Source organism: Nelumbo nucifera, chromosome 4 (assembly GCF_055504915.1).
Source record: "Nelumbo nucifera cultivar China Antique chromosome 4, China Antique-T2T, whole genome shotgun sequence".
Classification (NCBI taxonomy): domain Eukaryota; kingdom Viridiplantae; phylum Streptophyta; class Magnoliopsida; order Proteales; family Nelumbonaceae; genus Nelumbo; species Nelumbo nucifera.
The window spans coordinates 79,783,143-79,851,597 of NC_142652.1; the positions used below are offsets into that span (position 1 = coordinate 79,783,143).

At 38.4% G+C, this 68,455-nt stretch overlaps 2 protein-coding genes across 17 annotated transcripts; one reads left to right on the plus strand and one right to left on the minus strand.

The window, feature by feature from the left end:
* Positions 1 to 483: 483 nt before the first annotated feature.
* LOC104588983 (ARM repeat superfamily protein) lies at positions 484 to 13,668 on the plus strand. Of its 12 annotated transcripts, none has more exons than XM_088903018.1 (8): positions 503 to 784; positions 5,998 to 6,496; positions 7,355 to 7,671; positions 8,891 to 8,927; positions 11,758 to 11,831; positions 11,941 to 12,034; positions 12,214 to 12,296; positions 13,148 to 13,630. In XM_088903018.1, the coding sequence occupies exons 3-8, from the start codon at positions 7,600 to 7,602 to the stop codon at positions 13,322 to 13,324; spliced, it is 537 nt and encodes a 178-aa protein (XP_088759144.1). In that variant the 5' UTR covers positions 503 to 784; positions 5,998 to 6,496; positions 7,355 to 7,599; the 3' UTR covers positions 13,325 to 13,630. The 12 variants fall into 12 exon arrangements, with proteins under 12 accessions (XP_088759147.1, XP_088759148.1, XP_088759144.1 ...); XM_088903017.1 differs by having other exon boundaries at positions 7,358 to 7,671; XM_088903020.1 differs by having other exon boundaries at positions 7,389 to 7,671.
* A 2,194-nt stretch (positions 13,669 to 15,862) lies between these two features.
* Positions 15,863 to 21,034, minus strand: LOC104588985 (RING/U-box protein). 5 transcript variants are annotated; one of them, XR_016085456.1, is made up of 6 exons: positions 20,868 to 21,026; positions 18,845 to 20,287; positions 17,827 to 18,557; positions 17,570 to 17,740; positions 17,280 to 17,373; positions 15,863 to 16,365 (listed from the first exon to the last, which is right to left on the minus strand). XR_016085456.1 is itself a non-coding variant. In XM_088903016.1 (5 exons), exons 2-4 carry the CDS (start codon positions 20,285 to 20,287, stop codon positions 17,327 to 17,329), a joined length of 2,478 nt encoding a protein of 825 aa, XP_088759142.1. In that variant the 5' UTR covers positions 20,868 to 21,034; the 3' UTR covers positions 15,863 to 16,365; positions 17,280 to 17,326. The 5 variants fall into 5 exon arrangements, 3 of the variants coding, with proteins under 3 accessions (XP_088759142.1, XP_010245439.1, XP_010245438.1); XR_016085455.1 differs by lacking the exon at positions 17,280 to 17,373; XM_088903016.1 differs by having other exon boundaries at positions 17,570 to 18,557; positions 20,868 to 21,034.
* Between the last annotated feature and the right edge of the window lie 47,421 nt (positions 21,035 to 68,455).

Consider the following 68,455-nt stretch of genomic DNA (forward strand, 5'->3'; position numbering starts at 1 on the left):
CTTTTGAGTTCTGAATCTTCCACCTGTGTTAACAGTTCCCACAGCTTCTTCCATGCTCCTTGTTGTCCTTAACCCACCACTTCTTCATCACAAACTACTTCCTGTTTCTTGGCTATTTCTCCAAACTCAGTGTTTTAAAAGCGCAAGGATCATTTTGTGCCTGAAGTGCAAGGCGCAAGGCGAGGTGCGTGCTTTTTTAAGGCAAGATGCACAATTAAAAAAAAAAAATATAAATTTAAAAAAAATGCAAAAAGTTCAAAACAAATAAATAATTATAAAGCATAGTATTAATAAAAATATAAACTTAAGTTTTAAAATAAATATTTTAAAAAATCTATTATCTAAAATTAAAATACATAAATATAATATATAAGTCATATTTAAATGAAAATTTAAAAATAAAATGAAACATATAAAATATTATCAAGCATACAAAATCCATAAATCTTTTTTTTTTTTTTTTCAATTGCATCAAATAGCTAATATTAAGACGATGCCTAACCAGGCACCTAGGCGACAGCACCTCGCCCAAACGTCATATGTTTTGCGCACGCCTAGAGACTTAAGCGGACACCTAGGCGCCTCCATGCATCTAAATTTTTTTTTTAAAACAAACCTGTTTTTCATTGTATCATTTTAGTATTAAGAGTACTATATATCATTTTAGTATCTCTATTTTTTTTTTAATAAACCCTTGATTCACAAGGGTTTCGAGGGAGGAGAACCAACAGGCGAACACTGCAGGCTCGAGCGGCCCAGCTCCATCGCACCTTAGTTCGACCAGGTATGATAATCTTCTTCTCCAGATTTCAAAGTTTCAGACTTTTTTTTCGAAAAAACAGAGGTTCCGCCCGTCCTCCCTTTCTTCTTCTTCTTCTTCTCAGATTTCAGTCGAAAAAAGAGGGGCTCGCCGTCCTCCTTTTCTTTTTCTAATCCGCCCCTGTACTCCTCAGTCCTCCCTTTCTCCACTTCTTCTTCTTCTTCTTCTTCTCCTTCTTCCACTCCACGAGTCCAACTGTTCTCATTCAGTCACTCTCACTCTCTCAGTCGTCAGTCCGCCCCATGAGTCCTTTTTTTTTTGTTTTTTTTTGAAAAAACAGGGGCTACGCCCTACTCAATCAGTATTTCAGTTATGGTTCACACTTGAATCATCTTAGTTTTTAACAGCTGAAGCTGCCGAACCTACTCTTCTTCTCTTCTTCAATTCTTCTCTAATCTCTTCTTTAATTCTTCTTCTTCTCATTCAATTTTTTTTTTATATCATTAATATATATGATTATATGGCTGATTTTTTTTTATATGGATGAACTACATGGCTGAAACTTGATTCAGTGATTGTATGCCTGAATTGGATTCTCTTCTTCAAATGTTTTTTTATGGCTGAATTACATGTTTGAAACTTGATTCATTGATTAATTGATTATATATATATATATTATATATCATATATATCTAGTTGGTTTAGACTCCTTTTTATTGATAATATTTTATATTTTTAGTTTTTTATATGAAATTTATACTCATTTGAATGATTTATAGTGTTAATAGTTAGTGTACATGATTGTTAGTTAGCACACAAAACCAATAAAATGACTTAGAAAAGCATATATAAAGTAAAAACTCAATAAAACAAACATTTTAAAATTCCAACGCCTAAGCGCCTTGAAAACTATGGACATATTACATTCCTAATTCTAAGAGTCGCTTTTGTACCACGCCCCTCGAGACAAGCCCAAACAAGTCCATGTTAGGGTCTTAAATTCTTAGTTTCCACACAAAAAATAATAGTTTTATAGTTTTAATTGCTTTTAGGAAGATGCTTTATTAGGATGAATGAATGGACAATATTACCAAATAGGGGATTCTCGAAGCTTCGGTGAGCGAGCGAATGGTGGTCCGGGGGCGGAGCCCCCTACCCAGTTGGTAGACTCAAGAAAAAAGAAGGAAAAAGCGGCAAATTTTCAAAAGGCGTATGCTTGGTGCACCTTGCTAGCACCTAGGCGAGGCACCTACCCTAAAATGCGCCTGAGGCACACCTTTTAAATCACTGCCCACACTTGTTAGCACACTCTTCCCTCTCTAGAATTAAAGGGTTAGCAGAATTGCAATCAAACACTGGAACAACATTACTCTCTATTACTCTCTTTTACCCCATTTTGTTCCTCCACTGATCTGAATGCTTCCTTTGCATACTCCTCCCCTCCTAGGAAAAGTAGTCTCAAAATTTTGCTGACTCCTACTTCCTTATTTACCACTTTCTCTAAATCACATGATTTCTCCACCTCATGTATCTCATCCATCAATGGTTCATCTTCATTAGCCTCCCCTAACTCTCATTCTCTACTTTCTCCCAAGGGGAAAGCTCTGTACTTCTTCCTTTTGTATGTTCTAACTCCATTTCCTGTCTTACTTCCTTCCTCTCTTCCCCCTCCCCCAGTCCCTAGATCTTCCTCCCCTCCTTTCTCCTCTATTAGATCTTTAATCATTTCTCCTTCACCCTTCCCCACTGACTCTTCCACATTTCCCAATTCCTTTGCTCCTATCACCCCAGTCACCTTGTCCTCTTGACTGCATCTCCCTTCTTCATCTCTATTTTCAATCCTTTTCGGTAAAACCTCAGTCGTCTCTCTACTACATCTTGTTGTGAAATAGAATATGAAATGAAGCAATAGAGAGAGCTTGCATGTTAGAAACCTCTTGTATGATGATTAAATCAGTCTTGGTATTATTTTAAGCATGTCTTCTATCAATGTTTGTTTACACAACTTATGATTAAGGTTGCAATTTTATGCATTTTAGTTATTAGATGGCCAATCATCGAAGGGTACATTCCTTAGAAAATTAGTTTAGAGCAACTTCCTTTTCAAATATAGTAGTAGTTATGCATCCCATTTAGGCAATGTAAACAATGCACGCCCAAAGCAACATCCTATTTCATTCTTTTTAATGACATCAAATAATTTTAGTTCTTAATTAGTCTCTACTTAGGATTAGGGGTAAGTTTACAACCTAACCTCCTCGATAGAAATGAGATGATTTAGCCCTAATAAGAATACTTGCTTACACAAGATATGAAGCCAAAAAAAAAGAATACTTACACAAGATAAGTATGCCTCACTACTTATGTGAAGGATACATCCTATCCTAGAAAAGATACGATATTCTTTTTCTTTGATAGATAAATATTCAATTGATTTCATTAGAAGCAAATGATAAATATTTCGTTACAAGCATCCCAATATGAGGCGCGAGGTGCAGCCTCTCATTAATACAGAAACATCATAAAGTTACAATTGGGCCCAGTTCAACTATTCCCTAGTTACCCCTAGTTACAATATTCTTTTGTATCATTGAAATTTCTTGTTAGTCATTCATCTTTTAGGGAGAATAGGAAATAAGTGTCATTTTTTTTTTCTGAAGTCTCAATTTATTTTTGTGAAGAAATTCACATTAAGGTCTAGTTTACAGTTCGACTATTGGGTTGTCACATGTTTATTGAGGTACCTCCATTTTTTAGGGGTGCAACTTGGGTGGGCTTGGGTTAAGGTTTTGATAAAATTTCAATGGGCCCAACCCAAAAGCCCGGACCTGATGCTGTGTAAAATCTTCAAATTAGGTATTGGACTTGCACCCTACCATTTTTTAGACCCTTTTCTTGAGTGTTACACCTCTGCTTGGCCTATGTCATACTTAGGGCTTCCTTTAGGGGCAAATCCTAGGGAGAGTAGATTAGCCTACCTTGGCAGAAAAGTTTGAGAAGAGATTAGCCTCATGGAAGAGGAATTATGTCTCTTTAGGAGGGAGAACTACCCTAATAAGAGCTACCTTGGCTAACTTACCTTCCTATTTTTTGTCTGTATTTAGGATACCGGTTAGGGAAGCTAGGAAATTGGAGAAGTTGATGAGAGATTTCTTATGGGAGCTGGGACAAGAAAAAAATAATCACTTGGTTAATTGGGAAACTGTGTGCAGAAGTAAAGAAGAGGGGGGTTTGGGACTTGGGAGGGTAACTGGAAAAAATCAAGCTCTGTTAGGGAAATGGTTGTGGCTATGGCCATTGGAAAGAGAGAGATTGTGGCATGAGGTGGTGTATCAAGGCAAGCTAACTTAGCAGCACCTTGGAAGGCCATTCACAACACCCTTCCGCAATTCCTCAATTTTATCAGGTATGAAGTTTGTTTTGGCAACACTGTTCATTTTTGGGAGGATATTTGAGTAGGAGACACACCTTTAAAGGATTTGTTCCCTTTGCTATTTTCTGTTTCTTTGTACAAAAAAGAGGTGGTCTCAAAATTTGTCTCACCTTTAGGAACACCTTTAGATCCTACTTGGGATTTCGGGTTTCGTAGAGGACTTAGGGATGATGAAATTGAATCTCTTTCTGTCTTGCTTGGTTGTCTTAATCAAGTTTGTTTGAATCCCTCCAAGCCAGATAAGAGGGTATGGATTCCTAGACCCAATGGAACCTTCACTTGTGCTTCTTTCTTCAAGTCCATCTCTCAACTTTCTACTCACCAACCCTTTTCGTCAAAAGAAATTTGGTGCAGGCCAGTTCCCCCAAAAATTATGGCGTTTTGTTGGGAAGTATTCCATGGGAAAGTAAACACTCTAGATAACCTACAAAAGAGAAGACCTTTCCTCTGTATTTCTCCTAATTGGTGTATCCTTTGTAGAGCTCATGGTGAGGATTGTTACCACCTATTAATATCTTGTTCCTTTTCTGTAGACCTTTGGGCTTGGCTACTTTCGTTGTTCGGGAGTAGTTGGAGTCTACCAGCAGAAGTTCACATGCTCTTCAACCATTCTACCTTTTATTGGCCTACAAAAATAGGGAGAATTATGTGGAGATGTATTCGTGTTGCCTTGATTTGGACTCTTTGGGAAGAAAGGAATGCTAGAATTTTTCAAGAAAAGGAAAAGAGCAATAAGGAATTGAAAGACTGTGTGCTGAATAGGGCAATACGTTGGCTGAAGACCTTGGAAATCTTTCATCAATTCTCCTCTAATGACCTTTGGAGAAATTGGTCAGCAGTAGCAAGTCAATTACAAGCTGGTCTCCTCCATCTGAAGGCTCACTGAAGTTGAACTTTGACGGAAGTAGCATGGGTAATCCAGGATTATCCAGAAGGGGGGGGGGGTGCTTTGAGAAATGTGAAGGGAGAGATTTTGTTGCTCTACTCAGGTCCCTTAGGAATTGGGGACTCCATCGGGGCAGAACTATTAGCTGCTGTACAAGGGGTGCAATTTGCAAACCAGATGGGGGTACAACACCTAACAATCGAGAGGGATTCCAAAGTGGTAGTGGGTTGGTTGAAAAATCCTGAAGAGGTTATGTGGCGTTACAAGAATGAAATGAAGAAATTTAGTTGGTTGACAAGGAATATGTTGGTCACTGTATAGTGGGTGGGGAGATCAGCAAATACTTTGTCAAATGCGTTAGCCAAGCAAGGGGTAAATAGGGAAGAATTGTTTTGGGCTCAGTTGTGATTCTTGCTTTTCTTTCCTAGTTTACTTGTAAGATTCAAGGAGGGGCTGCAGCTCGCGCCTCTCCCTGGGATGTTTTATGAACTCACTCTAAATCTGCTTCTGAATTAATAAATTTATTATTGTTCATACAAAAAATGCATAAATATGATTCATATATTGAACAATATAAATTTTACATTTGAAGTTATTTTGAAGCCTGAATGCAATTTATATTGAAAAAATGCTCAGATTACAAACCCAGGAAACAGAAACAGCAAGAAAAGGTGAAAAACCATTAATACATATTTTTTATATTAATTATTTTGATAAGCCTAAAAAAGTTTAGAAAAGCATTTCTTGTGAGATCCAAACCTTTAATTATTGGTTATTACTTATTAGACTATTGGTATGCCAAATAAGCCACATAGAATTAGATAAAAATTTAGTTAGACAATGTTTTTTCATGTCTATTATTTACAAACTATGTTCATAATTTTTTGAGTCTTGAGGTTTACACCTTGCCTCTCCCAGATCCAACTGCTTAACCTCCACATTTAGCCTTTCAAAAACCTTGGATAACATATAGTGTAGATCAATGGAAAGTGCAGATCAAAAGAAGAGTTGGTGGAAACTATAAAGATAAAAGTTGCTCATTGGGTAAAACCTCTTAAGCTGTTCCAAAGCTTCTCAGGTGGCTGATATCTTGTGGGCTTGGAAAGAGTGGCCTCTTCATCTAAGAAGAAAGAAAAGATGGGAATGGAATAGAAGCCCCCGGCTCCAACTAAGGTAAAGCTGAATTTTGATGGAAACTCCATGGGGAACCTGGGATTGGCAGGAATAGGGGGTGTCTTCAGAGATTCAGCAAACAAAGTGCTGGCTATGTATTCAGGGCCTATAGGGGTTGGAGACTCAATAAAGGCTGAGCTTCATGCACTTCTTCAGGGGTTAAAATTAGCCAAACAAGCAGATTTTAAAAACTTGGAGGTTGAAGGAGATTCAAAACTGGTGATTTCTTGGTCCAATTTCTGAGGTAATGCTCCCTGACTCGCTAGCAAAACAAGGAGTTTACAGATGACATCTTTTCTGGGCAGTTTTGTAATTCTTTTTGTAGCTCTATCTGTAATTTCGTGCTGGTTGTAATCTGTTTTTTCAATTTAATAAAATTTTTCCTTCTTTACTGATAAAAAAACATTTAATGTAGAGTACGGTATTGGGGCTTAGCAAAGTCTATGCTTATGATCCACATCTGTCCTGCCATATCCTTAGCGAAGGCTATGTTTGCAATTTCCTTTTTCAATGTCAACATGTCAATGGATTGAGTCTGATGCAAGTTAGCCTCAACCTAAATTTGGCCCAAAACCTGATCACATCTACTCAAACCTGACATAATTTGTTAGGTCAAGGTGTTTTAACCATTTAATTCGATCTACTGTCATCCCTAAACACCATGAAAAAGTACTAGGGACTAAATGCCAATAAAGACAAAAAGTATAGGTGGCTAAGGGTCACACCCCTTTCAAAGTATGTGGGTCTCCCTATAAGTTGCCTGCCTTTAATAATGTTTTGTTCAAAATAAAAAGAGAAATGTAAAAAAAAGTCAAATTATCAACCAAATAGGGCTAGTGAAACTCAACTCAATAGTTTAACACCTCCCCCTCCCAAAAAAAAAGAAAACTCTTTTTTCCTCTGACTGTTAAATTTAATCATTTTGATATAAATGATATGTTTTAAGCTGATGCGTTTTGTCTTCTACATAGAACCGAATGGCAAAACATGACTTGTGTAGCCGACTCCATATAGTTGGGACAAGGCTTGGATGATGACGATTCTTTTTCTCTACTGTTCCTTTAAAGCTGAAATATTTTATTGTTTGAATTCAACTGCCCAGCAGGTTTCCTCTCATCCTCTGTTTTTGCCTATAGCTGCCAATATAATTGAAGCACTGTGAACATTTGCATAGACTCTTCTTGTTCTCGAGCCTGTAACTCAAACTAAAGGATCATAAAAGAAAAGGTAGCAATGGACAAATAATCAGAGAATCATGAAGAGAATGAGAACAGAATCCTTTTCACAGTAATATGGAAGCACATTGAATCAAAGAATCCATTTGTTGCAATAATTGTAGAACCTATCATGTTTACTAATGATCGGAGGCAAGCAGAGCGTACAGGAAGATACGGCACTCCAAGGGTCCAATACCTTCAGGTACCCTTCATACAGTTAACTGTGCTTCAGAAGATATTCATACTTCACAATTCTTTTCCTGATAAATTAAACTTTCTTTTTCATTTTCCAATCCAATGATGAGTAGTTACTAGTGGAGACTTGAGGGAATGATACCTGATTTTTTCTCATTTCTTCCTCCCTCCTCCCCTCCCCCCCCCCCCCCCCCCCCCCCCAAAAAAAAAAAAAAAGAAAAAAAAATGTATTTGGTTACTGCAGTTACAGTTTTCATTTACTTGGTATAAAGGTTTATGGTATGCTTCAATTACTTGGTCAATGAATTGTTACCTTGGAATGAAAATTTGAGAGGTGATAAAATGAGAAAAGTAGACTGAGGTGGTATTGGTCGCATGCATAGAAGATCATATACAGCACCTGTTAGAAGAATTAGATGAAGTGATCTGTTACAAGTTGAAGGGATGAGAAGAGCTAGGGGCAGGCTGAAAAGGACTTGGGTGGAAGTAATAAGAAATGATTAAGTGCCCTTAATTTGATGATGGATATGACACTGAACAGAATGAAATGGTGAAACAGGATTCATGTAGCCAGCCCCATATAGTTGGGATAAGGCTTTGATGATGATGATGAGGTTTTTGCCTTTAAAAATGGAACTCTAAACAAATTGAATATTGTTAACACTTAAACACCAACCGGTTGGCTTTTAACTATATTTTTTTTTTCTCGCTTTGTTTTGTCTATAGAAGTTGTTTATGACAGTATTTATACCTCTGAGGCATATGCCTCGTGCCTCACGCACACCTCATAAAAAGACAAAAAAAGAAAGGAAGGGAAAGGAAAAGAAAGGGAGGGGAAAGAAAAAAGAAAGAGAAGAAAAAAAGAAAAAGAAAAAGGAGGCTTACACTTCCTCCTTTTCATCCCCCTCTTCTTAAGGAGGCTTACACCTCCTTGTGTTCGGGAGGTTTACACCTCTTACGTTCTGAACTATTTCCAATGCTCCCATGAACTGGAACACCTCGCATCACGCCTCCACCTTTTAAAACATTGATTTATGATGTCTCATACACTGATCAGTATCAACTCTTTTAATGCATTTCATGAGTTTACCCAAGCCATGCCTTAGTTGTCTTTGGTTCTCATGTATAAGATCAACAGTAAAAATCTCTAGAAAACAACTAAGCTATTGTATTTACTGTAGTTAATGCTAACTACTTTGTCTACCCCTATTCTATCTTTTTTGTAGGAGTTGGTTAGTGAGTTTCAGAACACAACTGATGAAGGTATGCAGCATTGAGGTCACAACCTTTTGCTCTTCTATTTTTTTTTTTTCTTTTTCTGTTTCCTATCTTTATTGCATGCCTCAAAGAAGCAGATTTCACATCATGGCACCAAGGAAGGAGTAACAAAGTTGCAGTTTAGCAACTAGTAAGAAAGACTAGAACATAAAAACATAAATTTGCTTTTGACTTTATTATAATCTTCTGATTTATATGAATCTTTCATTTGAAACTTTTCACTGAAGGAACAATTCTTGTCTGGTGATTATTTGTTTATTCCTTTTTTTTTTTTCACAAGTGAAGATAATGTATTGGAGAAGGAAGACACAAACCCTAAACCAACAGAGCATGATAAATGAGCAAATGTGTAGGCAATATGTTTAGTATAGTGGGCCCTCTCGCTGGTACAAAAGATGGAGTTTGGCAAGAATATTTCTTGCCACTAATTAGTAAAAGATTTCCATACACTCCATTTGGCCTTTGTGGATTTTACAATCTAGATCACTAGAAAACTGATAGGAATGCAGAACTAATTATGAGCCAAATGATTTATTGCCACCATCTATGTTGGTGTGATGATAAAATCTTGGGTTAACAAGCATAAGATCTTGGATTAGAATCCACACATGGCCTCTTCATGCTAAAATGCTTGAGATTAGGTCCATATACACTCCACAGTCTACCCCTACTAACCTTGGATAGCAGGGATCAGCATTTGATAATTGCCTTATCTATGCTGGACTTCCCAATGTTTAAATTGTTTAAGAAGCAATCTGATACAGGGCAGCTTCAAGGATGGTTAATCTTTTATGGTGGAAAAAAAAACATCTAGAGAAGAAGATGGTTAGGGAAGTTGTATCCTTCTTCCTGAATACAAGGCTTTCAAAGAAGAAAATCCTTTAGCATCACACCCAAGGACTTTTAAACACTGTTAAAGAGATTTAGTGCAAGCCAATTCCTCCTAGGGTTGGGAGTTTTTGTTGGTAAACTTTCCTGGAAAGAATCAACACTAGTGATTTGCATCAAAGAAAGAGACCCAAGACTTGTTTATCCCTACATAGGTGTATTCTCTGCAAAGTTGATGGGGAGACTGGTATCACCTACTAGTTTCTTCATTTTGCAAAACCTATTTGGGAATGGGCATTCTCCCTTTTTGTGTGTAGGTGGAATCCCCCATCGAATGTGCAAAGCCTATTTTCTTCCTCCTTTAGGTGGCATTTGAAAAGAGGAAGGATTATGTGGAGATGCCTAAGGGCTGCTGTGTGTTGGTCTTTGTGGGAAAAAAGAAACTCAAGAATCTTCTCAGAAAAAGAGAGGAACATTGAAAATGTAATAGAACTAATCCACATAAGGGTGACACACTGGTTAAAATCCTTGAATTTATTTATGGACTTTACTTTGGATGATTTGCTGAGAAAGTGGAAAGAGATTGCTAGCTTTGCTCAGGTTAAAGCGGGTCTAAATCTGTCTTGGATCCCTCTCCCCACTGGTTTTATAAAGCTGAACTTTGATGGCAGTAGTAGAGGGAACCCCAGGCAATCTGGCATTGGGGGAGTGTTCAGGGATGAGAATGGGATTGTTTCAGCCATCTTCTCAGGCCCATTGGTGTAAGTGATTATCTTAGCACTGAGATCTTTATGTGGCCTTGGAAGGTGTCCAAAGGGCAAAAGAAATGAAAATAAGGAGGCTTGTAGTTGAAGGGGATTTGGAGGTGGTAATAGAGTGGCTGAAAGAAGATAAGATTGGGTTGTGGAGTTAAAATGATGAAAAGAAAAAAATTCAAGTGGCTGGCTGAGGACATGGAAATAAAGTACAGTTGTGGAGGCTTGTAGTTGAAGGGGATTCATAGGTGGTAATAGGGTGTGGCTGAAAGAAGATAAGACTGGGTTGTGGAGCTACAGCGATGAAAAGAAAAAAAAATTCAAGTGGCTGGCTAAAGACATGGACATAAAGCACAGTTGGTTGAAGAGATCTGCTAACTTGTTTGCTGATGGGTTAGCCAAGCAAGGGGTGATTGGGGATTCTCTATTCTGGGCTCAATTGTAATTCTGGTTCTTTCTTTTTGGGGGCTCTAGCCTCTGTTGGGGGAGTTAAGATAGTTTATCCCCCATTTTTTGTAATTAATTATTCTAATTGATTAATGAAAGTTTTGTTATTGATAAAAAAAGACTTTTAAACACTTCCCAACACATACAGATGAAACAACTTCAGAGCTAAGAAAAACTTGTATAGAATCTTCCACAAATAGTTTTTTATTTTTTGGGATAAGTTGACTGCACTCCACCTCAGAATTCTGAATTCCACTGCAGACCTACATCAATTCAAAATTTCAATCACCTCCACCTAAACAGCAATACCTGCCCGTGTATTGGCATCAATTCTGAGCTGGCACCTACCCCAACTGTATGGTGGAGCTAAGATTTGTGGGGGTGGACTGAACAGTAAAACCCCATTTTTTTTGACATATTACAAATTTGACATGAATTTATGAGGAGAAATTGACTTCTAAATCAAGACCTATGAAAAAACTTGAAAATTGAAGAAACCCTTCAAAATAGAGATCTGACTCTGGAATTAAACTTAGATGCAACTTGGGCAGGCTCAGGTTGATAATTTGGTAAAATTAGAGTGGGCCTGACCTGAAAGCCCTAGTCTGTAACAGTGTAAAGTTTTCAAATTAGGTGCCTGACTTGAACCCCCTAATTGGATTGGCTGAACTAAAACCAACAGAAACTGGGCAGGTACCAGATAGGACTGTTAGTATTGTGCTTGGTGGATTGATGTCTTATGTTTTATCTTTTTTTTTTTTGATTCAGGGATCTTTCTTTTACAGAGTCAAAGGAGAGAATAGTTGCTCATTTGGCAAACTTTGCTTATGATCCTTATAATTATACCTTTCTACGCCAGGTTCAAAACAATATTGGATCAACTTTAATATTCAGAATGTGCAAGAATCTTGTTCTTACATCAAAGTATCAAATACATCCAATAACACATCCATATGTTGCTAAAACAGCTTAATGTTCTGGAACTATTCCTTGACTGCATAACGGAGCCAAATGAGAAACTTGTGGAATTTGGGGCTGGTGGGATTTGCAACTCATGTGTAGGTAAGACCAAAAATCTGAATCCCTTTCTGTTAAATCTGATTGCCACAATGAGCATGCATTTTACTTTTAGTTAATCTGATTACTGCTATAAACCTGCATTTTTTCCCAACAGTACACAAAGTACTACAAGAAGAAAATACCCAGAAGTACCTAAACGTGACTTTCTTTTTTTCCTATAGATCCAGAAAATGCTGCAGTTATCACTCGGTGTGGTGGCATTCCTCTGATCATACAATGTTTATCTAGTCCAGTTAGAAACACTGTAAGTACATAGGCCCTTACATGCTATTTATTTGCTTGTTTTAGGGTTTTCTTTGTTCTTTTTCTTCTTTTTGTATTTTAACTTTTGTTGGGGTGGGAGAGGGGATTTTGGAGGTCAGATGGGTAGCTCTGATTAAACATTCTAATGAACTTGATTAAAATTAATCCAAACTTCTTGACTATCATCTTTGTATGCACATTGTTTGTTTCCATTATCAATTTCCAAATAATGGCTACTCCTTCCATTATGTACTTTTTAAAATCAGACAATTAGATTATACCCAATGTTACCCTGCTTTTGTACCATCAGTAAAGCAATTACCAATACTAATGGTCAATCTAGGAAAATAAGATAGGTTAGGAATATGCTGAAGATGACTGAACAACAAGTAATATGCAATTTATATGGTTTGTGCATGAATGCCGGAACTTTGTTCACAGAGCATTCATTCTATGCCGGGACTTTGTTCATAATCAAGCATTGGAGAATTATGAAATTGATGTATGCTTGCCATTTACCCTTGATCAAGTGAAACTTACAAAATTATGTTTGTTACATGTCCACAAAAAAGTCTAATGCTGGTAAGCAACGAGTTAATGCAACTCTTGGTTTTCTTTGCCCTACAAGCTATCTGGGACCTTGAAAAGGCATGTGCAAATTTGTCTTATAATGTTCCTTCCATGGGTCCCACTTTGCCTCTAGGGCAAGAAATATTAAAGTTGCATGAACTTTTGTTTACTAGCAAAAGAAAAACATAAATTTCTGACATTCCTTGGAGTTTCTAATAATTTTGCATAAAATTCTATTACTAATGATCTGAATTCCATGTACATATCAAATGTGGTTGGCAGGTAAACTATGCTCTTGGTTCTTTGTATTATCTCTGTACTGCATCCACCAAGGAAGAGATTCTGAGGCCAGAAGTGGTTGAAGTCATCCAAGGGTATGCTGCAGCTGGAGCAGTTAATGTAAGCTTCAGCAATCTGGCAAGAGCATTCTTGGACAAGCATGTACCTGAAAAGATGTGAGAGAGGAAGTGCATTTCTTAAGAATCACTTGTTGCAGCAAAAAGCCTGCTAAGCCCTGGTTCAAGTGCCATTGATTTCATTATGGACCAATTAACAGTCTATACGTAACTAAACTTGAATTCATGTGGAAGCTGTTCATTGCTGGGAGGTGTGCCATGCCTAGCATGAGAAATAGAAGTGTTTTTTTTTGCTATACAATTAAGTAGCTTCTTCAATATTCAGTTCTCAGACATTTGTAAATTATATTGACCAACTTTTTTATCAATCTTTTGCATAATACTAATGAATCCTGTTTATGAAAATAAATAATCCTCGATGACCAGGGGATAGGAAGTCTAATGCTAGTCTTACTCTTATATGTGGATTTTATATACCTCAATGGAAGCGTTATGATTTTTTATAAACTTAGGTTCATTCCAATGGCCATTCCCTGCCCCTTCCTTGAGAATTAAATCCCATTCTTGATTTTAATTCTCATTTCCATTCCTTTTAAACCAAACAGACTATGGGAATGAACTATTCCGGTTCTGATTCTAGAGAATTTTGATTCTGATTTCGATTCCAACTACGAACCAAAATGACCTTAACATTTTTTAGTAACTGATAACATTTTTTAGAAACTGTTGTCCTTCAGATCTATGAAATTGCATAGATTTAATCCTGCTGCAAGACATGTTAGGCTAGATGAGCTGCTGTAGATCTGTAGATGAAAAAAAGAAAAAAAACTGCTATCGTTTGATTGTTTGAATACGCGGACATTTTAGCACGGAGTGGTCACTGAGACTACTCCAACACGCCTATTCTGATTTTCACGTTTGTCAGCTCTTCAAATTTCACCCTGTCATGCCGCCAAGAAAAAGTTTAGTCGCATTTCATTAAAATTGCAGAAATTTTTAGGATCCAGAAATTGTCAATTATATTTTGACCTGGCCCAGCATTTTAAAAGCCGATCCGGTGACCAATCCAGTGTTTTTATGGGTGATGAGTCACTGGTCAATCATCCGGTTTGAACGGATAAAACCACTTTTTTGTTTTTTTTAAAGAGAAAAGAAAGGGTTACACAACACGGGGTAGCCCTCTCAGATAAGGTTCAAATTTTTGATACAATATATCTTGTATTGGACGTATCGTATTTGTATATTTTGGGTTTCGCTATGCCTGTTTCTAGGTGTTTCGGGATTACTCATTTTCAATAAAAAAAATCATGTTTTTAACTCCCCAAAAACTAAATTTTGAAAAAAAAAAGAAAAAAAAAAGAGTTTCTCAGTGTTTCTAAGTTCCGATACGCCTCTACCAATATACAGAGGCCTATCGAAACTTTAAACCTTGTTCCCGGGCTTCCCCCAAAGCATCACTAAAACAAAGCTAAGAGAAAACTATTTAAGACAAGTTGATCCGTAGACCGAGACTCATGACCATATTTGCCAACTAATCCGCCACAAAATTTGCTTGTGTAGATGTGCGCATTGGATGTTAGACCCCATCCTGCTGCAGACCAAATAATATTATTCAATGATGTTCATATACTCAAGGAGGGTCATTCCTGCCCCTTGAACAATCCATGATCAGCTTTGGATCTCCTTTGATGATAATATTTGGGCCTGTTCGTTTTTCAGATTTTGGAATGGAGAAAATGAAATGGGGTTTTGGTTCTCATTGATTGAGCTATTCATGTTCTTTTTTTAGATTTATGTGGGGTTCATGGAAAATTTATTTTCCCTGTGTAAGTAATCCTATCTTTCAGTCACAGGTGGATAAGTAACTTTTTTACCCACCTGAGGGAAAAGTTGACAATACTGAGATGAGACAAAATTGCCTCTTTTAATAATGACTTTTTATGGCTAAAATAGTCATTGCCTATTTACCTGGGAAATAAAAAAAAAACATGAAAAGTGTATTTCCAAAAAGCCAATGGGGCCTTTGAGTTTACTCAGAACTTAGCCAAGATTGAGGGCAGCCCATGCTTCGGCAACATTGATGGAGGACGAGCTGATATTTTTACCACTTAGGCTGATTGTTCTACCTATATCATGCCTAACAATGCACCCAATAGCTGAGGTACCATCCTCTTTTCTGGAAGCATCTAAGTTTATCTTGATACAATGGGCTCTTTAGGGGACTCATCTGACCCAAAAATAATTTCTCTCTCTAGTGTCATTAATCTTATTAGGAGATTGGAATTCAACGCCTCCTCTCTAGCTTTATCACGGAGAATCACAAGAGAGATAAAAAAACTTTAATTTTTAAAGATTTTCTCGTTCTACATAACCTCCATAAAAATAAAAACCAATTCAGTTCTTAGTTTTTCCCATTCCATGTTATCATCATTTTGCATTCTATCCCACTAATCAATGATTGAGTTACCCTCCATCATGGGGGCCACACTTGGCCTGCACACTATATTCCAAACTTGATGATGAAAAGCAAAGTTACATTTTGAAAATTTACGAGTCATCCTCTCGTTCTCCACACAAGTTAAGTATGAACCTTTAGAATATCAGGTTAGGTTATGTTAAATAAATAGTGTTACCAATAATACAGCAAGGACAAAGAAATCAGATAACCTTGTTATTCCGATCTGTATTTAATTTCCTTCCCCCCCACCCCCCAATGAAGTTAACGGTTAACAAGTATACACTTTGAAACTAAAACTGAACCAATAAATAGGTTAAACCATTTACTGTTCAAAATCGGCCAATTCATATTTTTGTAACAAAAATATTTAAAAAAATAAATAAATCGAAGATGATGTGTTTCACCAATGAAGAAGCCTTCTTTTCAGGCACGGCCTACGGCCTACCCTGCGGACTGCATCCTTGTGTTCATGACCATGGTTACTACATCTCTGACCAAGGAATTGATGCACGATGAGCAGCAATCTTTCATCAGGTTTCTTGATTCACCCACTTTTTCAACATGGGGGCAAAAGTGTAGTGGACGCTGCAGCACCGGAATGGCAACACTTCTATCGTGCTCCAGCCCACAAGCAGCTAAAATGGTGTGTGTAGATCGCCTGGCAATGTCCTTGAATGCACATCCTTCTGCAAAGCAGAGACTTGTTGGTCCCTTTTCTACCTTTTCTTAACCAACTATATAATGGGAGTTCTCTCACTTTGGCTATAACCATGTGCCAGCCTAGGTTAAATCTTAAAACTTTGCCACGTGGTTAGATTTGATTGGTACACATCATAACCTTGGCAATACATGGTCATACCCCAAATGAACTCCCCGCAAATTCAGAACTCAAGGTAATAACATCCTTTTAAGTTTCAAATTTTAATCACATGGTTACAACTTACAACAGGGGTGACAAAAAGTAACAGTTTGTGGAACTTCTTTTCTCTTTGACGGGTTATTGGACTTACCAAAATAGGGAAAAGAAAAAGGGTACGTTGTTCTGTCAATGTGGATGGTGGGTCCAGACCATCCATTTGATGGGGGAATAACTTGGAGACTACCAATTTGTATAACGTCTTTGTCCACAGCATCCACATAGACTACTGTACACTGCACTTTTTTCCACCATACACTTGTTGGATTTTCCTTTTTCTCAAATAAGATCACCTGAGAAAATGATTCTTTTTGTCATGTTAAGGCAGGCCTCTTTGGCTTGGAGCAAGGGGAAAACCTGAATCTGTTTTGGATCCCCATTCCAATATCCCTACACACTACCCCACATCAAAAAATATATAGAAACAAGGCTCCATACCTGCTCTATCCTAACAAGTAACAACAGACATGGGGACAGCAGACCCTACGGCCTATGCTTTTAAGCATAAATGTGGGCAGTATACCTGTCCTTGCATTGGGTGACTGATAGCAAGCAGGTTAGATGCCAAACTAAGTTGCATGCATTTTTATATACCTGATGACTACATACCGAGTCATCTCACCAAATGGATTAGACTTTTTGTGTCTTGGATCAACATACTAAAAAAACCAACATGAAAGCTACCTTGAGGAGGATGATCATGAGTTACTTGTTGAGCTTGGACGGATCCACTATGGTATAACCAGGGTAAAAAAACACTGCCAAGAGATATTTTGGTCTACACACAAATACATTGATTCAGAACCGTGCAAATACCAAAATACCTTTGTCAGGGTGTGCTTGAGCAATATAATACCTCAGCAAATTCAGGCAGGGAGGCAGAAGCTTTGCCTCCTGTCAGACCAACTACAGTATGAATTTTCTAACCTTCAATAGTACAAAGCAAGGTCTGCAACCAAACAAATTGCACTTACCTAGTTGAGTGCCTTTGGATAGGCATTTCAAATGGCTTTTCACCATTGATTGCAATTGTTCTTTTGTGCCTTTCGCTTCATGTAAATGGTTCCCAACATTATGTGCACCCGGAGATATGCTGTCATGAAAACCAAAGCCTGGCCTGCCACCGGAATGTAATTGCTCACAACCTGACGCCACATTGATTCCTGCAAGTTCAGCACATAACATTCCACTGGCAGAAGCAATGGCAGTAGATGGGTCTTGAGTTACTTGCCTCCTTAGATGATTCAATGTTGCATATAAATGAGTTCTCCCTTGCTCTGGGCAGGAGGAACTGTCCTGCCTCCTACCTTCCATAACTGTAGAATATGATGGAACATTTCCTACAATCCTTGTGTTCTGATTTGTTTGCCCCGATTGCTGCTGGACTGGAAAGTTGACAAAAGCACTTTCCAAATTGGAATGTGCAATTGCATCAGCTCTATTTGCAATTCCAGTCATTTGGCTAATCCTATTGCTGGAAAGGATATTGTGCATATGACGGTGTACCCAGCGTCTTCCTGAGAGAGTTGATGCTCCTACTCCTGACATTGGAGATGTAGCTGGAAAACCTTGTCCTGAAGGATATCTTGGAGATTGGGGAATTTCAATTCCTTGAGAAAATGATGGATCTGCCACTGGTGACGAAATATGAGTGGCAGCAGCATAACCTTCAGAATTGCTTCCACCAGTGGCTAAATTGTTAGTGCTTGTAGCCTGATGTGATTCAGGATCCTGAACAAGCAGATTGGATGATCCAGGATTAGCGGGTCTACAACCTTCACAGTACCAATTACCTTCTGGTACTTCCCGTCCTAGGCCAACGCAATAGGTGTGTGCGGGGGAATCACAAATATCGCAAAGTAACATCAAGTTATCATCCCCCCCTTGTTGGCATTCCATACAAACCACATTTGCATATGGATCGTAATATCCCCTCACTTCTTCTTCAGATGGTCGATAAACCTGCAGAAAGCCTTAGATTATCAAGCCAGGGAGTACTAAAGAACAACAGAGTAGGCAAATCATGAAAATTATAGTCACTAGATCTGGCAATGAATCAGAAAATGAAAATTTACTGCCCCCACATTGCCAAATTTCAAGGAGAGGGACAAGTCGGTGACATTTTAAAGCTTAAAGACAGATTTTGCCCCCAAAGATGATCATTGTATGTTACAAAATTCATAGATAGGAGCAGAGAGATGTTATTAGTTATTACCAAAAAGGAAAAAAAGAGCAGGGATGTGAGATACCTGATCACGCTTTGGAACCCTTATCACCACATTCCTCAGATCAATTCCTATCGTTGATCTTGCAGGCTTACTTATTGTCACAAACCTCTGTTTGCACAATGGACAACGAGATTCAACCTTTGACCATTCTATTATACAAGAAAAGCAAAAGTAATGACTGCAACAATTTAATATTCCCCGAACTGTCTCCTCTCGTTCTTCTGTCAAGCAAATACCACAAACTTGCTTCCCAACATCATTATGTAAATCCTCAACCTTCTCTTTTCCCTTTCCTTCCCGAGTTTTTCTTTGCTGATGGCTTACATCTCCATCAGCTTGAGATGAGTTTCTTCTGGACTTTATCAAATTTCCACAGAAACTGTTGGCTTCTCGCACCTGCTCCCTCTCTTCCTCAGAGATTGTGTACTCATAATCCGAAGATCCAGAGCTCACGAAATCCGAATCTGAGTGCACAACAGTCTTCTTTCTTTTCCCGGGCTTCTTCTTACTCTTCTGCACAGACCTGCTGTCAACTATGAACTCATCATCATCAGAGCTTATTGCCCTCTTCCTCGATATCTTGGACCTCCTCTTTTTCATTGGCTTCTTCGAAACCTTGGACTTCCTTTTCCTTTTCCGACTCCTTACAGATACCTTTTTCTGTGTTGTACGTTTTCCCCCCTTACTCTTACTAACCTGCAACTCTTCCTCATCATCTACATAATCAATTCCATCTGGCCTGAATTCCTCATCACCATCATCACAATCGTCTTCATCCTCGTTGTAATCATCTGACAACTTGGTTCTTCTACCCAACCGTTTGAGCCTAGTTTTTGACCGACCAGAAGAACCCTTTTGGGGTTTTGATCTGGAAAGTTCCATCTCCTCTTCATCTACAAAATCAATTCCATCTGGAATAAATTCCTCGTCACAATAATCATCATCTGTTTCTTCTTCTTCGTCTTCACATGCACCTCTACTACTTCTTTTACGCAACCGCTTCGACTCGCTTTTCCTCGAACGAGAAGAACTACTTCGGTGTCTAGATTTAACAAACTTCCGCTCCTCCTCAGTCCCATCTGTCATGAATTCGTCATCTTCATCAAAATCATCAGATGAAACTATAGTTCTTTTACGAAATCGTTTATGCATACTTCTTTTTTGACCAGAAGAACCTCTTCGTGGTTTGGATCTAACCATCTTTCTCCCCTCCTCTTCCTCGTTCTCCACTTCTTCTTCATACAGCTCTTCTGAAAAGCCATCACCACTCATGGCTCCAGAATCAGAGGTTTCTTCAGAAGCATCTCCAGCAAAAGATGCATAATTCGAATTATCAAATGATTCGTCATCCTCCTCGTCTTCTCCCACCACGTAATCTTCATCCGAGCCATCCGACCCCTTACTCTGAGAGGTAATCCTTCTCTTCTTACAGTGCCTAAGAGCCAATTTCCCTCCCCTTCCCATCTGCTTTGAGTGCGGAACAAGAAAACAAAAGGCCCGGATTAAATAGAATCAAAAGGGGAAAATTTTTTACATGAAAATACAGGGTGACCCTCTTCTTCAATTATGAATGGCTTCAAAAAATAAAGAAACAAATCATGAAATATCAATCTGAGCAGCTAATTTCACCAAAAATATCAAATCTCAAAATTAATGGGTCAATACCCTCCTCCCGACAACTGTTCTAACCACGATTAAGATTTAAAAAAATGGAAAAACAGAAACCCCTGATTAAATTCCAGATGCGCAATCCTTGTCATTTCATTGCAGATTCTGCTTTACTGTAATTTTAAGATGTAATCTTGAGAAAGAACCCGAAAATTTTGCTAAATAAAGACAATACTTAATTCGTAATGACGCAAAAATATTATAAATTTGTCAAAATATCTAAGGAAATGAAAGAGGGGTCTCGTATCGCGGGCATTAACCAATTTTTTTTTTCTCTAAATAAATATGATGATTAATTGATTATGAATTTATGATGATGAAGAGAGAGAGGAAGAAAGAGCCAGAGAGGGGGAGGGAGAGAAGGTCTTCTACGTACCTCAGGAGAGAGAAAGAGAGAGACAGAGAGGTTGAACGAACGCCGAAAAAAGAAGTCCCAATTTGGCAAGGCCTTCTCTAGGACCCGCGGTTCGGTTGATTATCTATATATATACCCCGAGGGAGCAAAGGTTACTTCAATTACGAAAATGCCCCTTACTTTTAGACAAATTCGTTCCGGCTTTGATTTGATGAAAAACGTCGTACCATGAATCATCACCGTACTTTGTTGATCAGAAGGAACTGTCACATTTGTGAGTCTTCTTCCCTCATCAGATAATGGCTTAATAATGGAGTCTAGTGGAACCATGTGAACCGTCTGATCGCTTCGCGTACGCGTCTTGTTGATGATGGTTCAGCTGGAGTAGTACACGCGCGTCGCCGCTTGGAGAAACCTTAAAAAGGTCTTACGTAGATAGAATCAACGAACCTAGGAAATGGAAGGTTGTATAAACTCCCACGCGGCCACGCGTGAGGGTGAGGCCAACTGGCCAACGGTTCTGCTCGTCCAACTGTTTCGAGTGTGAACGCGTTGGATGTGAAGTGTGGAGTGGTGGGTCCGGTCCCAGTCTTCAGTCTTCTTCTGTGGTGGGTCTGGCCGAGTTCGGATCTGCTACTCACAGAGCATACGTCACACCAACCTCACAACACGTTTTGGCCGTGCATCTGGAACATTGCCGCGTTTATTTTTGGGAAATGCTCTAAAGCACGGCTGAAACGTGCTGTGAGGTCGGTGTGAGGCGATCTGTTTAAGGAGCAGATCAGAACTCGTTATGGTCTGGGTCAATTCTGAGATGCCAAGTCTACTACTTTTCCGAATCACAGACTACATACTACCCACAGAGTTGCGTCGATCGTTCTACCACGGCCGTCTGTTATCTGTGATTTTATTCGATTAACAAAAGGTACATTTTACCGTTAGACAAACATGGATAAATGTGCCGAAAAGAAAAAATAAAGGTAAAAATGTAGAAAGGAAAATTAATTTATGGAGTTTGATGTTTGAACGTTCCCTTCTTCTATTATAAAAAGTGGCACAAACCTTGAAGATTGTTTCATGATGAATGTCCAATGAAATGTCATCTTGGTCTGACGTGGCCAAAGCAATTTCCACGTCAGGATTTTGGAACCCTTGTCCCCAAATATCTACCGGAGAAATGGAACCCATTTTGTAAGTAACATAACTTATCCTCTACTTGGCAATTGGGTTGGGTAGGTCAGGTTCGGGTTGGGTCAAGACACCGGGTCAGGTTGAATTTTGGGTTGGGTTGTCAAATGTTGGACCCTAACTCTAAATGTTTGGGTTAGGGTTGACCCATGGGTCCATTCAGGTCATTTCAAAAAATAATTGAAATTAAAAAAAAAAATACATGAAAATGTCAAAATTAAAGAAATTAATCTTAAATTTCCAAATATAAAATAAAAAAACTTGAACATTTAACCATGGTTTTCAAAACCAGACCGGACCAGAAAACTAGGAACCAGTCAGGTGATAGGTTCTGTTTTATCCTAGAACCATTATTTTGCCCAGTAAACCACTAACATGAGCATTCCAAACCGTTCGAACCGTCCAATGGTTTTGGCTGTTCTTTTATTTTTTTGTTAGAGTAGGCCATTTGTTCGGTTTGAATGATCAGACTATTTGACCCGGGAACCAAACCCCTAATTGGTTTAGTTTAAAAAAATCTTGCATTTAACAATTCAAAGAGTGAACAATAAAGAGTAAAGACTAAATAAAAAAGGGATTATAGCAGATAAGGGCAACTTTTTGGGCCCTAATATCAATAAAAGTAATATTTTTAATAAAATTTAAAAAATAGGTTAACTTTTTAAAAATAATATCAATTAAGGGCAAAAACACTGTTCATCTTTTCCCTCTTTGCAATCCATTCATCACTGCCGTCGTCCACCACCGCCCGCCGTCGCCGCCTCCGGCAATGTTGTCGGAGGTGGGCAGAGGCAGAGGTGGCAGTGGTAGCGCTGGTGGTCATTCCTCTACCCAACGTTGCCACCTCCACCTCTGGCAACGTTGCTAGAGGTGGGTGGAGGCTGAGGTGGCGACGACACTAGTGGACGGAGGTGGCGGCATTGGGCAGAGGAATGACCACCATTGCCACCACCGTCGCCTCTGCCTCCGCCCACCTCTAACAACATTGCCGGAGGCAGAGGTGGCAGAGATAGGCAGAGGCATTGTTGGAGGCGACGGCGGGTGGCGGCGGTGATAAATAATGTTTTTGCCCTTAATTGATATTATTTTAAAAAAGTAAACCTATTTTTGATTTTTTTTAAATATTATTTTTATTGATATTAGAGCCCTAAAATTGCCCTTATTAAAGAGTAGAAACTTCTAAAAATATATAAATAATCTCAATTAAACCTATCAATTGGGTCAGCCGATTAACCTATGACCTAATGTAACCTAATTTTTTCCGAATTAAGTCGATCAAGTCATTCTTAAATTCAGGTAGTTAAACATGAGACCTAACCCTGTATTTTGAGGTTGGATCGGATAGGATTGGCGGGTTGGATCAACTTTTTGCCAGCTCTTATCCATTTTAGAAAACAATCCAGCTGTAAAGTTTTGGATGATATATGAATTTTCAGTGTAGGAACGAAGTTTGGTTGGGTGATAACATACTTTCGTATGATGATGAGACATAATATAGCCACGTGTCAGAAAAGTGACTTACGCGTGGTTTCCGATTTTAGAACGTGGGAGAGTGTTGGTGGCACTCGCACATGACCCTTCGTTCAGCCTCCTTCATCTATGAACTGGTAAGTGTTGCACGGACATGGACACATGAAAATCGGGCGCATGTTTAGGAATTTGATACGGTGATGTATTTATATACAGGGTAAATTTCACTTTAAAATTTTGGGGTAGTGTAAAGTTAGTAGGGGTGCAAGTCGGGCGGGTTGGGCTGGGTTTATGTTCAACTTAGGCCCGGTTTTAAAATTTGTGTTTAAGGATTGAGTCCAAGGTCAAGTTCAATTTTTTCAACCTGAGCCTAATCCCACTTTGTAATTGATGTATTCGGGTTGGGCTCGGGTCAGGGTCAGGTTTGGGTTGGTCAATGAATCCATTCTAAAATTATACATTTATAAATGTATTTATATAAATATATGTATACGTATGTGAATATGTATACAAAATATCTATACAAATGTTATATATACAAATATGTATGTATATATATATATATATATATATATATATATGTAAATATGTATGCAATATTTACATATATACACAGATATGTATAAATGTATATAATTGGATCGGGCTCGGGCCGAGTTTGAGTTGCTTAACGGCTAGGTCCGAGCTCAGCCCACAAAATAAAAAAAACCCGACTTCTTGGGCCCGAGCCTAGCCTGAGGGCCAAAAATCCAAGCCCAACCCATGTAAAATTCCGGGTTGGGCCAGTTCGGGCTCAGGTTGGGCCCGCCCAAGTTGCATCCCTACAAATTAATACCCGGATTTTCTAATGTGCCACTGCAATACCTGAACTTTCAAAAAGTATCAATTTAGTCCTTACCATTAACAGTTTGCCAGATATCTTATCACGTGATGACATGTGCAACTTCAAATTTTTCAAAATGTCAAAGCTATATATCCTTGAAAACAAAACATTGTTCATTGTATTCTACCTTAAGACTGAACCATAATGAAACAGAGAAAGCAATGCCTTTGATTTCGTGATGGCTTTGGATGGTTTGAGATGGGTTTTCATTGCTACTCATGTCCTCCTCAAGCATGGATTTGAACATAAACAAAGAGCCCATCTCGTGTTTATTGTCTGCTCCTCCTTCGACATTGTTCCTGGTCCATGAAACATCATCTTTTTCTCTCCTGGTTCCTCCATCCCAACGATGCCATTAACCCTTGATAGCATTTCTCCTCTGCTTTTCTTCTACAGCTAGGTTCACTAATAGATCTAAAAGCGTTCGAAAGAGAATTTAAAGGAATCCTCGTAGAGAGATAAAGATAGAAGTGGACCGAGATGCCGAGAGGTAATTTGAAGGTCATTTAAAGGTTTTAGGAGAAAAAATAGTGGGAGAATGAAAAGGACTTCTGTTCATGAAATGTAATAGGTTTGACTATTAATCCTTGTGGTGGATTGAACATTTGACATCTGATTGAAACAAATAAATTTGATAAAAATAGAGAACGATGGTAGTATTTGGCTACTACTACCTCGATTGATTACATACCAATGGTGAAACAGTGGAAAGAAATGGAAGATAAAGGGGGTTTGGTGTTAGGTGAATTGACAATGAAAGAATGGCTGGTCATTGTTATTCTATGGAGTACAGGCTGGTGCTATAAACAATGATGTGAAATGGGGTATTTAGTAGGATGTCGTACGACCAAATTTCCATTGGTGTAGGATGTCGGAATGTGGACCACCGATTTAGGGCTTTTGAGCAAGACCGTCTCACTGCTGCTTTAGTAGTGTTTTCACGGCTGATGATGAAATAAAGCTTGGTGGTGGAGAGATCTGAATAGGGATTCAACAACTGAGGCTGTGAGATTACTTGGTTCAGTTATAGTAAAGATGGAGGAGAGAGTAAAAATAATAGGGGAAAAGATGATGTAAGTGAGATAGAGGGAAAGAGATGAAGAGCAGAGGGGAGAAGAAAGAGAAGAGGAAGAGAGAGGGGGGAGTGGGTTGTTAGACCTGTTAATGGGTCAGGTAGCCCTATGGTTATTTTTCGGGTTTGGATAAAATTTCAGGCCCATGGGCTTTAAATACCAGGTCGTCATTTTTCGGGTTGGGTTCGGGCTTTTTCAAATAAGTTCGGTTCGGGCCTGAGCCCAACCTGACACTATTACATATAATAAAAAGCATTTACGTTATATATAATATATATTTGTTTCTTAAATTATTAATAAATATTAATTTATTATTAGGAAGTACAAATTATTTTATTAATTTATTAAATTAATATAATACTAATTTATAAAAGCATATTGAAAATAAGACATTTTGTGTACAGGTCAGGCTTCGGGCTTTATATAAGGGTCGGGCTTAGGTTCAAGATCTAGGCCTGATGGTCTGGTTGAGCTTGGGCTCGGGCCTGCACATTTTCTATTGATAAAGAGGCAAAGCCCGACCCGAGCCTTGCCCAGCCCATGAACAGGTCTATGTGTGGTACACCATACATGTTAGATGAACAAGGGAATAGTAGACTAGAATATCAAAGAATAAAATGCACATTTGATATCTTAAGACTATAAGTGAAGGGTATTTTTGTCCTTTTATATGATACTTAATATCGGTTAACGGTTTTAGACAAACTTGACATTTTTTGAAAGTTTGGATACTACAGTGACACGTTTGAAAGTTCAGGTACTAATTAGGCACTACCCCCAAAGTTCAAACTACTAAAGTAGAGTTTTCCCTTATATATATACTCACCATTATGGGGTGTAGAGATCCCCCACTCATCTTTCCTACACTTCCATTAACTTTCCTTTAAGGGGTGGATACAAATTGAGCAATTTTATTTGGGCTTGAGTTGGAAAAAGATCGATTTCATTTGGCTTAAATCTAATTTCAAGTCAAATTTAAGCTTAATAAGGCTCGTCTCATAAAGGTCATGAGTCTAACCGAGTTTATATTATATATAATATTTTTAATTTTGTATATACGTAATTTCAAGTTAATTTTTATATGTATGATAGGAAATAAATTTTTTATATGTACGGTTATTATATATAATTTTTATATGTATATATTTTATTTTTGGGCGAATTTCTTAAACTACTCCTAAGATTTAAGAAATTGACCAACTACTGTTTCAATATTGTTTTAAAATACCCCTATTGTTTTTGACAATTGTCGCACAACTCCCTTCCAATTCACTTTCCATCGGCCATTTACATGCAAATTCAAGTGTTTGATTTAATTTTAAATTATACCGAAAATACCCTTTTTGACGAAGATAACCGTGTTCTCTACTAAAACCAGTGATAGAATCCTCCTCCTCCTCTCTCTCTCTCCTTCCCTATACTCCGAACGAGAAACACTCGTCTAGTTCCGCTCTTAAATCGATGGCAACGCCAGTATTCACATAACTCAGAACACCGAGACCAGGAACGGGACGATATATCATAAAATTGCTATGCTCATCTATTCCATTAACCTATTTCACCTGTTTCAATTTTTGCAGTTAACCAATCAAAGATATAACAGATACAAGAACAAAACAGATAATTTGACACATGACCAATCAACAAACTAAAGACAAATATAATAATAGATGAGACTTAAGCAATTTAATGTACCTGCCGCTGCTGAGCATCTTATGGTGGAGGCCAGAACAGCGAGGAGAATTGGAGACCATCAATCCACCTTTAAAATGTTACAGAATCCAGTAAACCTCAAACTTCAACTGATTACTAGTCAATAATAAGACATTTGTATTTTGGCACTCGAAGCAGAGCATCCTTCCACCTTTCCGAAACAATTATTTACGGCAAGAGTATCAATCTAAATTCTCAATTACAAAATAATAACTTCCGCCCATGAAAGGGACTGAGTTCAAGTCATTTTTCAATTCTCGATAAGAGAATTGGGAATTTTTGAAGATGGGCGGAACCAGAAGTGGAATCAGAGGCGACCGGGGGAGAAAGAGAGGTGGGGAGCGGGGAGATGGGCGGAACTAGAGGTGACTAAGAACCTGAGCTTCAGCATAGCTCCCTTTGGCATGAATACAACCAGAGGAAAGGATTGACGGGGTGGCAGAGACGAATCAGCTAAAGAGCTCAAAACAAAACAGAGATTTTAAGAAAATCCCATGAAAAGTAGAAGAGGAAGAAAGCTGATGAAAGTGGATTTGGCCCTCCAATGACATCGTGACACATAGCATCTTGTAACAGCTGGATGACACATGGGTACCACCTAACCTATGACTTAGAGTCCCAGGTCGCGGTTTCTCTTTGCCTCGACTTGGCGATTTGCCTTCATCGCCAACCTAGTGACCTCAACCACAACTCAGGTTGGCTAGAAGACCTGTAGCACCTCGTCACTGGCCGAAGTGACCTCGACGTGAGGAGCGATATCTCTCGAGAGTGTGTCGGCGTGATTGAGGTCCCGGTGGCGACCTGCGAGATGTGTTTGCTAACAAATTATGCATGCATATCTCGACACCCCCATGTTTCTCAAAAGTTGGCCCACGTTTCGAGTGTTCTGGAGGATGGTCAACGTGCGTGGCAACTTCCTGAAAATCTTGGATGCGGTGCGTGAAGCCCACACCAAACAAGGCCTATATAAAGGCACCAACCCCAATGACACAAGGGAGAGACGCGATTAAGTACATTTTTGCTCTTATACTTTCTGATTTTTTAGCTTGTGATCTACTACAAGAGTACTAACTTAAGCATCGGAGCGACTTTGCCGAGTTAGCCGCCCCGGGTCCTCTGACACCCAAGCAGGCTCCTAATTCAATCCAGTCAGTTTAACATCCAAGCCTTTATCTAGCAAAAATACTCCAGCTCGACCTCTAAGTCATCAGACATCAGGAAGTAGTCAGAATAACAGGGTACTGCCAAAAAAACGCTTCATCAAAAGGCATCACGAATTGTTGATCATAAAGATTTGATTAATAGGACTCAAAGAATGAGCATCTGGTTGTAAGTTCTCAGTGAAGTGAGAATCATTAATGCTAGATGGCCTTTTATAGGTAGGAGTGCTCATGGTTCGGTTAATCGAGCGGTGAGCGCATTTTTTGAATCAAACCGATTTATTCGCCTTTTTAATTACTCAAGCCGAAACTGAATCAATGCAACTGGTTAACTGGTCGGCCGATTAACCAGTGGAACGGTTAACCACAGTTTGGTTTTTCAGTTTTTTTATGCATTCGAAATTAAAAAAAAAAGGAAAAAAACCTTAAAGCATTTCTTAAGTTTATCATTAAGCATTTCTATTAACAAATAGTCAAAGGCTAAAATTTGACCGTTACTTGGTATTTCAAAAATGTCAGTGCTACATTTTTATTTCCTTTTACTATATTTAAATAAATCCATAAAATTAACAAAATAAAAAATAAATTGACATTGAAATTTCAGAATAAAACAAATGAAAATGAGAATATACCGTTTTATTAATAAAGGATAATTGAAATAACTTAAGAAAAAGAAAAGAAAAGAAAAGCTTAATTAGTAATCAAAATCTAAGACGGGTGCTTGACCCAAATTCTTCTCACCCTCGTCAACATGCATAATTGCTTCATTAAAACCACAGAAACCAATAACACGTGCATGAGCTGAAGCTATTTTTCTTTTTAAATTTGTTAGATAGCAAGTACGAAGAACTAAATTATTTCAACTACTTGAAATTGAATGGTAGCTTCAGGTAGCTAGTTACTCATATTCATCATTCAGCTCTGAAGAGAAAAGAAAAACAAAAAAAAAAAATCCTAAATAACGAATGTTAATGAGGGTAGATTTGGCCCTCCATTGACATCGTGACATGTGGCATCTTAGAACAGTTGGACAATACCTCAGCATCACGTAGGTGATGATTTGCATTAGTTGAAATCTGATATGGCGACCTACTTCCACCAATCTGGCGATCTACCTCTAGAGACTTGGCGACCTACCTCCATTGACTTGACTAAGGTCTAGGTGGCGACTTGCGAGATGTGCTCGCCGACCTTCTCCGTGTGTAAATCCCGTCACTCCCGGGTCTTCTACAAGTTAGCTCCTGCATCGAATGTTTTGGAGGCACAAAGATTGGTCTACGTACAACACTACCTCTGAAGACTTTAGGCCGGCCAGTCATGACTTCCCAAAGATCTCAGATGTCGTGCGCGAAACCCACGCCAAACAACACCTATATATAGGCCTCACCTCCAACCTCACAAGGTGTATGAACGATTAAGTGCATTCTAGCTCTCAAGATTACTGATTCCCAGCTCACAATTCAACATTAAGTACTAACTTAAAATCGGAGTGACCTCGTTAGGTTAGCCACCCCAGATTCTCTGATCATTTCTCTTGTAGTTCAACCGGCCAACTAAGCACTGACGTCCAAACTGCCTCCCAGCTGGGAGCATCCAAATCGTGCTCTATCAATTGGCGTCATTTGTGGGAACCGTAACAAAAAAACCAAGTTCTCACCTTCTTTCTTTACTCCTACTAGACTCAATTGCTTCTTCAAGCAACAACCATTCCGCTAATGTCAATAACAACAACATCCAAGTAACTATCAGGCAATTTACAGATTGACCCTACCTAGTGTGCACGCAGTACCAAACCCATCTTTCCCACTACACCAAGTGAACGCCCCCCTCCATGCGGTTGAGCCGTCAATGGCTCCCACAAGGATTGATGCGCGAAAGTTCTACGAGTTGATGCAATACGTCCGCAACATGAATCTCCAGATGTGCGCTTGGGAAAAGTGCATTCATTCCGCCACAAAATGACCAACAACAGCAAAACAATCCACAGTAGAATGACTTGAACAACCAGTAGACCGGCGACAGGCACCCTAAAGTAAGGCCACCCCCGCAGGTTGAGCCCTCTGTGTTTCCCATGGGAGTTGACGGCTAATAGATTGTGGAGCTGCCTCACCAACCTCAACTTATTCTATATTCGCACTCAACAGTAATCAGCCCAGATGAGCCTCGTTAGCTCTGTTTTGTGAGGTTGCCTCTATAGGTCGAGCCCTTCATGGCTCCTGTGGGAGTCGGCGGCCAACGAACTGTGCGGTCGCTCTTGCTGGTCGAGCCTTTTAAGGCTCCCGTGCGAGTTGGCGACCTACAGTTAGTAGGGCTGCCCCCACAGATCAAGTTTCCCATGGCTTATCGTTGGAATAGACGGCCAACATCTTCGAGAACTGATGCAATGTAGCCGTGCCACTGACCTACCGTCCAACGCCAACAGTAACGCACGTATCGACAAAGCTATCACAAGGGCAGAATCTGAACGACTAGCTCGAGTGAGCTTTAGCGACCTGGCCCAGATTGTCTCCCAGCCCGAACTATGAAGCCTCTACTGATTGAGCCCTTCATAGCTCTTGTGAGTGTTGGCAGCTAATTGAATGTTGAACCGGCCTCATAGGTCGAACCTTTTATGGCTCCCATGAGAGTAGGCGACCATCAGACAGCAGAGCCATCCCCTCAAGGTGAGCCCCGCATGGCTCCAGTAGAAGTGGGCGGCCAGTAGTTCCAGGAGCAGGTGCAGTACATGTATGGCATGGACCTGCAAGCGCCTACCTGGGTGAGTTAATCCCACGTGATGGCATAGACGCAGCCACATTTAAAACTACTACAGAACAACCATCTGCTTTGGTGACATGGTCAAATTGAGTTCTAAGGGAAAGCCATACTACTTATTATCTAAGGCCCCCTCAAGCTGACCTCGAAACACGACGGCAACAGGTAGATCGATCTAAGCAAGTCAGCTCCCCATCTATCTAGCTCGACAGCACTGCCACCACTACGACCTCAAAGGACGTCGACCTCTCACCGCCGACCTGAAGAGAGAGAGAGAGAGAAGAGAAAAGAAGAGAAACGGAATTGAAAGGACCGACGTGAGGGACATTGTGTTGTAGTCTACTTAAGTGGAGTGACTTGGCCGATTTCTTCATATTCGTCCTTCACCTCGGTTTCTTCGTAGTAGTAGACAAGCAAACTTGGCCGATTTCTTCACAGTCATCCTCCTCCTCGGTTTCAGGCTGCGCATCGACCTTGTCGATTACTCCTTCGAGGACCGATGTGAGGGACATTGTGTTGTAGCCTACTTAAGTGAGCGACTTGACGAAGCAATCACACAATTGGAAGCCCCTTGTGAGGACGACATGACGAACTTCACTCTTGAGGTATTTGGCCGAATTGCAGAACTCCTTGATGGTTGCATCCCTAGTAAGGTAGATGTCCTTGGGGTGCCTGCTTCGCCTCTTCTCGAGCAGATGAGTTCGCTCCTGTGCCCCGGTAACCAAGATGGCAAAGTCCTGCGTAAGGCTGCATTTAACCCTTAAGACTTTCGACTTGGGCAGCGAATTGGACCAATGCATACGTGCTCATCGAACTAGTCATTCCGAGCCAAAGGACCTACAACAAGCTACTTCCTTTGTCGAGCTGACCTCAGCTTGGGAATGAGGGGAAATTGATGAGGGCAGATTTGGCCCTCCATTAACATCGTGACATGTGGCATCTCAGAACAGCTGGACGACACCCCAGCACCACGTAAGCAATGATTTGCATTAGCTGAAATCCGACCTGGTGACCTACCTCCGCCAATCTAGCGATCTACCTCTAGAGACCTAGCGACCTACCTCCGTCGACTTGACTAAGGTCCAAGTGGTGACTTGCAAGATGTGCTCGTCGACCTCCTCCATGTGTGAATCCCGTCACTCCCAGGTCTTCCAGAAGTCAGCTCCTGCACCAAATGTTTCGAAGGCACAAAGCCTGGTCTACATGCGACACTACCTCCGAAGACTTCAGCCCGGCCAGTCATGACTTCCCGGAGATCTCGGACGTCGTGCGTGAAGCCCACGCCAAACAAACGCCTATATATAGGCCTCACCTCCAACCTCACAAGGTGTACGTGCGATTAAGTGCATTCTAGCTCTCAAGATTATTGATTCCCAGCTCGCAATTGAATATTAAGTACTAACTTAAGCATCGGAGTGACCTCGTCGAGTTAGCCACTCCGGGGTCTCTGATCCTTTCTCTTGCAGTTTGACCGGCCAGTTAAGCACCAACGTTCGAGCTACCTCCCAGATAGGAGAATCCAGATCGTGTTCTATCAAATGCATTTATATATCATCGGTTTTAACAAACTTTCTATGTCTTCCACAATTGATGCGACTACAATTTTTGGCAATTAAAGGGTGTTTATCCAACGATTAAAAATCTAAAAGACTTCAACATTATCTCAGTTTTGAAAATAGTGGTGGAATTTGAAGTGGAGGCATTAAATACATAGAACCATAACAGTTTAAACAAGAATTAAGGAATAATGGGAATAATAAGATACATACTTGGAAACATGTTCCTAAATGAAGTCAGAAAACTCAGTTTCCATGCTTGACCTGGATCTCAGGAGTGCAAGTATTTCTATTTCCCTCCATTAGGATCTACCAGTTTGGAAGTGGATTTGAGTCCTGGGAGCTCCATACTTTGAGTCATCTCTCTCTCTTCTTCTTGCTCTTCATTTTGAAGGGGAAAAACTTAGTAGAGCTAGAAGATATCGAGTGAGAGAGAGAGAGACTGAAAAGTGAGAACAATGAACAGAACTGAAAGAGATGAGAGATTGAGAGGTTGGAGGCCGTCGCCCGTCGGTCGGTTCGGCCCATTGGGGAAGAAAAAGATAGATGTGAGAAAATGACTGAGAGTCTAAGAGAGAGAACTGAGAGTGAGAGACATTAAGGCAATTGGCGTGTCGATCGGAGGCTTGGAGCCCGAAGGTCGTCAGACGTCAGTAACTCGGTCGGAGGGCGGAGGCCATCGGTCCGTTGGGGAAGAAGAGAAATGGGAGAAGAGAACTGAGAGAGGGAAAGGGGAAATGTCGATTAGGTTAAAATTGAATCCTTTATTCGATTTTAAAGATATAATATATAAATTATACATTATATAATATATTATATATAATATATATTATTAGTATATACCGGTCAGTTTGGTTAACTGCAATTTTTTTTAAATGGTTAACCGAAACCAAATCAACCAGTTCAATTAATCATTTTTTGGTTTGGTTTTGATCAATTTTTTCGATCAATTCAATTTTTTCGGTTCTTTTTGCTCATCCCTATTTATAGGTGGTGGGATTTGTTGAGAGGGTTGGACATTGCCATATTTTCATTACTCTGTTGGAAATTAGAGAAAGCGATTTTTTTCCAATTGGCTGCAATGTTTTTAAACCTCTCATGAATCTTCTTTATCCTTCTACCCATTGTTGGAAAATGGGGTCACTGTAACTTTGGAGGAGAAGCTCTGAGGCGCGTCTGAAGACACTACCTTTAGAACGTTATTTGCCCCCACTCAGTTTCACCGAGTTTGTTGTTGGGTTACAAGCAAATTCATTCCTAGGATACAACAGAGCCTTGGGCGAGAGTCTACAACCAGCAAAGTTGAAGAATCTCCGAAGAAACCTTCTGTGAGACTGTAGCAGACCGGACTGAGAGAGAGAAAAAGTGGATTTTGAAATTGTGTGTTTTTGAAGTCTGATTCATGCTCCTTAAATAGTTTATGAAGAGGTATGAAGAAAAGGTAGGTGCTAGTTCAGAGAAGGGACCTTGAACAGTCACAATTTCAAACATTATGATTATTTAAAAAGTAGTTAACAGTTAATGACTGTTAACTTTGAATTATGCCTCTTGATCACACCCAATTGAATCGTAATCGTTGATTTCATCAACAATGATCAACGGTCAACATCGCACCAAAACCAAAGCCGCCCTTCGCGAACCACGCGAGTGCGAGCAAAGTGTGCCTCTAAAGCGTCTCATTGTGCCGCACACACGCGCGCACGCACGTTGCACGGTATCAAACCCCCATACTCTCCTCTACTGTTTCTAAGGAGTGTAAATCAACTCCTATTAAAATACTAAAAACAAAGCTTATAATTTTATAATGTAGGACAAATTCAAAACTGGGTTTTGCAAGAAAAAAGTTAATTTTTCAATCAAGTATACAGATGCAATTTCTTAAGTAATTGACCAATCAAACCCATTGGATTTAATCTCTTATGAGATTAAAATCCAATGCCCATCTCATAATTATATCCACTTAAACGTGAGGCGGATTCCAGTACCTTCGTTGTAAAGCCCGACAAATCTGATTCAAACTTGTCCGAGACCGATTCGTACCCGTCTGAGTCTGATTCAAACTCATCTGAAGACTTCGGACTCCTCTTTTTGAATATTGAGAAGAGATTCTATATATATATATATATATATATATATTGAGAAGAGATTAATGCATACCTTTGTTCTTGCGCTGATTTGAGCCTTCTCTTGATCCTTCACTTGTTTTCGTAAACTTTTTGTAGCGAAAGCATCTAGGACGTCCTCAGCATCATATACCACATCTCTAAGCTCTGCCAGCCATTTAATGAGCTCAGGATCTATTGGACGCTTTGCTTCTGCATTCAGAATTGAAGCTTTGATTTTAGACAACGTATTCTCCAGCCTCCGATGCTCATCTTCCACATTCCATGCCAATGATGCCTTTTAAGTAAGCGAGAGCCCATTTCTTTGATAATTGTTGTCGCAACACCAATAAGGGAGATTAATTCCATTTTGGTCTTCTTCCTTGATAAGTAAGCGAGACCCCTGCTGTTTCGGACTGTGTTCCATTTTATCAAAGAAAATCTTTCTTTTCTGGAAATGAAGAGAAAGCGAGAGAGGAGAATAGCAGAACTGGAACGAAGGAGAGAGAGAGAGAGACTGTATTAGCGAACACCATAGACGAGGAAGGTTACAGAAAGTCACTCATGGATTAAACTGCAACGGACGTCTGAGTCACTCATGGTCCATCGTCTCTCACATTTTTAGACGTGTTAAAAGTTTCATTTTGAAAATTTAAAGAATAATAGGAAAAATAGTCTTTTTAGTCTTTCCAGATATTAACAGTAAGGAAGATTTAGTCAATTGTTAGTAACACTTAAAATATTGAAACAGTAGGAGTATAGTTGATCAATTTTCATAACCTTAGGGGTAGTTTAAGAAATTTGCTCTTTATTTTTTATATAAAGCATGGCTCATTTTTGAGCTCGAGTTAAGGTCAAACATATGAGATTTTGAGTCAAACTCTAACTCAAACTCAAGCCTCATATTTTATCATTTACTTGAATTCAAATAATCAAATATTTGGCTTGGCTTGAATCCACCCCTAGTTCCGTTTTGAGAAAATACTGACTTTTTTCTTCACGGAACTAGGGGTAGCCCATCAACCTCTCCACTACAACCAACAAGAGATCTTACTTACCAGCCAGTTGGTACATTGCTCGCTAGAAATGTTGATTTCATTTCAACTTATTTCTAATACATATGTCAGTAGGTGTAATGACCTATAATGCTTGTTTCTTCAAGTGAATTTGTACAATGATTTTAAATGATAATTTAGAATTATTTATTATTTTTCATTACATTTTTGTTTAAATGATTTTTTTTTTAGGTTAATGGTTCCAAGTATAAATACAAAGCCCATCAACATAGAGATCAGCTTCCATCATGGCAAACCTATTCTCAGACCGTTCTAACAACCTTTTGCAACCTTGCGTTTGGAATATCTCCCCATGAAATAAAAACGTACAAGTTATATTCTCAATGCAAGGCAGTAAAAACTGCTCGAACAAACTTTGCCCTAACTGAAGCCAAACTCATCAACACATGCCATCAACACCAATTATGTGCATTTTGTACACCTTAAGAATTGAATGGTTGAATTAAACAATTGAACAACTGTTTAAACTTTAAACTGTGGTGTGGTCTAATGACCAAAATGGTCCAAATCTAACAATAGTGCTTAAATGGTCCATATATATTGCATTTTAATATTAAATACTGTAGATAAATGTTCAAAGTTTATATTTGTCACCTAATAATGCTTATAGGAAAAAAAGGCATTCATTGCATACGTTAGCCATTACACAAATAAACAAAGAAGAAGGAAAATGTCATATAAAAATATCCTTAAAAAAAAAAAAAACAAAGCATATGAAAATTAAATCTGATGTATGTTGAACATAAACGGTTTATCCATCTAGGAGAAGGAGAGTCCATGCTTACACTTCTACGTGTGAGATGTTTCAGGAATAAGGATCCATTCATCTAAAACACTATTCCTTACAAAAAATCAGCACAAACTGATGGTTTTAATCATCTCACTTGTGTTAATTTGATATTTGTAGAGCTGCTTTTAATTTTAAGCGGATGTTTGCTTTTCCAAACAAAAATTGAATATATTGAAACAAACACCCCCTAAATTAAATTATGGGAGGTGTTTAGCATCGTGGAGTAGTTTCTAAGGGGTGTTTGGTTCGTAATTTGTCTACTGATATATCTAACGACTTTTATGATACGGTTTGATTGGTTATCAGTATTTTAGTAGGTATCATGCCTTTGGGTTTCATGGAGTCTAATTTAACTACTTTTACAGATGATAACATGGAGACTTGGATTTACATGAGATTATCTGTGATAATGAACCTTATAATGCCAACTCTACTGAGTACGTGTTACCATTGCAATTTCCTACACTCATGACTCACCAGGGTTCCTAGTTCCTACATTTACTTTTAGTTTCCATTGTTTTTATTCTGTAGTCCAAGAATCTTCATTAGCTTGTTTTTTGAAGTAAATTAAGATTTTTAATTTGTCTTTTGGTTTTTCCTCATCTAACTTTGGATAATCACAACCTTTTCTCCAATTTTTTGGGTTACTTTTGTTTTTAAGGGTACAATATAAAAACCATAGTTTTTAAAACTGAATTGGATTGAATGGTTGGACCGAAAAAATTGGGAACTGGCTAGGTGATTGATTTTGGTTTTTTCCAAAACCGAATTTTTGTCAAAAAAACGTTGATTTAGTCAGCAAACCGTTGACCCGGGCCGCTGAACTGTTCGAACTGTTCAACAGTTTTGACCATTTTTTATTTTTTAAAATTTTTAATTTTTTTTGTTAGAACAGGCTGTTCGTTCAATTCGAATGGTCGGACCATTCGATCGGGAACCAGACCCCTGATTAGTTCATTGTCCGGGTCAATTTTAAAAACCTCCCCTAAGGTTTCTGATAATCATAAAACCTTTTCCTTAGTTTCATTTTCACACAAACCTTTTCTGTAGTATTGAAAAAAAAAACTGCAGTTACCTTCCTTTTGTTATTGTATTTGGCAGAATACGTTGACCAATGCATTAATTTTTCAAAAGTACCCATTTTACCCCTATATCTATCAATTTAGTTGAAAATTTATTAAGATGCCCAAAAAGAATTTTCACTTTTAATTAAAAAATTCCCCGGGTTAGATCGAAAAGAATAAAGTAATTTATTCTATAAAAAATGTTAGGTCTAGTGAAGTCTAGAAGGGAAAATTTTACATTTTGAATTATATTGAAAGATGCCCTAATAAGTTGTAAGGGTAATTTTGTAACTTTGAAGTCTCCACTACTAAAACAAAGATGGAAGGGAGGTAACTTCATGTTTTTGTGAATAAAATGGAGGTTTTTGTTAAAGTAAAATCCTATTGAGGAGATTGTTATGATTGCCAGAAATATCGGGGGATATTTTTATATTTTACCCGAGCTATTGGATAAAAGTGCAAATTTCTTAAACTATCCCTACTGTTAGCTAATTGACTAATTATACTCTTACTGTTTAACTATTGTCTTGCATCATCCCTATTGCTTTTGACGGCAAAATCCGTACACACATGACACCACTTGATGTATAAATTTTTTTAAAAACTCAATATTACCCTTCGTCCTCTTTTGTAAGTCAAGTAAAAATCACCGCCCATGAGCAGGACTGTTACGCCAGATTATCCTATGTTTGAGGATCTGCTGTTGTAAGTTGCAATGGTGGTGGTGGAACATGGGAAGTGAAGAGAGAGAGAGAGAGCGGGAAAGAGAGAACGAGAGATAAGGATACCCACTCAACGGTGGCGGGATTATTGAAGCTAGAGGAGTCAATCCAAGGGCCGTTCCTGAATAACCTCTCCTCACCATTCTCATCCTCTTCAAATTCCAAACTCATCGTGGAGGCAAAGCCTTGTCCAAATCTACATCAGAATCCTCATCATCCTGGATAACCCATCTTTGTTCTGATGAATCCATCGAAACTAATCTCCCATGCTCTCTCTCTGAACCTTCTTCCGCCATTAACTCAAGGCCCAAAAAATCCAAAAGGGCATATAGAAGGGAGAAAAAAATCAAAACCCTAGAAAATTCATAACAAACAAGATCATAAATGACAAAAGTACCGAGTCATTCTTAATTCCGTCAAGAGTGGGAACAATCAAATTATCAAAACCATCAAAACAAAATTTTACAAACACCCAAAAAGGAAATCCAAATCTGGAAAAGAGAATGAAAAGAAAAAGGGTGAATTTTGGTGATTTCTCTATTTTTTTCTCTAACGATAACATTGTTGAGGTTGACACAACTCTGGTCGCCTTCCCTAGGGCCTACCAATGGTCTTTTGCACTGTCATTGGGAACGGTAGGTGGCACTGGCTGCTGATTCAGAGTAACGACATGGCCGAACAAAATTGAAGTCTTGGGATCCCATATGTGCATAAATCTTCTGCCGTCTTGCCTAAAGGTTTGCTGAAAGAGACCCATTGATCCAGAATAATGACATGGACGCACAAAAGTGATGTATTGGGCCCCCATCTGTGAACAATTCTTTATTCTACGGCATTGAATCCTTACAGGGCGATCTGGTGAAGGAAAAACTGAACACTAAGTTTTTCTTATGTCCAAATGAGTAAATGTTTATTTTGGGTTTGCATTGTTTCAGTTTACTCTTAAGTATGAAATGGATGACAAAGTCCAACCCTCTTTCTGTTGAGAATGTCAATTAATTTCTTATAAAAGAAAATCCATTAGAACAAGTGCATATCACAATGTGGTTCTATTAATCAAGATATTAATGAATTAAATTTGGATCCGGGTATGTCCTGTTTGGTCCTTTGAAACATGTCTACTTATCTATACTGGTTTTGTAACATCATCTATGCTTTCTCTAGAGCTCAACAATATTTTGATTGTTGAAAACTGTATTGACCATACTAAGTGAAGCCCCATTAGTGATTGAAAACTGCAGACCAAGCCCTGAATGGCTAGTCAATGGAGCCATTGAGCTCCAAAACCACAAGACCCAACACTATTTCAAAGAACTGTGCGAGTTAATCTGGATCCTTTGCTGCATGGAACTTGAAAATTCCAATCTTGGAATATTTTCTAATTGCATAAGCATAAACAGATATTTTAGATTATTTTATGGTTTTGACAATTCATTACTCAGTTATTAATTTTTGAAGATTCTTTTGTTTTTGGTATTGGGGATCTTGCATTCATTATAGAACCTTCCCTTTCTTTGTTAAGTCTTCTGGTCTACTTAATATGAATTTCAGGCAAGGCAAAAGAGGTCTTCTAGTCTGCTTTTTCTACTTTACTATTTCAGATAAAATCAATGGCAAGTGTATAATGCATATAAACTCTTAGATATTCAAAGCGAAAGTCTTGAGTGTGATGCACGTGCATATTTGCAACTATTCAGATGCAATGAGGATAATTTTGTTAATTCTCTTCTCTTTTTTTTTTTTGGTGATGAAAAAGAATTTATAAAATGTGTATATTGAACAAAGACCATTATGGATATAGTGTAAATGTGTACATGTTTTATTTGTAAAAACTTTTTTGTTATACAGGTACATGGTGAAAAGATATATATATATATATATATATTTTGTAATACGTTTACTAAACCGTTGCTAAACGTTCCATTCAGCTTTTGTTTTAGCAAAGGTTTTTCTACCATATAGCAACCATTAATATAAAAAAAAACCGTGGTAATACAAAAGAAATTTAATACTTTTAGCAAAGGTTTTTCTACTGTTGCTATTGCTAGTTATTCATCGATACCACATATTTTATAGCCACGGTTAAAACCATTGCTATAAATTGATATAACAACGATACATAATAAATCCGTTGCAATAAAGTTTTAAATTAGAAATAGTTAAAACCGTCATTATACGTATATTTATAGCCACGGTGTACAATATCCGTGGTTATAAGTTTTAGCCATGCCAATATCCGCCATGGATATTAAACCGTTGCTATAGCCTTTAGGGTCATGGTCCAATCCATTTGCATCCTTAGAATTCAAATAGCTAGTGACTTGGAAAGACGTGACATCAAAAAAAAATTGTCATATTCAATGATCCAATATCATGAAAGTAGTAACCAATCATGAGGTGGTATATTTATTCACCAAGAGGTTTAGTTCGATGAAGAATTTACATCTGAGCCTCACAAATGCCCCATAGCATATCTCAACAATGTATTGAGAACAATTCCCATTGACAATTTCGGGAGATGTTCCCAATGCACGCCAAGATGAATTTACATCTGAGCCTCACAAATGCCCCATAGCATATCCCAATTATGTATTGAGAACAATTCCCACTGACAATTTCGGGAGATGTTCCCAATGCACGCTAAGATGTGCATGTAAAGCATTTGTGGGGCGTCTTCCACTATTATATCCTTTTGCTATCATGTATATTTTGGGCACTTGTGGGCATGATCAGCATGTCCTATACACTTTACATGGTACTAGTGTGAGGGTACATATTATACCAAAATAAATAATATACAAATTAATAATATTTTATCAAAGTTAATTTTTATAACTTGCATAAAACCAAGGCAATTATCCACCTTATAATAATATAAATATTATAGATATTGTGATATTAATGCTCAACTAGATTCTAAATATAAAAATACAATCCAACACCCTACCAACACGAACCGATACTGCACATTTTATACATAATGGATTCTAATCTCATGGTAAGATGTGCGGTGATCATATTGGAAGGGTGTTGAAACCTGTTTTGTTCACAAGAGATCCCAAGCATTATTCCAATCCACCCCCCCCCCCCCAAAAAAAAAAACCATCTCACTCTAACCCTTTTACTGTTTTGCCTAACACTGTAGATCCATATTGACCCACCATTCAAATATTTCAAATGGTTGAATATGGGAAAACTTACCCCTGATTTAGAAAATTTAGGGGTGTTTTAACTTATTATTCAAATAATATATTAAATTTTAAGGTAAAATATGAAAATCTCTCTCCCTTATAATTTTAGAAAAAATGTATGGTTACCTCCCATTAATTTATTTTCTTAAAAGAAAATTCTGACATAATGTTCTATATTTTAGAATTCCAAATTTACCCTTACTTTGTTTAGCATTCACTAAAACACACCAATGTATCTTACAGTGGTTTAGCCTTCGGGCTATTAATCAACATCTCCTGAAGCTCTAGACAAGCTAAAACTAAAACTAAAATATTCAAGCGCAGATGTTAATAACCTCTTTATCCTGAACAATTGAATTATCAGCTTCTATTGCAACTTCCCTTCCCCTGGATATATGTACAACCATTATTGTGTATGATGGTGCATGTTAATGTATTATCTAATAATGATTATCAAATGGTCTAGATTATTTGGATGATTGTTTTATATTGTTTGTCCTAAAAAATTAAATCCAATGGTTGAATAATGTATAGCGATTTTAAAAATTTTGAAAGTTCCTTTCAAGTCTAAATTTTTCCTTTTTTAACTGTTGATACCATTCACTTATCAGATTGAAACTCTTTCTTGAAAACCAATAACTCTGAGAAACTAAACTAACAAAATAAGAAGTTAAATATAATGATCATCAAATAAGGAAATCTTCCAAAATGGTCCCATGTATGTGCTAATGGCTGAAGGGGCTGAACTGAATGACATCAACTAATTATTTTTTTACCTTGAAGCTATAAATAATCAACCCAATTTCAACTTCAGCCATTAAAGAATAACTTACAACCTCTTTAAGAACTTATTCACTAAAAGATAAAATAATAAGTCATTCATTTCATCGAGTTCAGCTATTATCAAACAAACCCTTAAGCCTTGATGTCATTGTGTATGGTAGCTGAGAAAATAAATGAGAGATTTAAGGCATGTTTGGCGTATTTTTCCGCATGGTCTTTCGGTTGTTTACAAATTGGGCAGACTGATTTTCAGTCTATTCCTGTTTGGTTCGCAGAAGATCCAGCCGCCAAATGTCGGAGCACCGAAAAGACGCGAGAAGCCCATTTTGGGCTGATTTCAGGAAGCTGCAAATGAAGCTTTTCTCGTATTTCGCATTTTATTTTCGCACGGAAAGACGCATGGACAGACGCATATCTATAGAACTAGCTTCAGGCTGCTCAGATCTTCATGCAAAAGCTCAATGCGTCTTTTAACTATCAGAACTACCAGAAGATCTTTCCAAAAAGACTTGCCAAACGGGCCCTTAACCTACATCCTTCAAGTTAGACCAACCATGTATAAAAAGTTTTAAAGAGAACAGGATATCTGAATTTTGGGAGTTGTTTGTTGGGATTTGTATAATTGTATCAGCATTTATTTCATTTGAAGAGTTGGTTAAACATGCTTACTAAGGAGAAAAAAGAGTTGCTTAAACAACCCCAAATGCAATGCATAAAAAAACCCTCCCTAAATATAAAATTTGAAATTATTATCTTGCTCTCCTGGTCCAAGTAATTAAACCTCTGAAATAACAAATATGAACCCTCACGATCTCTTCATCCATTGTTGTTAATTGCATACTCAACCGTCTTATTCCCATTTAAAATGAGAATTTTAATAAAATGCAATTGGATCATGACTATTAGCAAAGTATAGAGTAGACCATTAGACCATTAATACCTATTTCTTTGTATTAGACTATTAGAAAATTATAAGGTAGACCATTAGACCATTAATACCTCCATTTTGTTGTTAAACTCGCTGCATTAGGCTAGGATCTAAGGTTTTTGGGTATGGGATTTTTGTTGTTAGAGTTGTTTTGGTGAGAACTAAGAGGAGAGCAATTATTCTGATGTTGCAGAGAATCCTGTTAGACATGACAACATCCCATCCCATACCCCCTTTAATATTCAAAAAGTACCTATAAATTGTAGGGTTGGTGATGATCAGATCAGTGGTCTAGTTGGAATTAGCCTGAGACACCATCTGGTTGAGATTTCTTCTGGTTTTGGATACCATCTTGTTTGTTTGATGTTGGGTTTATTTATCATAGTTTGTGGGAGGTTAGACTGAACCATGAATAGTTCTAGTTCCAGACTAGTGGCTTCAATTGATTCGGCCACTCAGAATTGTAAAATTATCATTCAACCAAGTAGAATTTGGGTGTTTGGATCAGCTATGCTTGTAAGAAGTTAACAACACTGATAGTGAATAACACCATATGATAAAGCCAAAACATCAGCCTCAAAAGAGTCTAAATAATAAAAGGATGGGAAGTTTGGACTCACAATCGCCATATGGTTGAGGTAATTGTCAAAAACAATAACGATAACATCAGTCAATAACGGTAAGAGTAAAATTGGTCAATTGTCAAAAACAATAAGGATAACATCAGTCAATTTTCAAACAGTAAGAATACACTTAATTAGCTATAAACCATTTCCTACTGGCAAGCCCATCCGAGGACAATTTGTTAGACTCCGCGTAAGGCTGGACATTTTGAAATCCCTCTTCACAGGCATGTTCCTGAAGGTCAAGGACAGACGGGTCTGGCTTCATTTCTGCTACGAGAATCTCACCAAGATGTGCGCATATTGTGGTCTCTTGGGACACACTTGGAGGAAATGTCAGCGTCTGCCGAGAGACAAGAACCATGACCAGCTTCGTGAAATGCTGGAACATCGCTCAATTGTCTGTCCACCCTGGTGAATGGCATCGAGCAGAATACAGGCCTGACAAGCAAATCACCTTCCCTGTCTACAAAGAGGATGCTCCACTCAACCCTTGTGCAACTATACGATTCAGAGAGGAAGACGAGGACTCGGAAGATGATTCCGGCCCTAAAAAGTGTCGCCGGATGGATGGCAAATCGGCAGACCTTAGCTCTGCCCCTTGACCAACAAATCTCATATCCTGCCCCGGATCCGGAACCCGGATACCCAGCAATCCTCACTCGCGCTCCTGAATCCAAATCCTCAGACTCCATTTTTTGAAACCACCCTCATTGAATCCTCCTCAGAGGACATCTCACTCCAGGAATCCCCTCCTACCCAGTTGGCCACCCACCCCCTACGGGAAAAGATACAAACTCCTGCAGCTTCGAGCAGCAGGAGATCCAAGAAAGAAACTAATTGAGCTGCCTCAAATGGATTCCCTTCTCCCCCTACCACCTAACCTAACCAACCTGGAACTCGGTTATCCCTCCCATAACCTAAACCTACCACCCACCTCCTTTGTCTGCACTGGTGATGATTTTGCCGACATTGATCTCAACTCGTGCAACTGGTGGGAACGTTGGCTTGAGACAACTTCACCTCAGCAGCAAATGGAGTTCCTCACAAATCTGCTATTTCAGGTACGCTACACTATAACCTACCCTTCTTTCCATTTACAACAGTGTGTTTCTGTGTATTTAATTCCCTGACATAATGAAAATACTTGCATGGAACATCCGGGGTTGTGGCTCCAAAGAGAAAGTCACTGAACGGATACATAAATGTAAAATCCACAAACCAGACATTCTTTTTCTCATGGAAACCAAATTTGATGATTCATCATCTTGAAAACTAACCAAATTTGTTTCCCTTCTTACGTAACCTACCCTTCTTCTGGGACCAGTGGAGTGTTGGGAAGAAACTAAGTTTATCCACAAATTATCTCTCCCAAAAATAAAAAACATGTAGATATACAGCTAGCACAATTCCAAGCAAGATATCAACAAAAAACAATTATAAACCAAGCAAAGAGATACACACGATATTTAACGTTGAAAACCCCTCCAATGTGAAGGGTAAAAACCACGGGGCCAAGGAGACCCAATAAAAAATCTCCACTAATAACTTGAGGTAACAATTATAGCAACTCAAATACCACAATATGTTCACAAACTTAGAGCAAATACAGATTCTCAAACATACACACGAGAATACCAAAAGCTGAGAAAAGAACAGTCAGAAAAACTCACAAACACAGCTACTGTTCAGGCCACAACATGGAGACCTCCACTGCTCCAAATCAGATCTCCATCGTTCAGATCGTAGGTCTGTGAGTTTCGAACAATCCTACCAAATTTCATCCAAATCGGACCACAAATGACCCTTGCTCAGAGTAATTGATGAAGACTGCCGCGAGATGTTTTTTTTTTTTTCCGACCAACTACGAGTTATTTCTGTTCGACCTCAAATAACTGGCGATTCAGAGCTCTGATCAAAGATCCGATCGTTCAGAATGAGGAAAAATGAGTCCTCCACTTACTGTCCAAATTTTAGCTCGATCGGACGGTGAATTGGAAAGTTCCGACCGTTTGATGAACTCTGCGCACTGAGAAATCTGCACAGTATTTCGATTTCTCTCTTTTGCTCTCTCACTTCAACACGTCGCGCGCAAAATTGATATAACCTTAGTTTTTTGTTTTTCTTTTTGAAAAAAAAAAAAAAAAAACAGTGGGTTGAAGGAGAATGGACTATAACATGGGTCAATATCCCATAATGGGTTGGACCCAACATGGAGGTCTACTAACAGCATGGGTCAATGACCTACCAACCAACAGTCCAGCCATGGTTTCTCGCTCTCCTCTATGACCCCCCCAAACGAGAGGAGAGGGAAAATTTTTGGACCAATCTTAGAGAATCTAATATCTCAACAAACAACCCATAGATCATCTTGGGTGATCTCAGCACACTTGATAATCCAAACGACTACAAAGGCCCACTTCCTCCACATAGAAAGATATCACCAGCACTCCAAAACTTCATGACATCACATAATATGATTGACATACCATTCGATGGCCCCCCCTTCACCCGGTCTAATCGACAACAAGGCCTAGCAAATGTCTAGGAGCGCCTAGACCAGGCCATCTCAAATTTACAATGGTTCCAAAACTTCCCAGAGGCAAGAACTCAACACCTAACAACAGTAAACTCATATCACAAGGCCATCCTGCTGGGATCTGTCCCCACGAAAATCCAGAAAAAAAGGAAAATTCCACTTTCAACCCTTCTGGACTGAAAATGAAGATTGCCGTCACATTGTAGATAACTCTTGGAACACTAACCTCAATAACTCTGCAGATGTTTGTTTGGTATCTAAGCTAGAGTCTTTAAGAAGGTCCCTTTCCATTTGGAACAAGGAAGCCTTCGGGAACATCTTTGATACCGTTAGATACTTGGAACAAAGACTTGACTCTCTCAGACAACGGGAAGATGACCAAGCAGTACACAAACAAATACAGGAACTGGAAGCCGAATACAACAAATGGTTAGCAAGGGAAGAACAACTTTGGTGGCTACGCTCATGGGAAAACTAGTTCACATATGGAAACAGAAACACCAAATACTTCCACATGTCAACAAAACTGAGAAAGAGAAGTAATACCATCTAGTGGCTGCAATCATTCCAGGGTGAAGAGCTAACTACAGAATCCCAAATTGCAAAAGAATTCCAGCAAGAATTCCTCAAAGCCAGCGGTACACCTGAAGGTCCACCTCCTTCAATAAACCAGTTGCACCTCCCAAAACTAACACCCGAGGAAGTAGAGGAGCTCCTTAGAACACCTACCTTGGAAGAAGTCCAAAAGGCAGTTTTTCAAATGCACCATCACAAAGCCCCGGGCATAGATGGTTACACTAGCTTCTTCTATCAAAAATACAGGGACATTGTGGGCCCAGACATCCACAATCTAGTTCAAGAACTCTTCAGTCTCAACATTGACCTAAAAAGCCTAAATGAAACCTCACTGGTCCTCATACCAAAAAGCCCTAGGCCTAAGGCTGCAACCCATTATAGGCCCATTAGCCTTTGCAATGTGGTCTACAAGATTCTCACTAAAACCCTAGCCAATCGGATGCAACCCCTCATGGACAAACTCATTGCACCCAATCAGGCTGGCTTCATCAAAGGGAGACAGATCATAGATAATGTCATACTAGCAAAGGAAATTATAAGCTACATGTGCAAAAAGCAAAAAGGCAAGAAGGGCTGATTTATAGATGCCTCTCATCCACCTCATACTCCATAAACTTGAATGGAGGGCATTTTAGTCATTTTACCTCCAACCGAGGACTGAGGCAAGGTGACCCACTGTCACCATATTTATTCAGCATAGGGATGTCGATCCTATCACAACTCCTTGAAGAAGAGCTCCGGAAAGGAACCCTTAAAGGGATATGAATAGCAAGACACTCACCCCCAATCTCACATTTATTATTTGCAAATGACTGTTTCATTTTTTGCCAAGCAGAAGCAAGCCAGCTAAGAAAGTTAAGGGACACACTCCTTCTATTTGAGGAATATTCAGGCCAAACCATCAATCCACAAAAATCAAGCATCTCCTTCAGCCCGAATATCCCTTTGCGACATCAAAGATGCCTCAGACACATCCTAGGGATGAAATACATGGATTTGCATGAAAAATACCTAGGTTCTAGGCTCTGGACAGGCCATCAGAAGACTAGATCTTTCCAAGAAATAAAAGAAAGGATCAGAAGCAAAATTTCAAGCTGGAGAGCTCAACTTCTCTCACAAGCAGGGAGAATCACCCTTGCCCAATCGGTTGCCTCTGTAGTCCCCATATATCAAATGAGTACACACATCCTCCCATCCAAATAACTCACAGGAATTGAAAGATCCATAAGAAAATTTGTTTGGGGCCACGGACATCAAGACCGCCAACCGAGCCAGATTGCATGGGCAAAAGTCACAAGACCTAAAATGAATGGAGGCCTAGGCTTGCGCAGACTCAAGGAAATGAACCAAGCCCTCTTTGCAAAACAAATCTGGAGACTCCTCTCGAATCACTCCTCACTATGGGCCCGAATCATCAGAGCCAAATATTTCAAAAACAAAAGTTTATGGCAAGACAAAATTTCAAATGGTGCATCATACTGGTGGAGACAGACACTTAAACTCAAAGAAAAACTCAAGCCTGAACTCACATGGCTGATAAAAAATGGAAGAGATATCTTTGCCTTCCACGACCCTTGGCTGACACCACTTGGAGGAGGCACCCCCAATGGGTTAAACCAGCTAAACATTGACAAGAGCAAGGTCAAAGTTTCAGACCTTATGAACCCTGATGGCACATGGAACACACAGCTGATTAGTTCCCTATTCTTAGAAAGAGAAAAGTCATACATCCTTCACTCTCTTCTCAATTAATCTTTATTGCAGGATACTCTAATCTAGAGGCACACTAAGACAGGAATCTTCACAGTCAAGTCAGCCTATAAAACTTTCACTAGCTTCTCTCCCTCCAGCTCCACAGTACACAACATTTGGAAGGATATCTGGAGAATACAAACCCCGGAGAGAATCCGTCTATTTGGAGATTCTTATGGGACTCACTCCCCACAAGAACCACCCTTTGGAAGATGGGCATCCTCTAAGACTCCTCGTGTCATTTCTGCTCAAAATCTGAGGAATCGTTTCAACATGTCTTCTTCGAATGTGATTTAACTCGAGCTATTTGGTTGCATGCACAGGTAGGTATCAACCTTGACAGAATGAAAAATAATTCCATGACCCAGTCAATCTCAAAGAGGAAGCAGCAACTCGGCGTGGACAGAAGCACTCAACTTTAGCTTTTTGCAAAGACAGCCACCACCCTCTACTGCATCTGGGAAGCCAGGTGTAAACTTGTCTTTGAACAACGAACACCTCAACTGGATAAACTTCTCAACCACATCACATCTTTAACCCCATCTCTTTCTCATTCACCATTGAATAAACTCATGAACCTAAAACCATGTAATGCTACCACAACCCTATCCCCCTAACTGGACCCTCCACCACACACAACTTACATCTTTACTGATGGATCCCATAGGAACTTACACGATACATCGTATGGCTTTGTAATCCTTAACCCTTAGAAATGTTTCCTTGTAGCCATAGGTAAGCCATGCAAGCTATGGAAGCCGATCCAAGAAGAATGGGGAGCAATCTATGAAGCCTTGATCTATCTAAACTCCCTCAACATCCAAAGAGTGCAAGTTTTTTGTGATGTAGCAGTAGTTCCTTTCCCAACTTGATCACATGGAAGCCCCAAATGCCAACTGGAAAGACAATGGATATTTTGTTTTAATTCAAAAACTACTTAAACGCCAACGGTTTGAATATTGTAATTTTTAGTATATATCACGTACTCTGAACTTGGCCCACGTAATGGCTTATGAAGCATGTAAAAGCAAGGTATCTTTTGCGTTATTTGATGCTCCTCCCACATGGCTATCAAAACATTTTGCACCTATAGCCAGAGGGGACAGTGAACTCATGTATATTCTTAAATAGTTTTTGAATGAATCCTTGTTTTCCATAATGGTAGTTTGAGAAATTTACCCTATAACTTATCCGTACGAGGTCATTCACTAGTTTAGTAGAGAGAAGGAAACTAAAATGAAATATAAAGAAAACATAAAGGAAAAGAGTTTAATGAATTAGAATTTTCCTGAGATTGGGTTTTAGCCTGGTTCAATCAAGAGAAATGGGGAGTCTAGACTAGGATAACGATTCATCTCCAATCGGCACTGAAATTGGGTTTTGGCCTGGTTCGATCAAGACAGCAGGGGAGTCTCGACTAGGGTGACGACTTGTGTATAATTGGCACAGACAATTGAGAATGGTAATTGGGATGGAGGAAAGAATGCGATGGTTAGGGTGAGATTTCCGCTTGAACTGAGGAGAGCACTTCTGATTATGATGATTACTGTCAACTTCATCGGAAACAAGAATGGAAAATGCCGCCACTGAGAACTACCGCCGGTAGGAGTTGCAGCGATGGTGATATTAGCCGAGGGAAGCAGGGGACAATGAAAAGATAAGAAAGAAATAGAGGGAGAGGGAGAAATAATGAGAAAGAGAGAGAGAGAGAGCGATTAAAACAAAGGGGTAGAGAGAGAAGGAAGAGATGGAATGGGCTGCACTAAGTTCAGATCCGTTGTTGCAATCAGTTGCAGCAGCATTGATGACACCGTGGTGGACTAAGCAGGAAAGAAAGAAATGAAGGGGAGTGAGAGGAATTCGATCGAAAGAGAGAAGAGAGAGTGTAAGAGAAGAGGGAGATCAGAGAGGAGATTGCCGCCATCGTTCTGAGGTTGAAGATGAACAGTGTCGTAATAGTGAATTTTGTCTCCCTTTCAATGAGAATTAGGTTTATTTAACTATTAGGGTATAATGGCAATTTCATAATTTTTTGAAAACCTAAGGGTGGTTTTTGGCAATTTTTGAAAGACTGGGTCAAGCCGGGTCAAGGGGGTCAAATCGGGGTTCTGGTTCAATGATGGGGTATAGGCAAAACATGGAGGGTTGAAATGTGTTTGATCGCGTATAAGGGTTTCGTATGTGTGGGCAAATGAGATTGATCAAAATATAATCTTTTTAGATGAATAGGTAAATTAGAGGATTTTTCACTAAAATTTGGCAGGGTTGGGTTTTTTGGGTAGTCTGAGTTGATTGGCTGGGTTAGATTGGGTCGAATGGGCTTGGATAAGGTAGATCCATAAAGGGCTTGACTCGGTCAATCTAGGGGTTCGAAATGGAACCTTAGTGCGATGAAGGGGCAAACAAAGGTAGTTTTGGGTGAAATTTCACATGGTGAGGTTTTTATGTGGTTTGAGGTGATTGGAAAGGTAAGATTGGATCAACTAGGCCTAACTTGGGTGGATTTGAAATCCGGTCAATCTCGAGCCTTGAAATAGAATATTGGTACGATGAAGGTGTAAATGAAGGTATTTTGGGTTAAATTTTCATATGTAGGGGTTCTTTGGCATTCCAGGGTGATTGGGAAGGTCTAATTTTTTTATATGTTTTTGAATCAAGTGGATATGGGTTGTAGGTGTTTTAGGCTAACGAGGGATTTTGAAATGGAATTTTCATTTGATTAAAGGGTAAACAGAGGAATTTTGTATTGAGATTTGCTAGGTAGGTATTCTGGAAGGTCTTGAGTCTAGTGGAGGTGTCTGATCAGAGGATTAAAGTGTAGATGGGGGTTGATCGGGGCCATTTGATTGGTATCAAAAAGGGTTTAACGGCAGATTTAGAGACTTTAGGGCTAAAAGTTGGGATTTTTGGGTTTTTGGGTGTTTTAGAGAAATTGGAAGGGTCTAATCAGGTATTTGGGGCAAATTGGAGGTTCAGGCGGTAGAGTGAGCAAAAATCAAGTGTTGGTAGTAGGGAAGAATGGTTGGTGGCTTGGTGCTCAACGAAAGTCACATCCATGAACACATAGGTGTGATGGTAAGAGGGATTTTAACACTTATACCCCTTTTGATAGGTGGGATATCCAAGAAAAATACAGGTAATAGAATGTGGGGTCAAGCTTACCACGAGATGAAGACAAATCTTGGATAAAAACTGACATCCAAAGGCATGAATAGGGATAGAAAATAGTGGACACTTAGGAAGCGGGATTTGGTGTGGGCCTTGAACTTCAAAACATGAGTAGGCATACGGTTGATAAGAAATGTTGTAGTCAACACAGCATCAGCTCAAAGCCTCTTAGAAACATGCATGTGTAACATCAAACCTCTTAGGAACATGCATATGTAAAATGCATACCATTGAAAATAGTGGACACTTAGGAAGCGGGATTTGGTGTGGGCCTTGAACTTCAAAACATGAGTAGGCATACGGTTGATAAGAAATGTTGTAGTCAACACAACATCAGCTCAAAGCCTCTTAGAAACATGCATGTGTCACATCAAACCTCTTAGGAACATGCATATGTAAAATGCATACCATTTTGTTGTAGGGTCCTGGGGCAAGTACTTACATGAATAGTACCACGTTGGGTAAAAAACTAGTTTTGACCATCTTTGAAGTATTCTTAAGCAATTTTTAAATGAAAATTTTGCATTTCTACCTGAAACTGAGTGAATACAATTCTCTGAAAAATCTTGAATTATTTTTGAAACTTCATCTCATGAACGAAATAAATAAATCCAAGTGTACTAATGATGTATCAGTAACCTCTTTTAATAACAATAGTAATAGGGCCTCATACATCAGAGTGAACAATTAAAAAAGGAAATCTAGCTATTTTATTTCTTGGAGGAAAACTTGTTCTACAATATTTTCTTAAAGGACAAATTGGACACTGAAATGAAGACTCAAACACCGACTTAAATAAAGTTGGAAACAAGACTCTTAAAGATGGAAAAGACAAATGGTCCAAATGGTAATGCCACAAAAAAATCAGTGCCTTCATTAAAATGACTCTTAGACTAACTCACAAAACTCATTCTATTACTTGTATTCGAAGCAATAACATCATCTAGAATGTAGAGACCACCCACCACACGATCCTTACCAATCGTTACCCCAGAAGTCAAATTCTAGAAAACACAGAAATAAAAAAAAAAAAGGTTAAGATTGGTAGGAAATTTGGGAACATGATAAATTGAATGAAGAAGAACCCCATTTTGTAAGGACACTACACATTAGCCAGTAATGGTGGTGTGTAAACCATCAACTAGCCTGACTTTGTCTCTACCAGAAAGTAAATGATATGCTGAAAACAAATTAGGCTTAGTAGTGATATAATTGGTTGCCCCAGAATCAATGATCTAAGGGTTAGAGGATAAGGTAGACACATGAAATGTAAAGGCCCGGTTACCTGAAGTGGACACATGCGAGGTAGGAGTGATGGAAGTTTCCTCAAGTTGATGGAGAATTCTACCATATTCTTCTAGCTAATCATGTAATATATTCAATAATTCCTTCTTAGGTTAGAACCTGTAGAGACATCCTCTTGAGATGAACTACCAGAAACAACATTAACCAAGCCATAGTTTTTCCTAGAATATTGTGGTTTCTTCTTCTGGAAGGACTGAAAATTCTTCGGCTTTCCTATAAGATCCCAACATGTCTCTTTAGTGTGTCTAGGTTTACCATAGTGAGTACGTCTTAATTTATCTTTATCAACTTCCCCAATCTTCTTCATCCATGTACCACCCTTCTTATCTATGCTACTTCCCTTCGCAAAGAGAGCTACTTGTTGCTCTCCCTCTTGAAGTGATGAAAGTTCCTTGCTCCCTAAAATCTAAACCCGAATAAGCTCATAACTAGGAATAAGATCTTCTAAAACAATTCATTGTTGATTCACAAGTCTTTTGTACTATTTTGCATCTGATTCATTCTTCTAGTCAACATATTGATAATGATCCAATTTTCTCCACATTTACATTTGGAGGACTCAACATGTAGTTGATAAATACAAGCATAATGCCTCTGCTCAGAGAAAGTTGCCTTAGCCTGGTCCTAAATCTCCTTAGCAGTTCCAACCCACATAAAGTTCTTTCTCATACTTGGATGAATAGATGTAACAAGCTAAGACATGACCAAATAATTCTCTTGAACCCACTTATCATGGGATGCACTAGCCTCTTTGGGTTGAGGAATATCACCGGACAAATATCCAAGCTTCCTCTAGACCCAAGTTTCAGCCCCTGGGATAACCATATTCTGACCTCCAAAAATCAGGCATGGCTGAATAATTAGTTGACATTGTTCAAGTGCAATAAGCAACAATCCCACAATACTTTCAACCAAACAAACAACTAACAACACCAACAAGAGAGTGACCTGGTTAAATTTTTTTTTCTTTTTTTCAAAGATTAATAGTCCTCTTCAAAAATCAAACACGCTACACTGAGAACCTTCCACAAGAAATGAATAACAGTGTTGGACCCCTCCCAACACTACCAAGTAAAATAAATAAATAGTGAAGAAGAACTCTACAGCCAAACTTCACAAAAAAAATAGATTATAACAGTCTTGAACCTTGCAAGAAAAAGAAAATGAAAGAGCGTCCACCATAAACAAACTAGCACAATAAACAACAACAGGCATGGTCACTAGAGATCCAAAAACAAAGCTTACACCACAACTAGTTAGATCTCAAAGCACAACCATATAGAACATTGAGAGGCACCTCTCTAAACACTCAACAATCCATCACGAGAAGCAAGAAAAACACCTAAACAATCACCCTCTTGATCCCACGACCAAAAAGGGAAGAAAACATAGAAAACCCTTACTCGATCAGGTCCTCAGGTTTGAATAAACGCAATTTTTCCAGAGAAACTTGAGGGAGACAAAGGAGGGAAAATAAGATGTACTCGAGCTCCTCTTGCAGTCGGACCTGCTTTGATACCATCCGGAATGGAAAATAAGAAAGAAAGGAGAAGAAGATAGAAGAAAACAAAGAAAAAATTGCCAAAAAATAGCACACTCTTCCTGAAGGTATGCTCTCTCTCTCTCTCTCTTTGGCTACACATGTCTCACATTCCTTACTCGCCTCAGCACACCTTGCACCTCGGCTCATCAAATAAGTTCCTCAGCTTGCCTTTTTACTGACTTGACCGTCAAAGGCTCCTTCCCTGGGTAGAATCTCGGGGCATCTGATGTATTTTGTGATTTCAGGTGACTACTAACCACCAACACCATGATCTTCTAGGTCATCTTTCTAGCTCTTCTCCTTGTTGCAAATCTGATGAGCATCAACATGTTAGTATTAGACTATCATCTTTTTTGTGTCAAGCGTATCTTTTGCTTCTTTTGCTTTTCATTTGCTTTATTAGACAATTAATGGGTGGTGAGTTAGTGATCCACATGTAACTATGTAACCTCATTGTTCGAAGTTTTGAACAAATATTTGAAGAGGGAATGCACTCATGTACAAGAACTTTCTCCAACTGTATTGGATTTACTTTCCAAATTGGATATTGACTCGTCCTCCTCCAATATGTTTTGGTGTTCTTGAGACAACCTCTTAGCTAAGGAGATGGAACAAATTGTTCGCTTCATAATAGTAAATCATTTTTCAGTGTTGGATGCATTGATCTTCCTTACACTCTTCTAACTGTACTTTGTAATTAGTTTCTACATGTGGTCTAGGAAGGATATTGCTTCTGCAAGGTTAATAGAGGGCATAATGGGCTAGTGAAAAATAAGACACACTTATCCCAGTCGAAGGTGGTACCAGGAAACATTCAATAACTTTTATCCAAGATCAATGAGAACGCGAACAACTTTATGATATGAGAAGTGATTGTTGAACAACATAAAGTATATTATCACTTTTACATTGTGGACACTGTTAAAAGCCAGTAAGTTCAATAAGATTCCTCTAGCTTACATATGTAGTTGGATTTATTCCATAATTTAGAATTTAAGGATGGTATTGGCAATGCTACTGCATCTAGTCAACCAATTATTATGTCAACTATGTTAATAAATGAATACTATTTTATGGCAGTCATCTGTTGATATTTGTTTGTATATTAATTTCTGTTGATATCATATTCAACCAAGGGAACTTTTATTCAATCTCTCTCTTTGTGATGAAGTGCTTGATGCAATTAATATTTAGATTGTTTGAGTCTCCAAAAGTGTTGTTAGCATAAAGTGGGACATTAACAAGATTCAACATATCATATGATTAATTTTATATCTAAGATTTGAGATGACTAAAAGAAATCTACCTGTTGTTCACAAGACTTTCATAATCATCTTAAACAATCTTTCTATTGAATTAATATGACTTTGTGGTTGTGATGCCATGGCTTTGCCATCACTCATAGGGATTAGGAGTTGCCACCATAGAGGGAGAATGAGGTGATGGACCTTTAATGTTGTGTTTGGTTTGACAGAAAATAAGAAAAAAGTAAAGAGTAGAGGGAAATTCACAAAAATACTTAAGAACTTTCTCTCATCTTTCTATTTCTCTCTCATTTTCTATCAAATCAAGTACATCCTAACTTTAAACGAAAAGAAAATTTGATAAAAAGCTTGCCCCAAAAGTCCACTAAAACAAAAATTTACCAAGGAGTACATTTGTGAGAAGAGATGCCCCAATGAGGGATTACCCTCATACTAGAGCAAGCTTGAAAAGAAACAAGTAAAAACATGGGGGAGTAGAGTTGTCACTACATAAAAAAGCCCTTTATACCTTTGATTTGGCAAGCCCACCAACAACTGCATTTATGGTTCTAGAGGCCCTACCAATACTATCTGGTAAGAGTTTCATTGTTTGTCTAATCTCATTCAAAAATGGGTTAGTCTCCAATCTCCATGAACTACTTCCCATGCTTTGATTCCATCTTATGGTGGTGGTTTTATAAAGGATCCATAGGGTATATGGATTACAGGCAACTTAGGCCCTATTTGGCAACGTTCTATGAGAATGTTTTGCGCGTTCCCAGTGTTCTCATGGAGTAGAAACACATTTGGTACAAAAAGAAAACAAGGTGTTCTTGTGTGAGAACAACACCCAAAGAATGCATACTTTTAGAGTGAAAAATCGGTGCTCCCAAAGAACGCATTCCCAGGAAACGCACAGTTCCCACAACGTTAACCCCTATTAACGAACACATGTTAACAACTCCCACGTGAGAGAAGGGGTATTTTGTGTATTTCGCACTAAATGATGGAAAGAAGCCAACCAAACATTTCAATTCGATAGTGAACTCCTCCAACTTGCCGCTGCAAATCTCAGCCGAAGGAGGGACTCCTTTGGATCCAATCGGATGGCGAGTGAACGGTAGAAAGCACCAACAACATTTCCAACCATGAACATGTCAATAGATATGTTGTCTCGTCAGCGTACCTGGTTTTATATCGTGTGCTTTATTTTAAACTCACCTTTTCTCTAGCCAAATTCACCTAAAATCGTTTTTGCTCCTACCACAAAAGATGAGTTTTAAACAATCTCTAGCCGATGAGATCTGAAATCATTTTTCTTATTTATTTTGTTTGCATTTGTTATATGTTATGCTGAATGGGTGTGGTTTCTTCTCTAAGCCCTTCGATAGCTATATGTTATGTTGAATGGGTGGGGTTTCTTCTCTAATCCCATCATTGTGTTTTGTTATGTCTTTTGTTATATGTTGAATATCATGAAGATTGTCCTCTGTTATGTATTATGAACCTTTGCCCATGTGTTGGATTGTTATGTCTTTTGTTATGTATTCTATTGCCAATTTGATGCAGGATGAACATTTTAAATTTGAAAAAAATAAAAATAGATAAAATAATAGAGGAATTAGCAGATCTATATGAATGAAAACATGGGGAAACTACTGGGAATTGGTAGCTCATATTAAAGAAGCAAGTCCAGTATTAGTACCAAATAAAAAAGCTAAAGGTTAAAATTTTTAGTTTGATGGAGTAAGTTCCATACAAAAATCAAGTCTGGTATTTGTTGATGTTTTTTTTTTCGTTCAATGGATTAAGTTCCATACAAAAAATAAACTCCATTATATAATGAAATGGGATGTTTGTTAATTTCAGAGCCCCCACACCCATCATGATTGAAAGTTGATTTCAGCTGATGGGGATTTCAGATCTCAATTTTTTTTATTATCAATTGAAAGTTGATTATAATGACTGAAACAAGATGGTGCAAATAAGATGGAAGAAGCTCCCACACCCATCATGACTGAAAGTTGATTTCAGCTTATTGGGATTGCAATTCTCAATTCTTTTTTGTTGATTATCAATTAAAAGCTGATTATAATGATTGAAACAAGATGATGCAAATCAAATGGAACAAGCTCCCACGCCCATTTGGGTAGATCAATTCATACCCCATGATGGTGGCAGACATGTTGAAGTGCGAAAAGAACCAATTGCACGAAATAGAGATCGATTTGTAGCTATCATGGGGTATGAATTGATCTACCCAAATGGGTGTGAGAGTAGGTTGTGGGTGTTGTTGCATCATGGCATGTTGGGATTTTGTTTCATTGCTTGTATGTTTTGTTTTGATCCTCAAGTGATCAAGGAGTATGTGTTTTTTATGGTTAATTTTAGGCTTAATGTGGGTGGATTTGCAAAACTGATGTTAAGAAATAGTTTCATTACCCAAACGAAGAACAATTTGCCAAACATATCTATTACTCCTGAAGAGTAAGAAATAAAATTCTTATTCTGGAACATGAATTTCTAAAAGAACAGGAACAGGTGGGAACATTGCCAAATAGGGTCCAAATGACCTCTCAATACCAGCAGCTCTTGGAGCAACAAGATCATTGTGCAGGTTTCACAATTTCTATGGCCACAAAAGACATGAAAACTTTATATGATGCATAATATACAAAACCGTGTCCCTACATTTGACTTAGATATTGAAACACATCATGAAATAGTGTGTAAAAGAATAAGATATACTTTTCTTATTCTTCCTTTTCTGTGCTTAGGAAATCTTGAGGATGGGGTAAAGCCGTAAAGGTTAAGGCGGGATTTGATCCTAGGTCAGTGGGGAACTACATCCATTAATTGATGTTACTAGTTAAGCCAATTGGCAGCTTCACAAAGTATGTAATACTTATTATATAATTGTTCATGCCTTATATTTTGTTTACTTAATCTCTTTTTTTGTTTATCTTGTTGATCTCTTAGTTTTGATTGGTAATGTATACAAAATATTGGCCAAGTTGATTGCATCAAGACTGAAAATGGCGTTGGATTCCATAATTTCATATCAGGGATCTTTTGTTCATAATAAGCATATCCAAAATGGTGTTCTCATTGCAAATGAGCTAATAGACTCAAGAAGAAGAAGAAGCAGTAGAAAGGGGCTGCTCTGCAAATTTGACTTTTAGAAACAACTTATGGCCATGTCAATTGGGCCTTCTTGGATTACATGTTGGGAGAATGCACCTTGGACAGAATTGGAGAAACTGGATTAAAGCCTATACTACTACTCCAAGATTCTCAGTCCTAGTCAATGGTCCAGCGAAATGAAATTTCAAGAGCTCGAGGGGTCTTAGACAAGGTGACTCCTTGTCACCATTCATAATCCCAATTGTTTTAGAGGGCTTAGGCAGAATGACGACCAAGGTTGTTGAAGGTGAATGTTTGGAAGGTTTTGAAGTAACAATGGATCCAAGATTGCTTTGTCAAAATTTGTTGATGACACACTATTTTTTTTGTGATGCCAAGGCAGATCAGGTCTTTCATCTAAAGTACCTAATGTGTTGGTTTGAGGTGGTGTCCAAATTGAAGGTAAACTTGTCAAAGAGTGACATGCTTCAATGAGCGAGCAAACCAAAGCGGAGAGAACCCCATATTTGCTAATATTGCCCATTCATTCTAATAAAAGATATTTTTTAAAAGACACTAAAGTTATAAAACTTTTTTTATAAGGATTAAGAATTTAAGACCCTGATATGGACTTATTTGGGCTTGCCTCGAGGGGCTTGATCGGGAGTTCAGGGGCAGAGCCCCCATCTTAATTGCTGAACACAAAAAAAAAAAAAAAACAGAAAAAAATGCACAGATTTCCAAAAGGTGCACACTTGGGCTAAAATGCAAGCTGCTTTGAAAATGTCACACCTAAGGGTGGAAATGGATCAAATCATGATCCGATCCGATCCTATTTGGTCGAATTTGGATCACCTTTGTTTGGATCTTGGATCGGATTCAGATCACCCCTTATTCGATCTGAGAAGATCCAATCTGATATATATTATATATTTATAAATATATAATACATATATATGTTATTTATTTATTTATAAATATATTTTATAAATTTGTTATATTATTTATTTTTTATAAAAAAACATGTATATATATGATGAGAATAATTTAAAAATACTTATTTTTTTTGCTTTTACTTTATTTAAATTAGTATTTTCTATTTCTTCTTTAATAATTTATTAATTTTTAAAGAAAATAAATCAGATCGGATCAAATCCTAGGATTCAAATCTAAATTGAGTCCTATCAGATCTGATCGATAGGACTGTGCTACCAATCTTGCAATGTCTTGTACTGTGCTTTACTGTATTTTAGTGACACCCCACACTACATGTTGGTTTGTAGGTGGTGTGTTCAAGTCTTCAAGGCTTCAAGATCAAGTTGTCACACAGAGAAATGATATTTTGGTGTTACTGACTACAATAAGACGGTATTTCTAGAAGAGGACATCACTGGAATTTACTGTGGGTGTGCCACCACTCTGCTCAGGATAACCCGTGCTGCTGTGAACATTCCCCAGTTTTGAGGTGATGTGTTGCCTGTTAATCACTCTCTTCCTCCTGAGCACCAAACTCACACACTTCAAACACTGACTATACTCCAGCTTGGGCCCCTGAAGTTGGTGAAGCTTGAGTTAATGCAGCTCTTTACATCAATAAGCATTCATCGGAAGGCAAGATAATGCTATCAGCCTTCCCTTGTTCTCTTTCTTTGAAGGATAACTGCATTGTATTTCTTATGTGGTGTTCTATCAAAATTGCTTTGAAGGGAAAAGTATATTTTATTCTTAGTATATGTTTGGCATCGATGATGCAGATACAGCTGATATGTGGGTTGGAAGTACCATTTTTTGAGAAAACGATGTATTTTTTTTGTTTGAAAACGTTGCTTGCTAGGTAGGGCGTTTCCTGGAACAATAGCAACACCTTCTATTTGGTACCAGTGTTCCATATTTGTTTTCAGCACTGGTACCCATTATAGGAAGTCCACGTCACTGCCGCATCATGTCCTCATTGATAGTAACGAGCTCCAATCTAAGAAAATTTCAAATTCGACGTTGCTCCAAACCACATCTTCTCGATTTCCATGGTGTGGCTTGGAGCACCGATTTTTATGAAAAAACGGTTCCAAACATATTAACATTTCCTAGAGCACCGTTTTTTCCAACGTTGATGTGTCACTGTTTTCTGGAGCAACGGCACCGTTGCCAAACAGACACCTAGTGTAGTGTTCTACCAGAATTTCAAGATCCCTAAGTTACTTTGTATGATTGGGGGAACAAAGTGTTGGAGCTGGTAATTTCAAGATCCCTATTTGACTTTGTATGATGGGGGAACTTTGCCATGGATGTTAGTAGTTTGTCAATTAATTTCATGGAATATTCCTTTAGACATTTTTTTAAACCCTAGGCTGTGGTGTTATTTTATAAGACCATTTTGCCCCTTTAAATTAGTTTTTCTAAGATCCTTACTCTCACATGTTTCTCCCAATTTTCTTTCAGCAACTTTCATCTTGAGAATGATGGATTCGTTGATGGCTTGAGAATGATTCATGATTAAGAATGGTTATTTTCATTATTTTGATATTTGTTGGCTTGTTTCTGCCAATTCTTAAATCTTGAATGGACAATTTGTCATTGTACTTTATCCATCAATCCTATTCATGGGTCAAGGATCTAAGTGCTGAAATCTAGTTGAGGTGGGGCGGTTTACTGGTCTTTGTTACTAAACAAAGCTTGGGTGGACTAGTGTTACCACCCCCAAGTATGATCTCAGTTTTATCCTTCCTCTTCTTTTCTTTTGTTGCTTGCCATTTCCATGAAGCTAAATAACTCGAAGAAAGACCATTCAATAGAAAGAAAGGTGGTAGCCATTAAGGGTGTCAATGGACCGGTTTTGCGTTGGGACCCCGTCCAAACCAAATTCAATTTGGTCGGATTGGATGGACCAACAAGGCATATTAAATTAGATCAATCCAAACTTAATGGTTCAAAGTCTTTATTGGATTGGATTGAACCTGGTCCATCTATAATGAATTTATATTGGATTGGGTTGGACTGAGCCAATATATGGTCCATTGATATAAGATAAGAATATAGGTGTCAATGGACCAAGCTTCGGTTGGAACCAATCTAAATTAAAACTAATTTGAACAGATTGAATGGTCCAGACATTGAATTGGTTCGATTCAAAATGGTCCAAAATATTCATCGGATTAGATTGGACCTAGTCCATTTGTAATGGACTCACATTGGACTGGATCGAATTGGACAAAATCCAGTTCAATTAACAACCCTGGTAGCCATTAGAAAGCATAGAGAAGCTAATGAACCAGATCATGGAGCTCAACTGCTCAAGTACATGCCTAAGAGTAGGGGTGATCATTTCAGCCCGGCCCGGGCCCAAGCCCATATCAGGCCCACAAATTTTAGGGCCGGGTTTAGGCTTAATACTTCAAGCCCAGCCCGGGCTCGGCCCGCATATATTTAAACTTGCACATTTTGTGTATAATGTATACATATGTATACATGTTATTTTACATTATATTGTATATTTTATATATAAATGTTATAACATGACATGTATAATTTATATTATATGTAATATTTTATATTACATAATATATAAAATAAAAGTTTATAAGCAAGTTATGTCATTTAATATAAAATAATATAGATATATAATGTTTTATATATGAAAGACATTGGCCCGGAATAAGGTCCGGGCCCGTGTGGACCTGGGCTAGGGCTTATGTTACATGCCCGGAACCCCGGGCTGGGCCGGTTCCAGGCCTAATCTTTAGCCCTTATCATAATTGCAAAGCCAGGCCCGGGCCCAGGCCCAGCCCATGATCACCCCCACCTAAGAGCCTCCAATGCCAAGCTTGCAAGTGCGAAAAGGACGAGAAATCCAAGAAATTTTTTAGGTCAAGAAAGCTATCGAGACGGGTAGCATGGATGATGCTCATATCTAGGCAGAGTATACAATCTGAAAGCGCACCAAATAGATGATGACTACCTCCACCTAGGGGTAGAGGTGTAAAGTGGGCCATGCCGGGCCGACACGGCACGGCCCATGGGCAGCCCGTGCAAAGTGCGGGCCATGCCGCCATCCCCGGTGAAAATTTTGGGGGTCAGCCCGGCAAGGCCCAGGCCCGTGCGGGCCCATGCCGTGCCATGGGTCGAGTCTTGGGCCAGGTTGAGCCGTGCATCGGGCCAAAGCTATTTATTTAAAAAAAATTGATAAAAAACTTAAAATTTTAATTTTATATGAATTTTGTCTATACAATTGCTTATATATACAATAGTTAAATAAATTAGTATAATAAAATTAAAAAAATATATATTTATTTTATTAATATATTATATACTATATATCATTATATAATTATAATTTATATAATATTATATAAATATATAAAGCATATATAAATATATATATATAGAATATATAAATATATATAATATATATGGGTTGTGTTATGTTGTGTCATGCCATGCTGGCCCGTGGACCTAAAACCCCAGGCCCAGCACGGCTCACATGATCGTGTCGGGCCTGGCACGGCCCTCAGACCATTGTGCCAAGCCATTCCAAGTTCGTGCGGGTTGCGGGTGGCACAGCCCGATTTACACCTCTACCTAGGGGTGTCAATTGGAGTGGATTTGGTCCAATCCAGTCCAATCCAATGTGAGTCCATTATAAATGGACTAGGTCTAATCCAATCCAATGTATATTTTGGACCATTTTGCACTGGTTCAATTCAATGTTTGGACCGTCCAATCTATTCAAATTCGTTTTGATTTAGATTGGTTTCAACCCAAACCCGGTCCATTAACACCTATATTCTTATCTTAATATCAATGAACCAGATATTGGCTTAATCCAATCCAATCCATTATAAATTTATTATGGACATATCAGGTCCAATCCAATCCAATAAATATTTTGGACCAGATTGGTTCAATCCAATATGTCTTGTTGGCCTTTCCAATTCGTCCAAATTCATTTTGGACTGGACGGGGTCCAATCCAAAACTGGTCCATTAACACCCTTACCTCCACCTCGCCACTCGCCTTTGACTAGGGGTGTCCATGAAAAACCGGAAAAACAAACCAAACCGAGAAAACTGAACCGGAAAATGCGGTTAACCGAACCAATGGTTCGGTTTCGGTTTGGTATTTTTGAAAAACCGATGGACCGGTTTGGTTTTCGGTTAGCCTATATATATATAATATGTCACATTTTTCTATATAATATATACAAATATATATATTCATTATATATGTAAATATATACATTTATTATATTTATAAATATATTATATATTTTTATAATATTTATAATATATTATATATCATTTATTATTTATAATATAATATTATACATATATTTATATAATGTATATTATGAATATAAAGAACCGAACCGATCAAAAACTGAAACCGGCAGACCGATTAATGAGTGGTACTAGTTAGGTTTCGGTTTGGGGAAATGGAAAAACCGATGGTATCGGTTCCATTTACATTAACCGAACCGTGGACACCCCTGCCTTTAACACCGTCATGACCTGCCTTGGCATGAGACCAAGATAGCCACCGTTAGCAAATCCATGTCCTCGACTATTAAATCAGTGGAGTCGTCTCTCGCGGCCGGGAATCTTCAGAAGATGTGGGAAACGATGGACAAGTGTGGCAGATGTCGGCTCAAAACCATGATCAGAATTGAAACAATTCAAATCCATGGTTTCAAACCGCTTGTTTATAGCGAATGGGTTGAAGATTCCACACCAGAATTGAAACAATGGATGATGGTGTTCAACTTTTGCCCCTTGTCCACTTGTTTCAACTTTCAAACCTTTATAAACTTTAGAAGATGTCGGTTTGAAGTTACGAACGTTTATAAACGGTGTAAAACCACCCCCTACTTTTAACAACAGACAAGGAATCTTCAAAAGATGGGTTATACGAAGTTACGAACATTTATAAGCATACTGTTGATGTTTTAACAGTGAGGGGCAGGTTTTGAAAATTTAATGAATAGACAAGGGCATTTTTATGCTTTTTATTTCTGATCCGTCCTTTTAAACGTTAAGCGCTTTAAAAAGGCATGATCAAGTAGTTTTGAAAATGCAGTAGTTTTGTGATAACACCGGATAGGATATATCTTATTACCAAAAAAGAAAGATAGGATATATGAAGTAATTAGCCCTAAAGTTTGGGAGTATATATTTTTTGTGTTTCTTGGAATAAACACTTATTTTTGGGCTGAAATCACACCAATAATCATTAATTTGCATTTCGGAATTGAGCTCAAATAAGTGTTTATTCCTGAAAATAAGCATTCATTTAATAGATCCAAATTTTGAATTTATTTTTAAGGGAAAATTTCAGTTTAATTAGTATCCTGAACTTAAGGTTCAAAATATCGGAAATACAAGGTGTATTGGAAAGATGATTTTAAGAGACATATCAAAATACGCTTTGGATATAAATGTATAGATACAGATGAAAAATTAAGATACATATAAATATATTAGGAAATTCAAATATATTACTAATAATAATTAGAAGTTTTAAATGATTGTAAATAAGTTATTTAAATGTAGAAATCCATATTTACAATCATTTAATTGTAAATAATTACAATTAATAACTGTTGAAAATGATGGAATAAATAAAATGTGAGAAAACAAAAAAAAACTAAAATATGAACATGTATACATCAATTTTCAAATAACCAATATAAATGTTATGTGTGCACATCAATTTATATTAATATTTATTAGTATATAATTTTTAATAACTAATTCTAGCATTTATTAATAAATATCTATTAAGAAAAGAGAAAATTTACTTAAAAATGATAATGCATATGACCATAACAAACAAATGGACATGGCCTAGTGGTGACTTAAGGTTTTATACTAACAAAACGAAATTAATGAGACGTGATCATTAATTAGAGAAATTAATGAGAGTATCATTAATTAGTGGAATTAATAAGAGAAGTCAAATTAGGCACTAAAATTCAAATTTAAATTTAAAGTTGGAGTAATTAATTAATTGATGAAAGAAAAGTTAGAATTAAATATAGAAGTAATTAAACAGATTAATGAATGAAGGGCACCCAAAAAAATCAAGTCGCTACTGCCGCTAAAGATGTCCCTGACTGCCGCTAAAAGAAGGACTTTTAGCAGCAACCAATCTAGTATTAGCAACAGTTTAAAATTTATACCGGCAGCCAAGAAAACTGCCGCTAGAACGTCTAGCGCCAGTTCTTTTAGCGACAGTTAGTTAGCTGCCGGTAAAGTCTATAGTGGCAATTCTAAGTCATTTTTCTTGTAGTGATTGGATTGAGGCAACGGTACCCTTTATGAATGTTGTTGTAGCCAATGAAGATGCAGCGAAAAGATCTAATTGTTGTATGGGCGTAAGTATGGGTAGCAGGCGCACCCAAAAACCCATAAAAGAGTATAATCTGGCATCTTCTTGAAAAGCTTTTCATATGGAGAAAGAGAGCCCAATGATCGAGATGGTGATCTATTAATCAGAAACACAACTGTCTCAGCTGCTTCCAAACAAAAAGTGAGGGGGAGTGAAGAAGTAGCCAGCAATGCTTGAGTGGATTCAATAATATGCCGATGATGTTGTTCTACACAGCCATTTTGTTCACTAGTGTGCCGGCAAGAAAACCGACGGCGAATCCCAAGAGAGTCCAAATAGGGAGTTAATTTGCAAAACTCACCGCCATTATCAGATTGAAAAAAAATATATATTTTTGTAGAGAGCAGAAACTCAACATGCTTTTGGAACTTGAGAAAAATATAAGAAACATCTAACTTTCGCACCATAGGATAAATCCAAACAAGGCGGCTATAGTCATCAATGAATATGACATAATACTTAAAGCCTTTAGTAGAATCAACAAGAGCAGGGGCCCATACATCTGCATATACTAATTCTAATGGACTCTTAGATATTTTATGAGAAGAGAGCAAGTGGAATCTATGACTCTTGCCTTTATTACATGCATCGCAAATGGAAGGATTCACTAGAGTAGTAAACAAAAGACCATACTTGTAAATAATACTACAAACGACTCGAAGAGCAGCATGTCCCAATCTATTATGCCATCCGTGAATGGAAGTGTGTTCACCTACAAACGCTGCCTTGTCTTCAGAGGACCCGACTCTAGCATTGCTAGGAAACTAATAAAGGTCACCTCTTCTAATTCCCCTGAGCAGGGTTCTCCCCAAGTAATCCTTAATAAGAAAAAAAAATCACGATGAAATTCAAAGAACAGGTTATTGTCTCTAGTAAACTGACTTACTGAAAATAAGTTTTTAGATATCTCAGGCACATGATAAATAGTGTTCAACTTAAATTGAATGCCATGATGAGAAATGGAAGAAGAGCCGAGATGAGCAATAGAAAGTCCCATACCATTACCAATCTTAACTTGTTCGTTGTTGGAGTAATCAGATTTGTTTTGCAAATTCTCGAGCTCAGTAGTCAAATGATGGGTAACTCCTGAGTCTGGGTACCATGATGGATCAAAGCCAATGTTGGTTCCAGTATGAAATGCTGCTGGATCAGTGTATTGCTAAGATTCACCATTGTAAGATAAGTCAAACCTACATCTGCAAATCAAGCCTCCATGGCCAGACTTATTACAGACTTGGCATATGATAGAGCTTTGAGATTTTCCTTGATAATTGCTAGGACCAGAGTTGTTACGCTAGTTATAGGGCTGGCCACACCCTTGCCTCGACCTCATCCATACTTTTTGTTAAACTAGAAACCACTATTCTGATTTTTTTGTTGTTGAGGAAAACTATTCTTAGAATGAGCCTTGTTGGTTGATGGAGACATGTCATCTATAGTGACATTGTGTTGGGCAAGCCAAGTTCCATGCCCAAGGAGGAGTCCAAAAATATCATCTATAGTAAGTTGATCAGCATCTGGTCTGTTGGTTATAGTAGTGACCAACGACTCATATTCAGCACCAAGACCGGAGATGACATATAGTACGAGATCTTGCTGGGCAATTGGTTCTGCCACAGCGGAGAAATTGTTAGCAATTGATTTTGCCTTCTGCACGTACTCAACTACACTCAGATTACCTTTCTTCAGAATTTGAAGTTGTCAGCGCAACTGAAGCACTCTGGCTCGAGATTGATTTGCAAAGGAGCGAGCAAGGGCATTCCATACTTCTACTACTGACGAGAGCCCAAGAACTTGGGCCAAAACTCCTTCGGTCAATGGAGCAACTAACCAACTGAGCACCAATTGATCGAGTTGCAGCCATGAAGTGTATTCAGGATTTGTGATCATTCCGTTGTTATCA

What these genes read in the sequence shown, in the direction of transcription:
- LOC104588983 (XM_088903018.1), top strand. Translation starts at nt 7,600, where the DNA reads ATGTTTACTAATGATCGGAGGCAAGCAGAGCGTACAGGAAGATACGGC. An exon ending in CAAGGGTCCAATACCTTCAG is followed by an intron (nt 7,672 to 8,890) that starts GTACCCTTCATA and finishes TCTTTTTTGTAG; the next exon opens with GAGTTGGTTAGTGAGTTTCA. An exon ending in GATTTGCAACTCATGTGTAG is followed by an intron (nt 12,035 to 12,213) that starts GTAAGACCAAAA and finishes TTTTTCCTATAG; the next exon opens with ATCCAGAAAATGCTGCAGTT.
- LOC104588985 (XM_010247137.3), bottom strand. Translation starts at nt 20,287, where the DNA reads ATGGGAAGGGGAGGGAAATTGGCTCTTAGGCACTGTAAGAAGAGAAGG. An exon ending in GGGTTCCAAAGCGTGATCAG is followed by an intron (nt 18,558 to 18,844) that starts GTATCTCACATC and finishes GGCTTTCTGCAG; the next exon opens with GTTTATCGACCATCTGAAGA. An exon ending in ATCCAAAGGCACTCAACTAG is followed by an intron (nt 16,366 to 17,569) that starts GTAAGTGCAATT and finishes TCTGCTTTGCAG; the next exon opens with AAGGATGTGCATTCAAGGAC.